Source organism: Theropithecus gelada, chromosome 5, assembly GCF_003255815.1.
Source record: "Theropithecus gelada isolate Dixy chromosome 5, Tgel_1.0, whole genome shotgun sequence".
Taxonomy (NCBI): Eukaryota; Metazoa; Chordata; class Mammalia; order Primates; family Cercopithecidae; genus Theropithecus; species Theropithecus gelada.
The window spans coordinates 182,386,275-182,458,363 of NC_037672.1; the positions used below are offsets into that span (position 1 = coordinate 182,386,275).

Consider the following 72,089-nt stretch of genomic DNA (forward strand, 5'->3'; position numbering starts at 1 on the left):
GCCATTGCACTCCAGCCAGGGTGACAAGAGTGAAACTCTCAAAAAAAAAAAAATAAAAATAAAATAAAGAAAAAAGTCAACTTGTGAATATAGATGAAATATTTAAAAATCTATTTTGTTATGTGTAGCTTTCAACATCTTTTACTTCATAGGTGCTCAATAAATATTTATTGAGTGCTCTCCAAAATGAATAGACACCTGAGAGATTATCTTGAAATAATCATATAGATCAGGCAAATGGTTTATTTACTTGAATTATCTGAATGCCTTCATTCTTTCTTCAGTCTTCTTTTTTTATGCTTTAGATACAATTGGAAGAGCATAAATTTTAAAAAGAACATTAGGTCACCATGACATGATAATAGAGAGTAATTGTTACAAGTAGCAGTTTTTCTTAGGACTGAAATTAGATCTGCTCAAAGGACAACTTGGCAAACTTTTGCAACTAAAGTTGTTGATAGAAGAAACCGTAAAGCTCCATTCTACTTAGCTTGGAGTGTTCCTGTGCTGGGCAGTTGGTGAGCTTTATCACCTGTAGAATTGGGTAAACTGTTTGTGGCTCACATTAACCATTAAGCTTTACTTTATGCTGCTTACACGGGTGCAAAAATATGCGACAACTAGAATTGTTTTCATTCAATCAGTCTCCCTATTGGCAGACAGTGGAGTAGCTCTATATTATGTTTCCTCTGAAAAATATAGCAATTTAATTAATAATGCATCCAAAGTTCATAGGCACCCAATTCTTAATCATAGATCATTTCATTGATCATTCTTAGCTTTCATAAGCTTATAAATCTAAACACAGTGGCTAGTCTGTTTTGTAAGAAAATGATTTTCTGTGAGCTAAATCAAAACTGGTTGGCATTATTTTTCATGGCATGAATTTCTATATAGGATTCCTGGTGTGAATTCATTATTGAAAAACAAAATGCTAGCATGGGGGAAATATTGCTTTTGCATTTGTTTGCATTTTTAGAGTTTTAATTTTTTTCAACATGCCTGTTTTCATTCTGTACTTTATATATTAAAAATAATGTTCACTTAGTATTCATTTCTGTTTTAATTCTGTATGTAATTCCTCTACATGTTTACATTTCGAGATTTAATTGTCAAAAGAATGACTTTTCTTCAAAGTAATGAGCATGCAATTTTAGGACCTGCCTTAGTTACACAGTCTAAATTATCAAATTTAAGCCATATCTCTCTCAAATTTCAGATTAGAACATACTACATTTTGTTACTATAAAAAGCTTCTTATTAAACATCTGAACTTAAGCAGTTTATTATATACTCTACGACATAAAATATAAATTTAAGGAAAATGCTAATATCTAACAATGTAGATGCATGTACAATATAATGTCTAATGTACACTTTTCTCATGGATCTTTCATTCTTTTTTTTTTTTTTTTTTTGAGACGGAGTCTCCTCCTGTCACCCAGGCTGGAGAGCAGTGATGTGCTCTTGGCTCACTGCAACCTCCACCTCCCGGTGTCAAGCAATTCTCTGCCTCAGCCTCCTGAGTAGCTGGTCTTACAGGTGCCTGCCACCAGGCCCGGCTAATTTTTTTGTATTTTCAGTAGAGATGGGGCTTCACCATCTTGACCAGGCTGGTCTTGAACTCCTGACCTCGTGATCCACCCACCTCGGCTTCCCAAAGTGCTGGGATTACAGGCATGAGTCACTGTGCTCGGCCGAATCTTTCATTGTTAATTTACCTCTTTGCAGGATGGTACACATACCATCAACTGTGCTTCCATCTTCCAATTGGGAGATGCTCTGTTTTACCTTTTCCAGATAGTACCTAGCAGGGGGAGCCTGTTGGGCAGAGGTCCCCAACCTTTTTGGTACCAGGGACCAGTTTCGCAGAAGAGAATTTTCCACAGATGGGGGCAGTAGGGGATGGTTTGGGGATGATTCAAGTGCATTATGTTTATTGTGCATTTTATTTCTATTATGATTACATCGTAATATATAATGAAATAATTATACAACTCACCATCATATAGAATGAGTGGGAACCTGTGCTTGTTTTCCTGCAACTAGATGGTCCCATCTAGAGGTGATGGAGACAGGGACAGATCAGGCATTAGATTCTCATAAGGAGCGCACAATTTAGATCCCTTGCATGCGCAGCTCACGACAGAGTTCGTGCTCCTCTGAGAATCTAGTGCTGCCTCTGATCCGACAGGAGGTGGAGCTCAGGTGGCAATGCGAGCAATACAGCAATGCGGCTGTAAATACAGATGAAGCTTTGCTTGCTAGCCCGCTGCTCACCTCCTGCTGTGCGGCCTGGTTGCTAAAAGGCCACAGACCGGTCTGAGGCCACACAGGGGTTTGGGGACCCCTGCTCAAGGGAATAAGTGCTTCTGAAACAGCTTCTACTCAGCTCTCCTTATGGTAGTCGCACCTTTATCCTCGGGTCCAGAAATGCCAGGTGCTGCCCATTGCCATGCCTTTCAAGATTCTAAAGAGTAAATTGGGTTGGTTTATGGTTTTCTCCATTGCTACTTTGAGTTTTAAGTTTCTCAGGTTTTTGAAGTCAGTTACCGTTCATTTGCTTTCTAAACTTTTCAGTTTATCTCCTTCCCAGAACAAAATGTTTGAAAATGACTGTTGAACAAACATGTATTTTGGATACATTCATTTCTTTGATCTCAAAAGTCTGTTTTATTTTTTTAATAGCTGTTAGTGAATGCATTTGTTGGCACAGGAGTTGCAATGTCAAATGCCTACAGGCGCCAGGCACGTATTTTGGCTCCTCTCACGTGGTCAAAATCCTGAACAGGTCAGGGTCAGAAAGAGTCAGTTAAGTTTGGGAGAATCCCAGAGCAATAAAACTTGTGTCCCGTTTGGGACCTTATGGGAGGAGAACACTTGTTCCAGGCCAGACAGCAGCTGCGGTGGGGTAGAGATGACCATGTGACACAAGGTAGTGAGACAGAGGGTCTGAGGGTCTTCACCCTGCTGGTTCCCCATGGTTTGAACCTGAGGGAACAGTTTCAGAAGTTCCTCTATGTCCCCAATGGGGAACATGGAAAGTAGGTGAGAGATGCAAGTCAGGGGCATTCCCCTGTGGCCACCCTGGGTGAGAGGCAAGGTAACACGGTGCAGAGCCTGCAAGGTAGGCTGCCTGCTCCAGGGCCAGGTGGAGTGCATGTCTCAGACAGATGATCCGTGACTCCAGGAAAGCTGAGCTGAGAGTTTTGGAGGTGGCAGTGGAGGTGGGATTATTGCCTGGCCCCAACTATGTCAAGAAAACAGACCACAGATCACAAGTGAAACCAAGGATTTCAACAGTGGATACAAGCAGGACCCCAGGAGACCAGCACCCCCTGCCCTCCTTAGGAAGTCCTCTAAACTGTTTCCTCCTGGAGATGCCATCTTGGGAAGAGGAGGAGGTGGTGAACCATTGAGCCTGAGAAACAGCCGTGATGGACTTTGAACCTTCAGTCTGACTATTGATCTGAAAGAGATATTTAAATCGAAAGAGACTCTGTTGAAGCAAGTGAAACTTTTAATTTGAAAGAGACTGAATTACCTTTAGCAAATTTCAGTGCTTCGCCTATCATCAGAAATTTTGTGCTCATAAGAGTAATGAGAAGAAACCACATTTATCTTAAAATATTTATTAGTGTACATGTTAAAATATGATTGGGTTCTCTCATTGAAATGTTGATTTTATTTGAATTCAATGAATGCCACTTCATTAGGTATTTTTAAAATCTTTTATGTATTTATTATGTTTGTTGCATCCAGTGGCATAATTGTTTGAATATAAAACTAAAGAAATTCAGGGACTTTCTCCCTAACATGCACTGTAATCGTTAAAACAGAAACAGACAACTGCAGATTATGTTAGAATACAAGATTGTTATTTGGTATTTACCACAATTGCAAAATCAACTTGTCAACGTAAGACAATTAGACTTCTTCAAATATCTTGATGTTTACATGTTTGATGGCTGTAATATACATGTAAATTGTGGAGTATGACATACAAAAAATTATTGCTTTAAATATCATTATTGCTAGCCCCAGACAAAAAGGGTTGCAAAACATAGCGAAGTGTATGTTTTTGTCACATAGCAGGCGTTTGCCTCCCATTCCTTTTCCTCCATAAGCAATAGGATAAAGGTCTAAAGCCTTGACTTCAGATTTGGAGCTGACAATCTGCACAATCCTTCTGCCCAAAGCCATGGGCGTCTTCCTGTGTAAGTGTGCGTGGGTGCGTGCGTGCGTGCCCCGCCTGCAGAGACTTAAGCTTTGGGATACAGAGTGACCGTGTCGTAGCCCTCTGGGGGCTTCGTACGGGCTCTTGCATGGGTTTCGCAGTACAGCTCCCCTTCGATGAAGAAGTAGCCCTTTTGCTTGAGGTTGAGGTTGCAGTCAGCACACACGAAGCACTCAGGGTGCCGGTACTTATCCCGTGCCTTCACCACTGCACCGCTGTTGGGGAAGAAAATGAGCTCAAGTTAAAAAACCACAGAGCAAAAATTGAGACAAAGTAGAGAACCCAACAGAGAAGGCAGGTGTTCTCTATTTCAGTCAGGAAACAATGGCCTCCAGCTGTGAAAACATGCACAGCCGTGAAACTGTATGTAATTGTCATGGAGATCTAGGATATCCACAACAAGCCATCCCATGTTTCTCTCTGGTGTTGACGTGGGACTATGTTCAGATTTTCAAAAGAGTCCTTAATAGAAAATTTGTAGGATCCTACTTCATGATCTTTCCTCATCATTTCTTTGAAGAGGGAGACATGATGGAGACAAGACCAACCCCTCTGCAAAAAATTCTGCTTTTGACGGAGTGGTCATCTACCCAATGAACAGAGTCTCTCTGATTGCTTTCCATCTGGGTGGTCCAGCCTTTATTCAATGGAGCAAGAGAAAACAGATCAAAGAGCAGAGATGGAATTCCTTTGGGGTGGGTGGACTAGCTTCTACTGTGAACAGTTTACTCCAGCTTAGGCACAATGATTGCTTCTGGTAACGTCAGGCACTATTGTATTTTACTGAGGGCCTCTCTGCTCTGAGCTCCCTGCCCTGCTTTGACCTTTTGGTCCCACGTTCCTCCTCTTGCCCTAACCAGGTTTATCCCCCACTGCCCTCTTGGGATGTATCCTGGCTAACCGGACAGAGGACACATCAGTGTGTGAATTCATGGCAGGGGAATGGAATAATGGGATGGGGATGTGCCCACATGGCACGAATGCCGTGAGGATGTCAGAATTATCTTGGTTGACTTGATCCTGAACTAGCAAGTGTGGTTATTTAAACATAAGGTCCCCACTGGGCGCGGCAGCTCACAACTGGAATCCCAGCACTTCGGGAGGCTGAGGCGGGCAAATCACCTGAGGTTAGGAGTTGGAGACCAGCCTGGCCAACATGGTGAAACCTCCTCTTACCAAAAATACAAAAATTAGCCAGGTGTGGTGGCGGGCACCTATAATCCCAGCTACTGGGGAGGCTGAGGCAGGAGAATCACTTGAACCCGGGAGGCAGAGGTTGCAGTGAGCCAAGATTGCGCCACTGCACTGCAGCCTGGATGACAAAGCAAGGCTCTGTCTCCAAATAAATAAATAAATAAATAAATAAATAAATAAATAAATATTTCCTTGTAATAGAAGCTGACAGTAGTTTTTCAATATTTTGTTTCAAAATCTGTGTAACTTAAACTGGGTAAAGATAATGTATTTTAATTAACATCCTCATGCTGCATTTGTTTCCCTGTGTTTATACAGAGGAGGATACTATGTATACTAAATGTATACACTTACTAAAGACTAGACATTAACAGGGGTGGGGGAGTTTAAAGTGAAGTCATGATTCTTAGAAGTGACTTTTCAACATATATTTGGGGTATTTTTTTTTCATGAGAGTATTCTGAAATTGTAAGTCAAAATTGCTGATTCATATGATGTGACAATTTGGAGGTATATCTAAGGAGTGACAGTCACAATGTGTTAAATGTTGGGGACCTATGTTTCAAGTTGATGAACAGAAGTTTGGTTTTCATAATTGCCTTTAGTCTATAAAGTCTTAAAGTAGAAGAAATGAACTGTCGCCAAGCGGTATTGTAAATTCCAGGGTTAAAAATGACACTTACACTATGCCACTCCCACATTTGTCACAGAGCGGCATCCTCTGTGCCCCGCCTGCACCGCCATGGACTTTCGTCACCGGAGCTCTCACGCTCCGCGTTCCAGCCGGACGGTCATCTGAAAAACAAAGTGTTTCCATGTATGGCTAGGGAACAGCTGGCTGCAGCTTGTGCTAAGCTTCTATTTTAAACTGTGCACTTTAGCCTTCAGTTGCATCTGCACTGTCATATTCCGAACAGGACTGATGCAATCATAAGGGACGTTGTTCTGAAATAGGGCATTACAGAATGGAATTAGAGAAAACATTTATTTTGTTGTTGTGGTTGGAGGAAACTGTTACAAAACGCTCAAAGGAGCGGAGGGCATTATTTTTTATTGTGGCAAAATATACATAAAATTTACCATTTTCACCACGTTTAGGGGTGCAATTCAGTGACATTAGGTACATTCGTAATGCTGTGCAAGCACTGTCCATATCCACCTCCGGAACCATTTCTTCACCTCCCGGAAACTGTACCCGTTAAACGGTAACTCCCTGTGCTCCTGCTCATAGCCCCTGGTAACTTCTATTCTGTTTTCTGTCTCTTGGATTTGCCTGTTCTGGATCTCTCAAATAAATGGAATCATACAATATTTGCCTCTTTGTGTCTGGCTTCTTTCACTTCACATAGTGTTTTCAAAGTTCATTCATGGTGCACCATGTGTCAGAATTTAATTCCTTTTAAGACTGAAAAACATTTCATTGTATGTGCACACTACATTTTGCTTATCCATTCATCATTCGATGGACATTGGGTGTTTTCCCTCTTTGGGCTACTGTGAATAAGATAAATGCTGGCATACAGGCCGGGCGCGGTGGCTCACGCCTGTAATCCCAGCACTCTGGGAGGCCGAGGCGGGTGGATCATGAGATCAGGAGTTCAAGACCAGCCTGGCCAAGAGGTAAAACCCCATCTCTACTAAAAATACAAAAATTAGTCAGGCATGGTGGCAGGTGCCTGTAATCCCAGCTACTCGGGAGGCTGAGGCAGGAGAATCACTTGAACCCATGAGGCAGAGGTTACAGTAAGCCAAGATGCGCCACCCACTCTAGCCTGGGCAACAGAGCAAGACTCCGTCTCAAAAACAAAAAGAAAAAGAATCTGTTTGAGTCCCTGCTTTCAAGTCTTTTGGGGTATATTCCTAGGAGTGGGGCTGCGGGATCACTAACTTTTCGAGGAGCTGCCATTCTCCCTGAGGGTGGCTGCTCCCTGTTACCTTCCCCTCAGTAATGCACAGGGTTCCCATTTCTCCATATGCTCACCAATACTTGTTATTCTCCATGCTTTCTACAGTAGCCATCCTAATGGGACATTCTGCATTTTTGTGTGGCTTTTAAAGGACAGTCTATATCTTTTGGGCATGGAGAAGCATAGGTCAGGGCAGGAGCCCTGAAGATGACGGGAGTGGGCTGGAGACCTGGGTCTGTGGCTCACTGACTGTGTGGCCTTTCACAAGGCCACCTGCCCATCCCTCGCCTCTCATTTGCTAAGTAGGGCAAATAATAGGCTCACCTCCCCAAGTTCCTCTGAAGATTAAATGATAATGTGTGCAAAATACTTTTCACAGAACATGGAACATAGCAAGGGTTTGTTAGAGTGTTGTTTAGTTTTTGATGATGGTGATACTCCAGAGTGTGGGGGGAGGCTGAGAAGTTTGACAATATTTGTTTAAAACGATATCTCATGACTTGTAAGCTGAGTTAGCCCTTGACAACCATTAATGCAATTTGTCTTTGGTGTCCTTTTATGACTTCAGTTGGTGGCTACTTGGACATGTCCCGGAATCTCCTTTTTTAAACTAGGCACCATCCATATCCTATCCTTCTGTGCAAAAATTCACTTGGCTCCCAATTAAAACCAAGTTTTAGACTTTTGTTCCCAGTACGTTTGCTGTCCTCCCCGTCCCGCCGCCTGCAGTAGCCTCTATCAATACGTTTCAGCGGGTGTCAGCGGCTGCTCACCAGAGCCATCGTCCACCATTCCCTGGAGCACTCTGAAGGAGCCCGACTGGCGAGGCTGTGTGGGCTCATTCCGATTGTCGTGGAGCATCCGGTACACGTCCGACTCGGGGGGCACCGAGGCCGTGGGCTCGCTGAAACACAGGCACAGCGGGGAGCATCGTCAGGCGCTGGGAGGCACCAGACGTGCAAGAGGCCACAGACATCAATACTCAGCCATTACTCTATGCACAGCCACTCCTGAACAGAGGTCTAGTATTTTCAAGTGAATCTCTAGTATAGTTAAAAGCATAATGTGAATTCACAAGGCTGCCTTGGAAATGTCATTGAACAACAAATAGAGGAGTTGCATCCACACTCCTCCACTTGGCAAAATACTTTGGAAGGAAAGTAAAAGATAATTGTCAGGAAATAGTAATTAAGAAAAACAAGACTTGAGTCTGATGGATATATAATGATAGATGTGAACAAAATTAACTTTTCCCAGAGAAAAGGCAATATACACATGACGGAAAGTGCAGCAGTAAGCACCCAGTTAGATTGTTCTCAGTCATCAAACTGTCAGTAAAATTCAGATTTACTTTTGATATTAAACAAAAAGTATATGGTTTAATATGTTTTTAGTTTTAAGGCTAATTTGTCAACCCCTGGAAATAATAAGGGTATCATTTTACTTGTAAATTCTAGGAATTTAACATCTCAGGGTTTGAAAGCCTGTAATATAGAAACTTACATTTTTATATCTGCTGTAATTGACTGCACTGTCTTTTAAAAATAGCCACATTAAAATTCATTTACTATAATGACAGCAGCTTTATTTTAACATGCTTTCTACAAATATATTCATAATGGACAATAAAGAATTTTATCATAATACTGTATGTTTAACACTAAAAACTTTATTATTTTATATCATTTTATTGCACTATCTAGAAAACATACTATCTGTAATATTTTTATTACCTATGTCATATTTGCAAATGGCTTTGAGATATCTTACACTATTATTAATTCAATGTGTTCATCCCAAGAGATAGCTTTGAGATATCACTATTTAACACTCTTAAGCATTATAATAATTTAATTTATAAATAGTGACTCTGTAATAGTGAAAGAAGCAATAAGATTTTATCCTATAATAAATATTTTTAATCAAAATCTTTATGGCAAAAGTACTGTGAACAAAGAGTTATAACAAAGAAAAAATGAGTCAAAAAAGACCAGCAAAAATTCAATATCTACATTAATAGCCTGAGGGTATTCACCCAAAAACCTTCACGTACAATAAACATTTTAAATGGGTAAATAGTGACCTCTCCACAAGCTCTATCAGAAGAGAGAAGAATCATCTCATAACACTCCTGTAAACCTCCCACCTCCTTCCTCATTTTTGATCCCCAAAGGACATAGGGTATACTAGATTATAAATAACTTTGAGAAGTATTACACCACACATTTGTAAAGTACATTGTAGCTTTTGAGAGACATATACATTTGGTCCTTACAGGATTTCATTTTATTGCTATCGGACACATAAAGCTCTACTTAGATAATTCCCCAAATCACCTTTATCATCAAGCCTAGATATTTGCAATAAATCCTTAGTATTTTTAAAAAGCTTTTCACATAGCTTTCTTTCCATTAAGACAATGTTAAAAGACACCCGTAAAGCTGACACTGCCCACGTGTTTAGTTAATATGCCCATGGTTCAAAAAGACTCGTATTACCTCATCAAAGGTGTTTCCCCTAGGGCTGTTGAAACCTGACCCTGAAGTGTTTCCATAATATTGTCATCTGAGTACAACTGCATAGGTGTATTAAACTGAGCATGTACAATCTTCACACCAGGAAGTTCCATTTCCAAAGGAATGTTAGGGGCCAGCTTAGCCGCCACTTTCAAGTCACCTGGGCAAATGGTACTAACAGTACTGACAGAAGAAGGGGTGCTGCGTCCACTGCCACAGTCAATCCCGGAGGGGGTACTGCATCCACTGTGTTAATGACCACGTCACACACAGATGGCACAGGGAGCCAGACAGTCCAGACAGAAGAACACAGAGAACAGGTACAGAGAGGTTAAAAGGAATTGAAGACAAAAGTGAGAGGTGAATTACATCAAAATAAAACCAAATCTTGATTTGTCACTAGAATTTGTTTAAAAAGGGAAGATGTTGAAAAATTCGTGATTGAAAAAAGTTTAATAAAATTAAAAGGTACAGGTGATACTGCATTTTTTGGCTCTGTTCTATGAGGCAATGTGTAAGTTGAGGGTTACATGTAGAAAAGTTGTATATGAAGTAAGTGGAAAATTTGCAGCTATCCTCACTTTTTAAAAATAGGCCAAAGACTTTAAAACTGGTCAATATCACAGACAAATGATGAAGGAAAATTACATTGGCTGGACATCCTTTTACATTTCTCAAGTGCAACATTTAAAATTCAAGTTTTAGTGAACACCGAATATGCAGCATGAAGATGAAATCACATATTTGATTTTGAAATCAATATTTCAAAATCAGAAGTATATTTCAGTAACACAGTTGAGCTTTAATTAAATAGTAATTGGTAACTTGCAGGTTTTATGGTAAAGATTATGTTTTAAGGCTATCTTGTAAATATTTTGTTACTATTTTAATATTTTCTATTTTTACTCTTTAATTCTGTGAGGAGTACACTTTAAGACAGCTGTTCAGTGGTTTAATACAAGCCCTAGAAAAAAACCAATAAATGCTTGTCACCTTGATATGAATGATTAGAGGAGAAATAAAGTGGTCTTTCACTCTTTTGATGCTTATATTTCTTACATAGCTATTCTATGCACAATTTCAGAAGCACACATCTATCCCATGCATATTTTCCTTTTCCTTTTAAAGATGCATTTCAGGGACTTATTAAAACATCAAAGCCCAGTCATGCAAATCGAAGAACTAGGGAGATTTCACATTCTATTTGGAAACTGGATAGGGGTCAGTTAACAACTGACATGCTAGTGACTAAAAAGTCCATTTTCCCACGTGCATGAGAGATACCAAGAGATTTTTGTAAAAAAAAGCATAGTCATTTAAGACAAAGCAAAAATAAATATTAGTATTAATATACACATCTATCATACTTTCCAGTTAGTGTCGCTGTAAGCTCAAGACAGAGAATGGATGTATATGGTGTGTTTACCTCTAAGTCCAGATTGTCTCTGGTCTCAAGTATGGCCTCATATCTGCATTTACTCTCTAGAGGTATTAATGCTAACTTCAGCCCATATAAAGATAGGAAACCAAAATGATATTGAGCAGGAACTTTTTCCACTCCAGCAATGTTGCATCCTGATTAGTCTGGAGAACTCATGTCACTAAATGGGTTTAAATTTTTTTTTTTTTTGTCTTGTGTTATCCAATTTAACTACCTACATAACCTAAACCAGACAGGTGAATACGAGCTTGCTCCTTCACTTCCTGCCTTTTGAGAACCTATTGAAAACCCAGACTGTACAATGTTTAGATCACATACCAAAATGTCAAGTGGGCTATTCACCATTTTTTAGGGTCTATACTGACTCTTGAAATGGACTGCAGCTGGTAAAAGAATGTGAGGACATTTTCAGTTGCAGTGCGGTTTAGTCAGGATCACGTGGATTTAACCTGAGTGTAATGAAGCTTATGAAATCAGTTTAGGGATTTGAAACAGAGTTAAATCTTGGGAGACTTCAGCCTCCCAATAATGAACCTACTCGACTGACATTTATAACTACTCTTACCCTACTATGTGCCAGACATAGTGCCCGTACTGGGCAGATAAACTATGATCAATTTAGAACTTACAGTTATGTCATGTTTTATAGTAGTTATCAGTAATATTTTTCTGCTATAAAAGTCATGTATAACTTTTGACTCCTCCAAAACTTAACTACCAATAGCCTACTGTTGAACGGAAGTTTTACAGATAAACAGTCTATTAACACTTAAATAGACTACTATCTATGTATATTTTATACATTCATGGCAAATCTTTTTCTTAATTTTTTTGATATTTCAAGGCTACAGTTAGTGACCTTTTTCAAATTGTCGCAAATCTCCAAAAATTTTTCCAACATATTTATTGGAAAAAAAATCCACATATAAGTGAACTTGCACAGTTTAAACCCATGTTCTGAGGGTCAGTAGTAAATGCATATTTGTGCACTATGTAATTTTAGTTGAGCATGCATTCCTAGTTCCTTTATCAATCAGGCCCATGTCTATTAAATAAATGAGAAATGAACGCTAAGCAAACAAGGATGAACTTTTATACATTTCTGGGCCAATTTAAAAAGATCTTTTAAACTGATCCTTTAAGTAAAACGGGTTTTCATGGATTCCAGTCACTGTGGCTATCACCGGGGATATATCATCATGGGTCACCACGACCTGTTCCTGATGACCTGGAAAGGTAGATGCCAATGAGATTTTCTGAGACTGACTTAGTGACTTGGCAAGGCCACTTGTGAGGTTGATAATGCAGTCAATTACTTCGTGCCCAGATCCATCATTTGACAGATTGCTAATTTCTCTGGGGTGTGTACAGACATTTTGGGGCATACTTCTGGAAGCAACTTGTCCAAAAACCACTCATAGGATTGTATTTTATCACTTGGATCTAAAATACCTTACATATGTATTTAACTGTAGCTTTAGCCTTAAAAATTTTATATATTTGCATGTGAAAACACCAGTCTTTTAAAAGGCTTCAGTCATGATGAAATAATCAAAAGAACCATAGCTAATAGTAAAACCCCAGGGAAATTAAGCTGTTAACAATTTAGCATGTGCAACTTACTTTTTTTTTTTTTTTTTTTTGAGACAGAGTCTCACTCTGTTACCCAGGCTGGAGTGCAGTGACATGATCTCGGCTCACTGCAACCTCTGCCTCCCGGCTTCAGGTGATTCTCATGCCTCAGCCTCCTGAATAGCTGCAATTACAGGTGTGCACCACCATGCCTGGCTAATTTTTCTATTTTTAGTAGAGATGGGGTTTTATCACATTGGCCAGGCTGGTCTCAAACTCCTGACCTCAGGTGATCTGCTCACCTTGGTCTCCCAAAGTTCTGGGACTACAAGTGTGAGCCACCATGCCCAGCACTAGCATGTCCAACTTACTTTGGATTAAAGAAGTTCATAACAGTGTAGTTATAGGGTGACTGGTTAACAACAATTATTTATATATTTCAAAATAACTAGAGGAGTGGATGTGGAATGTTTCAAAGCACAAAGAAAGTGACTGCTCGAGGTGATGGATACCCCAATTACCCTGATTTGATCATTACACATTGTATGCATGTATCAAAACAGCACATGTACCCCATAAACATGTACAAGTAGTATGCACCCGAACAAAAACTACAGTTGTTTTAAAAGTTAAAAACACATGTAGTTGTAGGTTGGTATGCAGCCACTTACAATTCCACCTTGATGAAGAATAGTTTGGTGGGAACAAAAAATTCAGAAGTTACAGCAAATAGTGAGGAGGCACAGGAAGAGAAGAAGGATGTTGGGGGCACTCTTTAACAATTCTACTTCTTCTTTTTTTTTTTTTTGAAGACTCACACCGTCATCCGGGCTGGAGTGCAGTGTCATGATCTCAGCTCACTACAATCTCCACCTCCCGGGTTCAAGCAATTCTCCTGCCTCGGCCTCTTAAGTAGCTGGGACTACAGGCGCCTGCCACCACACTCAGCTAATTTTTTGTATTTTTAGTAGAGATAGGGTTTCACCATGTTGGTCAGGATGGTCTCAAACTCCTGACCTCGTGATTCGCACACCTCTGTCTCCCAAAGTGCTGGGATTACAGGTGTGAGCCACCACACCAGGCCTTATAGTTCTTTAAGATTTGTGCACTGGCATCTGTTTTTTAAGCAAATCCCCTCATTTCTGTTTCTCTCCTCCTCCCTTCCAAATTCAGCTATATTAAAAGGTGTTATCTTCAAATGACATTATGAGCGGCTTGTCATTATCCCCATGTTTAAGTTAAAATGAAAAACATTTTTTAAAGGCAATTATATACCTAGGATTCTCTGACTTTCCTGACTTTTTATAAAATTGAATGTTACAGGTTTTTAGTAAAGGCAGGATAAGTGTTACTCTAACATATCACTTTATTCAAGCCTTCTGAAGCCCTAGAGCTGGTGTGGGTGGACTTAGTCACACTAACCTGAAAAGAATGCAAGTTATTAATTTTACTGTGCTCTTTTGGGAAGTTGTATATATTCAACAGTAAAATATTGTATCATTTTAACTTTAAATCCAGTGTTTTGTTATTGGGATTGGGCTGGGGTGGGGAAGCTGCTGAAAGTGGAGAAACGGAAAAGATGCAGATGAGAACAGAATGGGAACGAGGGAACACACAGAGAGAGGCAGGAGAGGACACAGAGCTGCCAGCATCGGGAGCGAGACAGCTCTGGACTCTTGCCACTCGCTCGGGAAATGGTGTGCACCCTCAGGATTCGATTCCTTTATGCAGTAAGCATTTATTGGGCATTTATTTTTTCTGTTCGTAGATGGTTGCTTATTGAGCATTTATTCTGTCTCATTTCTAGGTGCTGGGTGTACAATGTTGAGCCAGTCAGACCAGGCCCCTGCAGACACTGAGCTCACGTTCTAGTGGAGGAACATATGTTCACTCATGGTTGCCTTCTTAACGCCTTTCTCCTGCTCCTCCAGTCCAGGGCTCCTTCCTGGATCTGATATCACAAGAATTGTCCGGCATGTTTTGAGACAATCACCCGACTCTGCCTGTAGCTTACTGAAAGGTCTGGACATGGAAATCATACAGAAGGGATGACCCCCTCTCCACAGCCTATGGCAGGAGTCATAAGCTCGGGTATCTAGAGGGGCCAGGAGGTCACACATGTATGAAAATGAGCCACGTCTCACACACTTAAGAGTGATGCGCATTTTGACAAGATGGTGAGTTTAAATGTTCTGTCTAAAGGCACTTACATTATTTTTTTTAAACAAAAAGGTTAAATAAAACATGCCTGTGAAATAAATCCACCTATGGGCCACCAGTTTGCAACAGCTGCGGTAAATCATATTCAGTGTTCCTGTCAGAATCAATCCAGTCTAACCACCAGCTTCCTTCCTGTGGGCTGACCGGCTTAGCTGAGGTCAGAAGGATGGAACTGAGGTTTCCTGAAGTCACTGTTTCCTGATTTGGCAATACAGGGCATTATTTTCTTTCCCCTTAGGTTGGAGTTCAATTTCTAGAGAACATATTTGAAAAGGATGATCTGAAGATGATCAGTTTCTCTACTGAGAGACGAGAAGGAAGAGCTTGCTCCTTATCATTCTGTCTTGTTCACCTGACTCCTTGCTCCTAACCGGGGCTGGTTTCCATGCTTGCTCCCGCTGGCAGGGCTTTCCTGACCTGGGATAGATATACCGACTGCCCGACTCAAAGGTCACGGTGTTCTGGATGGGATCCCCAGAGCCTCAGGGGTGTTCGCTATAAATACACGTGGTGATTGCATAAAATTTCACAGCTCTGTAATCCTGTCAATATTTACTCTTGGAAATGAAAGTTATTTGGCTTCTGTACTCTGCTAAGTGAGTTTGTTTCTTTTTGCTTTTGAAATAAGCTTCGCAATGAGAAAAGCCACTCCAAACATCTACAAGTTACTTTTCTCGATGATTAGTAAGAACTGATTTAAGAAGCATGCACTGCAAACTTCACAATCTCAGAGCTTATGACCTGCTTCGGCCCGGGATTATGAAAGGTTTGGGCCGAATATTGTGCTTGTGTTCAAAGTAGTTCACATCCTGTAAAAACAAAGCGTTAAAAAGGCCCCTCAGTGGAAGACGAATTCTTTTTCAGATAAGATTAAACGAATGATAATTGTACAGAGAGGATTATTTACCACCAACTATCGTCATAACTAGCAAAGGTAATGATGGAACCAGGACGATCTCTTCTTTTCAACCATCTATCCACTAAATGGTCAGGCACTGGCGGACCGGGCCCCACAGCAATTAGAAACATGTTTTAGATGCTTGTCTTTAAAAGAGAAATCTGATAGTGCCTTCAGGAAAGTAAAAATAAAACAGCAAGAGCTGGACTTTTGAAAAGAAAAGAAACCATACTATCACTGTTAGGTAGACTGTGGCCAGAGCAGAGTCGGATACTTACTTTTGAGGTGAGCTAGGAATGAGACCCCGCAGCTGTCCATGAAGCGCATCTTGTATATTGCTAGTTGAATAGAGCCCAATTGGTGAGTTATAGGAAGCGCTCACTACCTGTCTTTTGTCATCAATGTTTGCAGCTGCAACAAAAGGCTGGGCCCTTCTGTTGTGCGCGGTACCAATGGGTTTGAATTCCTGTACAATGGCAGACAAAATACACAGAGCCACACAGCGCACAAGAAAGCCATTAGTGAGCGAAACCAACAGCATCACTACTGTTAATAAAGGCATCTTTACCCACGACGAGATTGATGGGAAGATTAGAGGAGTTAGCCATACACTTTTCCATGGTTTTCTCTGAACTTTACATGTGCTATATTCACTGATCAGATGTTAAGGTGAAAAGGAACGGACCTTATTTAAAATATTATAAAATAATTTAAACATTGCATCTCTTATCTGTCCCTGACTTCTTTATCTATAGCTTTAAGAAATTCTAATGACTCGTTTGAATGCAGACATTTTGTGTCAGAAAGGGGATTTTTGGCTTGAAAATTATACTTAACATTTTCTCAAGTAGAATTTACATATGGTTTCTCTTCTATTGATATATTGATAAACTTTCCCCCACTTTGAGAAACGAGGGAACAAAACAAGGAGAATGAGCGTTTATGAATAACTAACTACCCTGAATCATTCAAACTAAGCCAGGTAAAGACGCGTTTTCAAAAACGTCTTTAAAAAAAAGTTCTTAACTTGGATTAAGCTATAATCTTAATTTTAGAAAAAACAATTGAAAGACTCTTTATGAAAGAAGGAAGAGCATACACAACCACCCCTCCCTTTTGTATTGTGATGATTTCATGCTGTGTGTTTCGAAGACCTCTTCATGTTTACTCTAGTCCCCAAAAGACTAAAGTCAGTAACTCAGAGAGAAAATGTGTGTGATTCACAGGAGGATTTTCACTTTATTCCCTGGGAAAAGGACCAAACAGCAGAGTCCTCAACCCTGAGTTGGAAACATGTCTGAATGATCTGAAATCTTATGTTATTTTTTTTAATGTGGGAATCATGTTTTCCAGATTTTATACAGATTTATAATTTCATAAAGCCTTTACAACTTTTTTCTTCTAAGCAACAGAAGAAAAGCAAAAGGGAATATGCTCAATCACAGGTCACTGATTCTCTTTCCAAATCTTTTATTTATTTATTTATTTATTTATGAGACAGAGTTTCACTCTTGTCACCCAGGCTGGAGTGCAATAGCGTAATCTCGGCTCACTGCAGCCTCCTTCTCCCTGGTTCAAGCATTCTCCTGCCTCAGCCTCCCGAGTAGCTGGGATTACAGGTGCCTGCCACCAGGCCCAGCTAATTTTTGTATTTTTCGTAGAGATGGGGTTTCACCATGTTGGCCAGGCTGGTCTGGAACTCCTGAACTCAGGTGATCCACTTGCCTCGGCTTCCCAGAGTGCTGGGATGATAGGCATGAGCCACTGCACCTGGCCCCAAATCTTTCTATTTGGCAGAATTAGTAAGATAAATCTTTCTAACACTATTTTCCCTTACACATTCACATCAACTTCATTTACTTTTGTGAATGTGGCACCCGTGTTCCAGATTTGAAATCGTTCAAACATATATAATTATTTGAAATAATACTGCAAAGAGGTTATTGTCTTTAAAGCATTAAAAGATCCTGTAGTATTTATTTTTCTCTTCATTTCAGGTAAGTTGTGGGTTATGCTTTTCTGTTAGAAAACAGACTGTCGAAAACAAAAAGAAGAAAAGAAGGAGGAGGAAAGAAAAGAGAGTCTTTCTTCCCCAGGTGTAAGACCAGAGTTTTTCATAGAAGATTCTTGTGCCTGAGAATATGAACAACTTCCTACAAAACACTTTCTTTCAGTTCTCCTGAGCGTCCTCCTTCTTCTACTATCCGGGCCTACTGGCAAAGCTCACTTAAAAAACAAAAGTTATGCCAGGGCAATGGGGTGCAGCTTCGAATCCTAGCCTAGGAGATTTTGACTCCACCTGCCCCAAGTCTCAGAGGACCTGAGAATCCGTGATGCGGTGAAGAACAGCTTTTCTCTCACCAACCTTGAACAGCGTATTTCAACAGCCTCCTGAACCCAAAAAGAAGGTCTGAGTTGAATTCAATTTAGTCTGTGATTTTCTAGTGTGATTGAGTTGGCTGATATCTTGTTCACTTAACTTTTTTCCTTCATAATAAAGGCTCACGGCCAAGGAGTTGATTAACATTATTGTAGCTGCTCTTAGGGAGCAGAATGACCCAAACCATCAAATGCAGCTTTAGAAAAATGCCTAATCCTAGAGCCTGTGAAAATGTGTGTAGCTAAACATTTATAAATGGCGCAATCTAAATGTTTTAGCTGATTTATTAGTGAATTTGGATTGGCTGAGTTTTGTGATTAACCAGTATAATTAGCCATTATTATGGCATGAAAAACTAGAAATAATTGTAAGTAATGACAATGGCCATGATTCAAGCCTTTTTGATATGAGAGAAGACAGCACGCTAATTGCCTAACTGCCTAGTTTAGTTCTGGTGGATTATAAGTCTCTCAGGCTAATTAAAGAATCAGGCATTACTGAATCACTTGTTTTGTGGAGCTTAGCTTTTTTTTTTTTTTTCCTTAAACAAAGTAAGGCCTGCCTTAAAGTCTTGGTAAGTAGAATTGAATTAATAAAAACTAACATAATATAATGGCTTTATGGAAAATACCTCTGCCCTTATTTCTTCTTAGCCTTAAGATGATAAATAAATACAGGTAGTGTTGTCCTGTAAATGAGGCAACTTCTCTGAAAATATTTGTGCATTCATAATCTCTAGTAGAATTTCTAAATAGCAGCATGTAGTTAATCAGCTCCAAGCAATTTCTTTGCAATTTTCGGTTTTGGTTATACATATATTGCAAAGATCACAAATGCATAATTTGTTAAAAAAAAACCCAAAAAACAAAAAACCAACAACCTCTATTTTACATTCAGATCTTAAAAGAAAGTGTTTCTAATACAGGCTGCAAACATTTTTATTTAGGCTTTGCAAAGCATTAGTTTATGGGCTTTTAGAGTCATTCCAAAAAGCACAATGAGGTGTATACACCAAAGGTTAACAAGAAATTTAAGTGGGGCACTCAGAGGCAACATTCTATCCAAGGCTTACATCATTGTTGATGGTCAAATGTAATCAAAAGACAAAACCAATTAGAAGTCTGCTGTTCCACTTTAATTCATTTTTATTTTTCCTGGAAAAATCACAAGTAACTGAAAATACCAGTTAAAAAAGTGTATACAACAGTTAATATAGTCCAGCTCTTGTGTTTATTCTGTCTAGACAAAACCACCCAAATCATTCTTATTTCTTAGGAATTCAATATGTAATGATTCCCATGAATTGATACATTTAACATTTTTAGTTTAAATGTTAGAGGCTTATATTAAGGAACAACACTTTGAACTAACAGAATGCTAGAGCTGTCGCAGTGAAAGCTAAGTAACCTGACAGAACTCTGCTGACGTGAAGAGGATGCAGCCATGGACAGCGGTCTCCCGCATCCTCGGAATGACCTCAGACACGACAGCAGTCAAAGGCTTCACCTTTCAACTTCTTACTTGGAGACTGCTCACAGGTAAAGATTCAGATAATCTTTACGATTCAGAACCATCTCCAACAGAAACAGTATGTTTGATTCATATACACACATACATATCTATATACAATATGTATACATATGTATATATCAAATCAAATCATATATATATGAAAAAATGGTGGGTATATAAGAGAAACAAACTCTATGAAGTGATCTTATATTTAATCAAGCCATGATGAAGAAATTATATTTCATCATGTTTGAAATTTATAATCACTCCCTCCTCATACTCACCCCTCAAATGAACAGTAAAGACACCCTTATCATCATTTTTCCTCCAGTGAGCAGTTTCAAGGGTTACCCATCTCTCACTGGGAAGAGTTTGAGGAAATGGTGATTATGAAAGCTTGTTTTATATGGGCTGCCTTCCAGTTACCAAAACACTTTTTATTTATGAAAATAAAAATGACTTTATCGCACACTCTTCTTGACTGTGTATGTAAACTCTACCATCTTCTTTGGCAAGGATGCAATCCTTTTTATGGAAATGGAGATAGCTTTCTTCTTATTTAGATAAGAACCATCTTTGTTTCTGAAAAGCATCTTTCTTGTATTGTGATAGGCACTGTATACCTTTGAGTTGTTCACCCAACATTAAGCAAATATGAGGGCTATGGTTTGAGACTGTAAGCTTTGAAAAAGGACAAATAGCTTCATTAACATACTCTTAGTCAAGAGCAACACTTTGTACTGAAAAATGGACCATATTGTCTATTTTTGTACAGAAAAATAGATTGCGTTCAGGATTGCATTGAAGGCATTTATTCAGGTGCTGGGAGTTGATCTAAACAACACCTAACATGCTCTTTACGCCTAAAATTCAAGTCTAAACTCATAAAAACAAAATCTAACTATTTGATGATAGCATGGAAAAATTATTATTATTATTATTATTATTATTATTATTGTTATTGAGATGGAGTCTCACTCTGTCGCCCAGCCTGGAGTGCAGTGGTGCAATCTTGGCTCACTGCAACCTCTACCTCCTGGGTTCAAGCGATTCTGCTGCCTCAGCCTCCCCAGTAGCTGGGACCACAGGTGCCTGCCACCACATCCAGCTAATTTTTTGTATTTTTAGTAGAGATGGGGTTTCACCATGTTGGCCAGTCTGGTCTCAAACTCCTGACCTCAGATAATCCACCTGCCTTGGCCTCCCAAAGTGCTGGGATTATAGGAATAAGCCACGGCACCCGGTCAAATTTTTAAAATCTAGATATTAAAATTTTATATCAACGATTCCTATAACCGTATAAGTAAACGTCTCCTTAGCTTAAACCTATGCACAGGGGAAAAAACCCAGAAATAAACATACTAACATTTTATTATCTGTGACTGGGCTTGGATGGTAGAATATCGTTTTTTCCCCAACAAATAGATATTAAAGTGAAAAAGTGTATTTTATTCCAATGTCAAAGGTCACATAACTTACAGTAAAAGTTTGACTTGGGTTGAGAAACAAAAACTCAAATTTCACATTGCTCAATGTCCTTTTGCTATTCATCTGCAATGACATCTTGAAGCATGATACATTAATGGCATTTGTTTCTTTAACTGACACATATTTGCTGTCCAGAAGATTGCTCTATTTGCAGAGTTATCATTTTGATAAAAAAGAAAAAGACATCTTTTTTGTATAGCTTTGTATTACTTAGAAAAACAAAAAACCCTATAACCATAGCTCAGCTTTTCTCCAGTCTCAGTCCACAAGTGAAACTCACTGTTCGACTTTTATTGGCACATTTTGTTCTAGTTTACAGGATTTTTGGACAGCAGGAGATAGACTGCAATTTAGTTATTTTCGTGTGGGGAATGTCTGTCCTGAAGGATCAAGTCACATAAACTGGCCATGCAGACATCTGGCCTGAGAGGCTCATAAGGAGTAGAAATCCTTTGGTTCTTTAGTAGAACTGAATTTGTTCTTATATTGGAGCATTTCAAACACTGGCCTCTTGGAGAGGATGTCAGTAAGAATTAATCATGACGCCAAGCAATGGAACGTTTAAAGGCTCCATCTGACTGGCTGCTATAGACCTTAACCTAATCTTAACCTTTAAAAAAAAAAGCAATTTTATCTCATTTTTCTCATTTGTAGTATCATAAATACTCATATTTTCTAACCCCCAAATGTGGGACACAAGGGCTAATACATGATTGACAAGAGGTCAGAGTATTTAAAATTAGGATTATGCCTTAAAATCCCATCCTTAGAATAACCATAGTCATAAATTAATACTCACAGACTTGCAAAAGAAGCCTCTGTTAGAGCTACAACTTGGAGAATCACCCTTAAACTCCAATTCTGGAGAGGTGTTAGCAAGACGCGGGCTCCCATCCTGGTCTAAACTCACTTTGTGCTTAGTAAATACCTGCTGAATTACCCCACATGCCAGGGTGAGGGATGCAACCATGAGGAAGGATCACTGGGGATTTGGCACTTTGGTCAGATCTGTCTAGTTGGCCTCATTTCTTGCATCTCATATTAATGAAACTGGGTTTAAAAATTAGGAGAAATTCTTGCATGGAAAAATAATTTGCAAAGGGTGCAGTGCAATATTGGATGTGTGCTGAGTAGGGAAAAGGAAATGCAGAGTCCCATCTGGTTGGTCCAGGTAGTAAGAGGCTGAGTGGTCAATAAATGCATGTATATTGACTTTAATTTTCAAAAGCACCATATAGTCTCTTTTTCTCATGTGTTATCTCCAGGTGATAAATTGACGAGGGTGGGAGGAAGCAGGTTGGCTTGGGCATCTCTGCAAAGGGCTAGATACAAGTGAGAACTCTACCTCAAGAACTTTCTTTTTTTCTTCCAATCTTTTCTTCTAGCAAAGCAAAAGTTGACTAGAGGTATCATTATTCACCAGCCCACCTAGTATGTCACGGGGAGTCGCCATCAGCATTCAGATCCCTTCTCATTGTATTTATTATCTGTGCCATCCATTTTATCTTTTGCTCACTTTCCCCAAAGAGCAGAAAGTCTTACCCTACCTAAGTATCCCACTCAACTTTCTTTTTCTTTTCTTTTTTTTTTTTTTTTGAGACGGGGTCTTGCTCTGTCACCCAAGCTGGAGTGCAGTGGTGCAATCACAGCTCACTGCAGCCTCGACTTCCTGGGCTCAAGCGATCCTCCCACCTCAGCCTCCTGAGGAGTTGGGACTTACAGGTATGTACCACCACGCCCTGGTTACTATTTAAAATTTATAGAAATGGGGTCTCACCATGTTGCCCAGGCTGGTCTCAAACTCTGGGGCTCAAACAATCTTCATGCCTCTCCCTCTCAAAGGATTATAGGTATGAGCCAACGCGCCTGGCCCCACTCAACTTTCAAGATTAGTTTCCGTGCAACAGCTGGGAGTGATGGCAGAACACCATTCTGAGAACTGGCTCCCAGGACAGGTCCTGGCAATGTTAGAAAATGCACAGCTCATTTTTAGGCCCTTCAGTTCCTTTCATCCATTTGTCAGCTATTTATTGAGCTGTGGGCTATTTACTGAGCTGGGGGGGCTTAGAGGGAAGACAGCAGCCTCAAGCTTCCTGCCTTCATGAATATTCTCTGTCCTGATCACTCCTTTTGGGGCTTATTTTTTCCTCCTTTTTGCTTTTAGTGGATTTTAGATTCAGACTCCACCTTCCCTTTAGTCAAAACTCTAGGACAACAATCTAATAAACTCATTTCCTCTAAAGATTATATTGCTCAGGGTCCTTCTTCTCCCGGAGAGATTCTATTTTAACTGAAAATAAAGCTGGGATCCACTTGTCATGACCCTTGTAATAGCAATGAAGAAGGCATTTCTAGCCTCTAGGATGTCCTATCACGTAGGCAGCTAACTATCTCACCAGCAAGAAAGGCCAGGAGATTTTCTGATTCCAGACTGGGGTGGGGGTAACGTACTGATAATAAGGAGAACTACCACTTATTTGAGTATTTCTATGAACAACTCAATGTGACAACTTCTTCGCTTGTATTATTTTATTCTAATCTTTGAGAAGCCCTAGGAGATACATGTACTGATGTTATTCAACATCTTTTCGCAAAAGAAATCAGAGGCTTACGGAGACAAGTGGAAAACTTGAAGGACAAACTCAGGGGTTGATTTTCTTGAAAGGGGAAATACTTCTAAACATAAATTACAACTGTGTTTTCAGTTCCCTTTCATCAGTTATATAGAAAAACTACATGCTGGGAATATCTAATCAGTTTAGCAGGAACATGTGTTTCAAGAGGGGTAGTAAATGTATGCATCTGTATCTCTAAACCTTCAGAGCTTCTATGTCGAGGTCATAAAATGCTTTTCTTAATTAGATTTCTCAGTACATCACAATCAAGATTTGATTTAATTTCAGGTTTTTTTGGACCTTTTGAAAGTAGACATAGATCAGCATCAGATGATTAGATTAATTTAGTTTATTACAGTTGCCTCCAGAGAAAATCCTTTATCTTTTATAATTCAGCTGTAATGGCAGAATATCACCATGATCACACTAGGCAACACTCTTTTCTTAGAGTAAATTTAATTATAGAATCCCAGAAGTGAGAATTAAAGAAGAATATAAAACAAGATCTGGGTGAAGACCTCAAAGGATTGAAATTCACAATAACTAGTAGATTGGAGGCACCTGTTTCAAATGGTAGACCTTATTTTTGCCTTGCTTTGTTTTAACGACTTCAACTCCTTAGATTACCTCACGGTCATTTCACAGAAGTCCATCACAAGAAATGAAAAAATAATAAGTGGACTCTGTAGATTTAGCCAAATTCTTTCTGATGGGAGCATATTTTGTCTTTCAACAAGATGTTCACATAGGAACACTACTTTTTCTTGATGTAAGAAAACACGGATAATATAAATTAATCTCAGAGAAGAATGACAGACAACAGCTTCATCAGGTGGCTTGTTCCAACTTTTCTATTTGTCTCTTCTTCCCCTTGGAAGGTATCCCAATGATTTAAAAGGAAATACAACGTATAACGTTTGCTCTAAATTTCATACCTGTGGTTCTGATTCTAAGTTGATTTTGAAAGGATGGGCTTTCCCATCTTCAGACACCTGTGGAGACCATAGGCGAGTTTCTGCCCTGGAAACAAAATAAAATTTGTAAACTTCAAATTCTAATGGTACTTTCAGTTTTAGTATACTTTAATTTCCCATTATGTTTGTGAAAATACTAGCAACCCTCACTAACTTACGCAAAAGCAATATTTCTTTGCTGCTGATTATTCTGTATTTTCCCATATAATTAGTCTTTTTTTTTTTTTTTTAAGATGTTGTCTCCCTCTGTCACCCAGGCTGGAGTGCAGTGGCAAAATCTTGACTCACTGCAACTTCTTCCTCCTTGGTCCAAGCGATTCTCCTCCCTCAGCTTCCCAAGTAGCTGGGATTACAGGTGCCCACGACCATGCCTGGCTAATTTTTGTATTTCTAGTAGAGACAGGGTTTCACCAGTTGGCCAGGCTGGTCTTGAACTCCACACTTCAAGTGATCCACCCACTTTGGCTTCCCAAAGCACTAGGATTACAGGTGTGAGCCACCACACTCAGCTGAAGACTTACATTTTTAATGTCCTTTTGGGGACTGTAGACTAGATAAAAATTGCCTGGAGTACACTGGGCAGTTTCTGGAGGAAGGAGGCCTGCAATGCACGTGGGGAACAGGAGAGGGAGACTCTGCAGGCACACTCTGCAGATGACCACCAGGCAAGGTCCCTAGACCTCCCTACTTCCCTCCAGTCCTATTGAGGCCACTGCAGAAGACAGTGAGTGATCTGTCAGGTGGATTTGTTACTGGTATCAAGGAAATGTGCTTTGTCCAACCCTTCCCGTGCATCTGCCTGTGACCTAATGGCTCCTAAGGGACTGTAAGCTTGGCATGAACACAGGTTATGCATCGAGAGTGAAAGAATCTACTTCACCCCATGAAACAGCAGATTGGTGGATTGATTGATCCTTCTGTACCACAGCAGGGAAAACTGCAAGTACAATCATAACAGGATGAACACACAGTAACAATCACTATAACAAATTATTATTATCATGGTTCAGTTTTGGATCAGGGATCTGACGGCAGGAGGTCAGGCTCAATTTCTTAGTGTTTTTGGGGGATAGGGTAAGAAATGTCTCAGTATTTAACATGCCCACGTACATACGCACTCTCACACCTGTAATGTTCCTCTGGGCTGAATTCTGTACAAAACAGCCAATGGCAGACAGTATATTAGCAGCCAGTTTTTAGTACAATTACAGTTGGGCAAGTCAAGAGATTCTTTCAGGGGAATCTCTCCATTCCGTTCCATTCTCTATTACACCGAGAACAGCGATATAACTAGTTGTGTTCAGTGTTTACGTGGCCAATAGTTGTTCTATTTTCATAGTTAATTAACTGGGTTATTACTGGAACAAATTCTTTCAGCCTCTTTTATTATTCTAACATTCCAGAGAATCCTTTTTAGAAACAATTTGTCAACAACTGCTAGATTGACTGACTTTAGTAAAGAATGAAGTAGTTGATATATAAAAAAGCCAGCCAAAATACTAGGTCTGTGGCACTCCTTGCTAGGAGGATAAAGTTATTTATAGTTCTGGTTCAGGTTCTCCTGCAAAACAGATCAGATTTAACTACCATTAGTTAAGAAGCACCTGTCAACTTTGAGACACAGCTGGTGAGCTGCTGCTTTAATCCTGTCCTGTGCATCAGCATGAGTCATGGACTCTGTCCCAAAGCCGTCAATAGCCAGGATGACATCTCCAGGACACAGGTTGGCAGCGGCCGCCTTGCTTCCTGGTGTAATCTGGAAGAAATCATGGCACTATTTAAAAACCAACATCCTGCAATATCTTGAGTTTTGTGCCTGACATTTGTATTTCAGCCTGGTAACATGTTAAATGTTTCACTGGGCGGAAAAACTGTAAATCTAACTTAAGAAACTCTTAGTTGGTCAATTGAGTTAGGTCTATTTTCTCATCATGTTGAATAATTTTGTTTCTTACTAACCACATTGGACATCGTTGTATCTGTTACTCTCTTTTAAAACGTCTTACATAATTCCCGGTGTGGATCATACATTTTTTGTTTTAAAAAATTATTTTTCATTTTTCATCACCCAGAAGTCTCTATTTGGGAATAGAGTTTTACTATATTCAGGCAACTTTTATATTCAGATTGAAACTGCTTTCAATCCATATATAGCAATCCTTACTATTTATCATCTTTAAAATTCACATAAGAGGCATGCAATGGACTGAATGTTTATGTCCCCCCCAAACTCGAATGTTGAAATCCTAACCACAATGTGATGGTATTTAAAGGAGGGACTTTTGGGAGGTAATTAGGTCAGAAGTGAGGAGCCCTCATGAATGGGATTAGTGCCCTTATGAAAAAGGCCTCAGAGAGAGCTCTCAGCTCTCTTGCCTCCAATAAGGAGAAAACAATAAGAAGTGAGGTGTCTGCAACCCAGAAGAGGTTCCTCACCAGAACCCAACCATGCTGGTATCCTGACCTTGGATTTCCAGTCTCCAGAACGGTGAGAAATAAATTTATGTTGTTAAAAGCCACCCAGTCTATAACACTTTGTTTAGAAATCTGTAGAGACTAACAAGAAGAGGCCAGATAATACACAAAATTATAGCTTCTCTTGAACCCTTCAGAGAGCTGAAGTCACAGGGCAATAAACTTAAAATCTAAGGAAAGATAGGTGCCTTCAAGCAAAGGCAAGACATGAGCACAGGCTCAACTGCATGGAGCAGGGCATGGAGGAAGACGTGGCTCCCATACTAGCTGTTATGAAGAATTCAGCTAAAATTATTAACAAATTGCTAAAGATCCAGTGTGAGTTAACATGAGTGTATAGAACTCCTGGAAACCACAGACACAAAGGAAGTTTGTATTCACTCATGGTTTCTTCTCCATGAATGAAGAACAGATGAAACAAACACAAGACAACTAACAAGACAGTAGATTTTACTTAAACCATATCAGCAATTACATTAAATGTAAATCATCTAAACACATCACTTAAAAAACAGAGACTATCAAACTAGGTGAAAAAGCGAGATCCAATTTTATGCTGTCCACATGTTTTTCTTTCAGGGGCAGGAATACAAGGAATACTTAAGAATACAGAATATGGGAAAATATGGTTTTCCATACTTTAAAATATTTAAAAATAGAAAGGCGGTAATCATTACTGTTGAATATTCAGTTAAAGGCAATGATTCTTTTGACCAGTATACCTACTCCCCATTTTTCTGGGTAAATCCCAACTATACACCTCTGCCGACAGCTCACATGGGTCTTAATCTTGCCTATTTCTCGCATATCATCTTACATTATTCCTGCTCTCCCCCATCCATGGTGCTGTGGCCATTCTGATTTCCTTTTAGTTCCTCATGTAGGCCAAGCTTGTGCCCCTTCTGGGGGTTTTATGCGCTCTTATTTCTGCCTGAAATGCTTCCCTTACTCTTCACTCCTTCTCACCCTTTAGGTCTAGGTTCAAATCCTGCACTCTCAGAAAGACTTTGCCAAACATCTGAAGTAGCTTCTCTAGTCCTTCCCCCATCGTTCTTCACCATTATACCCTATTTCCTTAATGAAAATTATTTGTACTTTTATGTTTATTTGTGTATTGTCTATCTTCCCAACTAGACTGGATGCTCTTGAGGACAGGTACAATATGATGTATATTTCTAATACTTCACAGTGTATACCCCAGTACTTAGAATTATTGAAGAATCAATTAAAAAGCATTTAAATCAGAGCTTACATAAAAAAGAACTAGTCCCTATCTACCCAAAGATTATAGCTTTTAATGTCAACTTGTCATTGCTACGTTTGCGAGTTTCTAACAGAGCAGAATACATACTAAGTCAAATCTCAAACTGCTCCAGGAGGAAACTAGATTATTTCTAATGCTTTGAGGATCAGTAATTAATTCATTTGCTTTTTCTTTATTTGCTGATTCTAGCTATCTAATTGTGGTTCTAAGGAAGATACAAGTTCATCTAAATAAATAAAATTGCTAAAAGAATAAGTTCTCATGTGTCCTGGATCTTCTGTCTCATCACTAAAATGTTTATTGTACTCACTTTATTTCTGTGATCATCTCACTGTAGCTATCACAATGATTTTTCCAGTAGGAACAGTTAATAGAAGCTGGGTGAAGACAACTGGGGATAACTATACCTTAGCCTTTGGGAGGCATTTCATAGCGTTTTCCATTTAGAAACATTCTCAGACTCAGAACTGTTAGAACAAAAGTTACCATTCCCAAAGTGACTTGTAGGGATAAAAATAATCTTAAACTTTCAATTTTCTCTAATTTGTCAAAATCAGTATTTTCTATTTTTAAATGTCTAAGACTAGAATAATTTTCTTTGAGTTAAAACATAGGCCAGGCATGATGGCTCATGTCTGTAATCCCAGTGCTTTGGGAGGCTGAGATGTAAGGATTGCTTGAGGCCAGGAGTTTGAGACCAGCCTGGGCAAAATAGCGAGACCCTGTCTCTACAAAAAAAATATTTCTTAGAAAAGCTAGGCATAGTGGCTCACACCTGTAGTCCCAGCTGCTCAGGAGGCTGAGGTGGGAGGACTGCTTGAGCCCAGGAGTTTGAGACTTCAGAGAGCTATGATCGCACCACTGCACTCCAGCCTGGGCAACAGAGGTAGACCTCCTCCCCTCACCAAAAACAAAACAAACAAACAAACAAAAACACACAGATGGTATATTTCAATATATTTGCTTTCAGAGCCTAACTTAGCTTTTCTAATACACCTAAATAGATTTAAGTTATGTAATACTCAATTCTGATTTGGAAAAGTCTAACTTTTCTTTTAGCTCTGGTTAGGATGAGTGTAAGGTGGGATAAGTGGAGGTTTGTTTCTGCATGTGTCCACACTAATTTTAAACAGACATCTGAACAACAGCCTTTCATTATCTAAGTCCAATATTTATTGATATCTAGAGTCATACCCCCAGTATTCAACTTAGATAATGAATAGCTATTGGATATCTAAGTTGAATATCTTAGATACTGAATATTACTAAAATTTGCTAACAATATTAATACTGAATAACATCTTATACTTATGCAAAATGTTACATTTGCAAAGCTCCTTCTCACACCTTTGCCCATTACAGCTCTCTAAGACAGGCTGGAGAAGGAAAACTGGTTCTGGTTTTCAGAGGAGAAGAGGTGTCTAAGTAACCTGCGGCTTGCTGCGGAGCTGGGAGCAGCTATATAGCTACGTCACCAGCTCTTTCAGAAGTCAGCTAGGACAGGCGGTTTATAGTGATGGCCAGATCCCACTTGTCATTTTGTATTCAACCTGGTTATTGTTGTCCTGAGACCTCTAAGGAGAGAGTTGATAAGAAAAAGGAAATAGAGAGAGGAATGAGAGAGGAGAAAATATGATGCCTTTACTTCTTCCTCGTTTTCAAGTGCAGCGAGGCCAGTGATCAGAAAATGACTGTGAAGTAGTTTTTCCCAATTCTGTGAAGAAAGTCACTGGTAGCTTGATGGGGATGGCATTGAATCTATAAATTACCTTGGGCAGTATGGCCATTTTCACAATACTGATTCTTCCTATCCACAAGCATGGAATGTTCTTCCATTTGTTTGTGCTCTCTTTTATTTCGTTGAGCAGTGGTTTGTAGTTCTCCTTGAAGAGGTCCTTCACATCCCTTGTAAGCTGGATTCCTACGTATTTTATTCTCTTTGAAGCAATTGTGAATGGGAGTTCACTCATGATTTGATTCTGTTTGTCTGTTATTGGTGTAGAGGAATGCTTGTGATTTTTGCACATTGATTTTGTATCCTGAGACTTTACTGAAGTTGCTTATCAGCTTAAGGAGATTTTGGGCTGAGATGATGGGGTTTTCTAAATATACAATCATGTCATCTGCAAAGAGGATGAAGCTAGAAACCATCATTCTGAGCAAACTATCGCAAGGACAGAAAACAAACACCGCATGTTCTCACTCATAAGTGGGAATTGAACAAAGAGAACACTTGGACACAGGGTGGGGAACGTCACACACCAGGGCCTGTTATGGGGAGGGGGGAGGGATAGCATTAGGAGATACACCTAGTGTAAATGACGAGTTAACGGGTGCAGCACACCAATATGGCACATGTGTACATATGTAACAAACCTGCATGTTGTGCACATGTACCCTAGAACTTAAAGTATAATAATAATAAAAAAAGATTTTTCACTGAAACTAAAGGGTTAGTGTAGGCTTATTAAAAGAAAGCTATGGATGTGTACAGTTGAATAACTGATTTAAGTTATTTGGAGCTTGAAAAAAAAAGACAATGTCTGTGAAACTGGCCTGATTTTAGTAAGTTAAACGATCTGTTTAATCATGAAAATCTATTATTTCCCTGTATTACTTTATTACTTTATTGCATTATTATATTCTTTCCTTATATCATTACTTTGTATTAGCATGCACAGTTTATTACTGTTTTCCCAAATTAGGAGAAGAGAGAGCTGAAATGAGGCATAGAGCTTTTCAGTGGATTATTTATTATTTAGGCTCATTAGGGTCTCAAATATCAAAAGTACTGCAGAAATCATTGAACGCGGTACTGCAGTGAATCACTTAGCAGCGTGTTTTCAAACTTGTGTGTTTATAAGAATCACCTGGGGTCCTTGCTAACATTAAAGACTCCAGCCCTACTCCAGATGCTCAGAATCAGGAACAGACTCTCTAGGAGATGAGCCAGGGAATCTATGTTTTTAACAAGAGCCTCAGATGATTTCTGTTATTCACATCAACTTATATTACTTGGATCTGTTGGGAAAAAAAGCTAACTGAAAACACAGATAAAACATCTATAACATCCTATTTATGTGGAGACGTAAGGCAAGCCCGAGATAGAGTCCCGAGATGATGTTTCCGTTAATAAAAATGATTGAAATAGTTATGGAACGAGACGAGCACACACTGAAGCACTGCACAGCAGGCACGGATTGAAATCATGAGAAGCGCTATTGTTCCCTCTCCTTCCCTAGCAAACAGACTCCGCGTGCCTCCTTGGCATCCACAGCCCTGCAGCACCTGGCTGCCAAAGACGTTTCTAGAGCCACACCCCACACCGGTTATATCAGAATCCCTGCATGCACCTGGGGGTGGGTGTGTTCCAAAGTCATACGGGCGGCTTGAACGTGCTGCCGGCGCTGAGAACCATCACTGGATTCCTACTGGGGAACTACTATCTCACTTAATTCTGAAGACAATCTTACAAAGTAGTTATCTCTTTTTTAAAATGAGAAAATGGATGCTTGGAAAGTATAAGAAGCTTGGTTACGGTCCCACATCCTGAGAAAACCTGAAATTCCCACCTGGGTCTGCCTCGCTCTACAGCTCAGAATCTTCCATCGTCTCGCATTGCCTCTCCTGCAGGTAACCTTTGCTTCTAGCTCTTTGGGCATGGTTTTCTCGTGGAATTCTGGACAGGTTGTGTGACGGCAGTTCATATACATGTTCCTTCTTTTCTGCTGATATTAGCTTCTCAGGGGTTACAAGCCCATCTAAGCCACAATTATACGCTCACAGCGTCTTTTGTGTACAAGACATTCTGCACACAGTAGATGCTTGTGGGATGTATGAGTTACACACAAACCAGTACTTCCATGTAGACATGGTCTGTGTTAGAACAAAATTGAATAGGTTTTTATTTACATCAACCTTTCTACTACATTTGTTTTACCCTGGAAAAGAATTGTATTCAGTTGCAAACAGTCCTTTCTAAAAGTTTAAATTTCAAATGTAGTTTATATTACATTAAATTTCAAAAGTAGTTTATTTTAAAGTCATACACTTTTCTCTCTTAAAGCCTGCAAAAATTAGGAACATGCTAACATTTTCTATACTGGTCCTCAAGCTCGTATAGCATTCTCAGTTATAATGATCTTGATCTTAGATGTGCTCTGGATAGGAAGGAGGGAGGAAAGAAGAGGGGAAAGAGAAACTGAGTGAGAAAAGACACACTGGCATCAGACCTAGACAATCATTTTATGTCATGGACATAAAAGAAGCTTGCCCTGTACACCAGCCTCCCCTTATCCACGGTTTTATTTTCTGCAGTTTCAGTTATCCAAGGCCAACTGCAGCCCGCAAAAAGTCATTGGAATATTTGAGAAGTAAACAACTCATAAGTGTTAAATTGCAGCTGTGCTGAGTAGCGTGATGAAGTCTTACTGTGTCCCACCTGGGTCATGGATCATCCCTTTGTTTAGCGTGTCCACATTGTCTATGCTACACTCTTCACCGTGAATCACTTTGCAGTCTTAGTTATCAGATCGGCTGTCACGGTATTGCAGTGCTTGTGTTCAAGCAACCCTTATTTTACTGAATAATGGCCCCAAAGTGCAAGAGTGCTGTGCCCAAGTTATAAATTAAACTTTATCACAGGTATGCATGCATAGGAAAAAACACACATATATATAGGGTTTGGTACTAATGTAGGTTTCAGGCAACCACTGGGGGTCTTGGAATGTGTCCCCTGTGGATGAGAGGGGATTACCGTATTCCATACTGAAATTTTGTCAAAGCAAATGATTTGTAACTTGTCTGTGAGAGTAGATCTAGCTTCTGGATGGTCCAAAAACTTAGACTTTGTAGAAGTGTCTTATGAAAAAAAAAGAAAAGATGCTCACTTAAAGAAGTGAACCTTAAAATTCTTCTGTGAAATGCTTAGGCCAGTTATATATGGTGCTCGAAATAACAACTCCCTCCCCTAAACTGGACATCCAAAACTGAAATTTTATATTGCACAAGGTCGATCACGCTTACTGCCTAGAAACTGCTTTCCTAAAAATTGTGTTTATCACAACCAGTTGCTAAAAATTTGTTTTGAGAATGTCTGGTGTTTGACTTACCTTACTTTTGATTCTTTTAATAATACAAAGATTCATCTGGCTGATTATTTGGATTGTAAACAATTACAGGGGTGAGGGCCCTGTGTCCTAATTTTGGGAACTGTAATTTCAATTGATGGAGGCAGTTATATTTGTCACTCTCCTACAAACTCTGGTTGGAGCCCCATTGTCTAGGAGTATTGCTGTAGCCTGTATTTGTATAGTGTGAGGCGGGGAGTGAATGGTATAGCTTGTAAGAGGACAAAAGCTGATTTAATGGGGACTTGATTAAACACATCTCATTTATGGGACCTTTTGTGGCTTTAAGTACAGACATTGGTATTTCAATTCTTTGTATATTAAGAACTTATTTAAAACTGACAAATTGGCCAGGCGTGGTGGCTCACGGCTATAATCCCAACACTTTGGAAAGCTGAGGAGGGCGGATCGCCTGAGGTCATGAGTTTGAGACCAGCCTGGCCAACATGGTGAAACCCCATCTCTACTTAAAAAAAAAAAAAAAAAAAAAAATACAAAAATTAGCTGGGTGTGGTGGCGGGTGCCTGTAGTCCCAGCTACTAGGGAGGCTGAGGCAGGAGAATCGCTTGAACCTGAGAGGTGGAGGTTGCAGTGAGGCAAGATTGCACCACTGCAATCCAGCCTGGGTGACAGAACGAGACTTTGTTTCAAAAGCACAAAACAAAACAAAAACATGACAAATCAACTAACAATAGAACAATTCTCACTTATCTTTTTGTGAAATATTTTTGAGAACACATTCTGTACCTACTTGTAATAGTTCTGTAAAAAGTGGACAATCTAGTCAATCATTCATACTGTGTCTATATTTATTCTACAATACATATGATCTACTAGGCACTGTGCTAAGCCCTGAATGACCCTCAAATTAGAAGGTTCCCGCCTTCGGGGAATGTGCAGTTTGGTGGGATACAGATGCAGTGAAACATCTGGTACAGGCATGACATAAGGAGGGTTACACAGGCCGAAAGCTACAGTAATCAAATGGATGAGATGGTTGTTACTGAAAGAAGGACTGGGGAGAGGCGTTGGAGTGGGTTTCCACAGGCATAGAGGACAGTGGTGTGGTGTGGGGAAAAGAAATCTGGGGAAAAATGGTATCAGGAGCAAACACATGTCAGGGAAACCATAAGCAGTCCAGAGGACAGCCCCACTGCCTACGTGTGGAGCAATGGGAAGAAAGGGAGAGAAAACGGAGAGGAAAGAAATGAAGTTAGCAACTCAAATTGGGATAGTAGATGGTAAAAAGTCATGAATGTGATGCTAAAGCCACACATTTCACTCTCTACAAACCAGTGATGCCACTGAAGGATTTTTAAGAATGAGAAAGGAGCAACTTGGCATTTTCCAGAGACGGGAAGAGTATGCTGTGTGAATTGGACGGGGGAGACAAATGTCTAGGTGTGGAGCTAGGAAAGCTTGAAGAAGGACAGTGGTAGAAAAAATGGAAAGTGGCAGATCTTGAAGACAGAATCAATAAGGCCAGTGATGAAGAGGATGGCAGAAAACACCTCTTTGGAAATATGGGCACAAGTGTCCATTTTCACCTGTGGCCTTCAGAATGCAGGCAGAGCCAGCATCAGAGCCTGTTCCACTGCTTGCGACCGTCCGCGGGTTAATGAATCTTTTAAAGCCTCATTCTCCTCATTTGCAAAAGGGGACGTCACTACTGCTACTCTCCTAAAGATTATTGTGAGATTTCAGTGAGTTCGTCCATATAAAAGGTTCCCATCAATGCCTGGCAAGCAAAAGAGTACAATAACACGCTTACGACCTCACACACTACCTTTCAAAATGGTGTAAAAATGTTAAAAGCGGTACAACAATTCACCATTTAACAATACTGAGTTATTTTTCTGTAATACTTTTCTGTAATACTTTTTATTCTTAACAAATTTCAGTATTCTTATCATTTCAGTGAAAATATTCTCAATTAGGTGTTCACTAACGCATAAAAGTTATTATTGAATAAATAAATGAATATTCTTATTTATTCAATAAGAATCTACTATGTACCTGGCTTTAGGGACGCTTGGGATACAAAAATAATTTGGTTTTACCTGCTGTCCTGGAATTAATTAAAGAGAAAAGGCATAATCAAGTGAAATAATATTTGGTCATAAACTGTTATTGAACCAAATGTCAAAATGAGTGATACGAATTAGTTATGAGTTAGAAATTCCAGATAGAATTGGTTTCCCTAATAATAATTGTCATTATATCAAATATATTTACCAATAGCTATTGTAGGCCAACTCTGGAATGTAAGCACTGATTTAAAATAAACATTTATAATGTCAACAACTCAAAATTTCAAGCATATCATTACTTATATTGACATACAATTATACTATAATAGCAAAATATTTCTTTTATAAATACCTTAAAAGATTTTCGTGACTAAATTATTTTGTTAGAATTTAATGATTTATTCTGTGTTAGGATTCAAAAGTTTATTCAATTTAAATAAAAACTATACTCCAGAAACTAAAAATATTTCTTACTAGATATAATGGAAACTGGTTTTTTTTTTTTTTTTGGTAAATCTATAATAGGAATTGTTTGGCCCAGGTCACTAAAGCATTTTCTGCTTAATTTACTCAGGAACATTTTTGGGGGTATGTTGAACAGTTTTCATGTTTCATATAAAAACACATGTCAGATGTGTTTATATGTTTTTGAAAAATGTAAAACAAGGCTTGAAACGTTCCATTGTATGCGTCTGTAGGATACATGTTTTGACATATTTTTAAAAGGATGTTGGTTCCCAATTCTCATAGGCATATACAAATAAAACAGAATTTAAAAGGTATTACCTTGTTCAAAATCTGTATGAGATCAATCAGATTACAACATATACATTTATAAAATATGGCATGAGAATACATGAAAATAAAGTATAATACTCTGAAACTAAAAGTATAATATTCTGGAAGTTTACGCCCTTAGGTATTAAATGTTTTATATGTGACAACTGAAATAATACATTAATTTTCTATGAAGAAAAACATTGTTAGAAAAAAATCAACTAGACCAAATAATGCTTTAGAATTCTTCAAATTTACTGATAAGAGAGAAACCCTGAGGTTTTATTTTTACCTTGTTTTCTCATCATACAATAGAGAACACTAAGTAAAGCTTGATTTTGATATTAAAGCATTATTTTCCGTTTTTAGGCTGAGTGGTTTACTCTGCACCAGGTAAACTAAACTGCCACGTTTTCTTTGTAGCTGGAGTCAGAGGTTGATGATTGCTAAGCCAAGTTCTCAGCTTTGGAAAACATGTGTTCAAAGTGCCTGGAAACTCAGGAGCACGCATTAGGAACATTTCCCCTGTCTGGGCTGATAGGAGCTGCTCCAGTGTGGCCAACCCAGGCCGTGCCCCGCGAACAGCGCGCTGCTGAAGTTTTCATCCGGACGAGGAAAATGCTCAGCTGCGCGCCAGCTCCAGGGAATGCCCGGGGGCGCCATCCCTCGTCTCTCCCACCCGGGACCCATCATTTGTTACGGAAGGGCGATGGGGTGTGTTTTATTTCTGTTATCACATACAAACATTTAATACGTAAAGGCGAGGACGCATCGAGTCTGGCAGCCTCGCCTTCCCTGAGCCCAGGGGCTCTCCTCGGAAAGTCGCTGCGGACCCAGAGGATGGGACACCTTTAGAGCGGACTTTTGTCAATCTCTGAGCCGCTCTGCAGCCACTTGACTGAGTTGCCGCCGCCCCCGGAGCTGGGCGCTGAAGCCCGGGACCCAGCAGCGCCCCGTCCGCCAGCCCGCGCGCGCTCTCCGGCCGCCCTCGGCCCCGGGGCACCCACCGCGTCCCCCCGGACGCCACCGGAGTCCCCACCTCGCAGCAAAAGCAGGAACGCCGACACCTACCCTGGTGATGACCAAAGGCTGGTTGAAGTCTATGCCCCCTGAGAGCCTGAAGCCCCAGGGCGCCGGGCCCGGGAGGACCACCGTCTGGGGCATGTCGCCTTCCTCCTGCCCACCGGGCTCTGAGTGTCCCCGCGCCGCGGGGCAGCCACTCCGCGCCGGGCAGCGTCCTGGCTGCGACCCGGGCGGGGGCGCTTTATCCCCGCTGGGAGTGACGTCACCGCCCCACCGTCCTCCCCGCCCCCTCCCACCCCGGAGAGCTCCAACTTTGGAAGCGAGAGCCGCGCCAGCCCTGCAGGAGTGCGCAGTCCGGCCGGCTGGGGCAGCCTCCCGGGCCTCGGCGGGCGCGGGGGCTTCGGGTTACAGCGTCCGTCGCTCTCTTGAAGTCACACCTGTCTCCCTGTTTATCTTCTGCTTGGAGCGCGGCAGTACACTTTGTTGGAAGCGAAAGCAGTCAGACCACAGCCTCCATGCTTTCAATTAAAACGAGCATCCATCAATAAAATTCGTAATTTAGCAATTTCGAGTGCATTAATATTTACTTACTACCTCTGCCACTTTGGGCAAATTACTTAACGTCCTTTTAAATTTTTATTTTATTTATTTAGTTTTCGTAGAGACCGGGTCTCCACTTTGTTGCCCGGGCTAGTCTTGAACGCCTGGGCTCAAACAGTCTTCCCACCTCGGCCTCCCAAAGTGCAGGAGAGTCTGGCCCGGGTCCTGTGGTAGTCTTGGTGTGGACTCAAGTATTTCTGGTGTTATGCGTTAGGATGTTGTGATTCCCAAAGGGAGAGGGAAGGATGAGGGAAGAGAAATAAGAAATGCTTTAAAAACTCAAGAACAAGGGTCTTGTGGACTTAATGCCCCATATGATAGGGTCGTATTGGTCTAGGAGGACAGAGCTGCAGCAGACTTTTAAGAGGGCAGTCTCTTTGGAAGCAGTTTTGAGACTGATGGAGAAAAGAGAAAGGAGATGCAGGAAGCAGTAAGCAAAGTGAACCAGCCTGGGCAAATGTAAATCACAAAGGTATGATGGGCATTACTTTGTTCGCTGTGGTGGATTACATAAAAGTCCCAGGGGATAAGCATCTAGTTCCAGACATTTCCCAGTGCCCCATCTATGCCGGACCATCGAGCAGCTGAATGTTCTATCTTCCTGCTGACTTTGCCTATTTGGGCTGAGGCTGTATCACAGGGCACATTTCTTCTGTCAGTCGCTGGCTCTGTCTGCGTGATACAAACATACACATGCACACACACAGAGGTCCATTCAGAGAAAAAAATCAGACAAGTCATTTGGTGTTGTGTAATAACAGTAATTGTTTTTACCTTACTTAACGAGCTGGCTTCTATAAACAGCTGATTTTTTTCTTTGCCTTTTCACTGTCCATTTTGGCATCATTTAGATGTAGCCAATATCTATACAATATCCATATAATATCTGATGAGTTTTATTTTATTTTTTTTTGAGACAGAGTCTTAATCTGTCACCCAGGCTTGATGAGTTCCTCAGGCTTTGCAGAGAGCATGGAAAGCAGGGACATGAGATGGGCAGTTTTGCTACATCCTGCTCTTCACCGAGACCAGCAGGAAAGTGCTCAGAAGTGACTGTTAAGGTAGAGGTGAGAATAACTGGGAGGGAGTATTCTAAGGAAGAAGCACTGGCCCCATCCTAAATGGTCCTAGAAAATCCTGCTTTGGGTTTGGGTACTGTTCTAAGAAGAGGTTCTTTTTGCATGACTCTTTCGTTTGTTTTTTTGTTTTGTTTTGTTTTGAGATGGAGTCTCACTCTGTCACCCAGGCTGGAGTGCAGTGGCGCTATCTCAGCTTACTGCAAGCTCCGCCTCCCGGGTTCCTGCCGTTCTCCTGCCTCAGCCTCCTGAGTAGCTGGGACTACAGGCGCCTGTCACCATGCCTGGCTAATTTTTTGTATTTTTAGTAGAGACGGGGTTTCACCGTGTTAGCTGGGATGGTCTCAATCTGCTGACCTCGTGATCCGCCCGCCTTGGCCTCCCAACGTGCTGGGATTACAGGTGTGAGTCACCACGCCCGGCCTCATTTGTTTTTTCTTCGTTTTCCCTTTCTAAAGGAAACGGGGACAGTGTTAATAAGAATGAAGTGATCAACTCTCCTTGGGGTGTGTGTCAAGGTTCCAGAGGAAGGGATGTCAGAGGTGGATCTTGAAGGGTAAGAGAGTTTTGCAAGTGGCTGGAATTGGGAGGGACACAGGAGGGAGGACATTGAAAGCAGAAGAACTGTATAGAATGTGCAGTCACAGGGAGGGAAGAAACTGATGGCCCATTAGGAAATGGCAAGTAATGTATGGATAGAGCCTAGCCCATTGGATAGAAACAGGAGACAAGGATCACAGTAGTCAGGGCCATATCAGTAGAGAGGATTTCATATGTTACAATAAGGTTTTGACTATCGGGAGCCTTTGAAGAGTTGTAAGCAACATGCATACTAATCAAATTTGCATTTACAAGCATCATTCTGGGAAGTGGGAGGCTGAATCGCAATTGAAGGAGATAACACAGGGCGTCCCATGAACAATTACTGCAACAATCCAGTGGAGGATATTGACTGGGGCAATGAGGATGGAGCAGTGTGGGCAGATATGGGAATCACATAGAGGTTAATTGGCACAATCTGGGGACAAATCTCACATGGGGGATTAGGGAGTGGTTAGGAGATTTGGATGGCTCCCAGACTTCCCCGTCGTGTTTTACATGAGTGGTGGAATTATGAAAAAGGGGACCTGCACTAGCACTTTACTGCCCTGGGATAGAGCAAAAATCTGCTAATGAAGGGCTGGGAGGGCCTTTCATCATCCATAAACACGTGCCGTAGGCGCTCTTCAGATTTGTCTCTATGTCACACAACAGTCATTGCAAAGGCCGGCCGGGGGTTCTGGCTCCTCTTCCCAAGTTTTCTATACTTTAACATTTTAAAACTTTCTTCCTTCCTTCCTTCCTCCTTTTCCTTCCCTACCCCCTTTTCTTTCTTCCTATCTTTAAGGGAAGAGTATATATCTGTTTACATCTTGGGTTCCCTTAGCCAGCTAAATTTTTTTGTGCATTAAAAGACCATTGGTGGTTATTAGAAATGCAAATTCCTGGGCTCCACGCTCAGGAGATTTGAATTCAGTTGCTGAGGCCAAAATCCACTGTGGGTGGTCTGTGGACCACACATTAAGAAACAGTCAACACAAAATAGGATTAGACTTTCTTATACTGTGTCTTTTTATGTGCTGCTCCTCCTTTCTGGAATGTTCTCTTTTGTCCATCACAGCTCACCCTCTTTCCCCATTTCCTGGGAAGATTGACCATCTGTAGCTATATCAGACTTTCTCCTTGCTTAGTTCTTACATCTTGGCAACAGAACATGAAAGTCTGAACTTGGCCATCCTCCAGTTTAGCCAGTCACTTAGCAATGCGAGGTGCTGGGCTAACAAAGGAACAAGGCATGGATGTGGGTTTGGGAGGTGCACACTCTTGCAACATGCCTTTTCCACAAGGGCTAATTTTCTGTATTCCCAACCAGACACTAGGCTTCTCCAGGGCAGGGGCTGCGTTTCTTTGGAATCCACCACAACTGCCATCCCAGTGCTGGGCACTGAAGAGGTGGTCAGTGATTCCTGATAGGGAGAAACAGTTTTGGTCCTGAGATTTGTTGGACGAGGGAAGCTGACTCTTCCTTCTATATTTTCCTTCAACGATAGTCCTACCAAGAAGCACCTTCTGGCCAATTGCCATTATGCGCAGTGTTGGCAGTTTCTTCTCCCTCAGCTTCACCTTGCTATTGGTGTATTTGCATATACTTGTTGGTCTGGCTGTGCAGATCAACTTAGCCCAGGGCCAGGTGGGCAGCCAGCCAGCGCTCCCAAACCTTCCACACATTGTGCATGATTCCGTTTTGGGAGAAGCCTGTGTGATTTTCATGTTTTAGAGGACCTGGCGCTTGTGAAATCTCTCTTGGGGAGTTAGCCACACTGAATCCCACGCTTTGTATCTCTGCCCTCGGGGCTGGCAGGAGCCTATATTGTTTCATTCCCACGTCGTCACACTCCTTGGGCTGATGTGATGGTTCAGCTCGAGTTCATTTGGTATTCCCCTCTGAAATGTCACTGAGTTTTCCCACTGTTTGTTCTGAATTAACTAATAACAATTGAGAGAATCATTAGTATGCTGGAAACATGAACTGAGACATTGTGGGTGAGCAGCAAATTGGGGCCTCCTTTGGGCATCAGCTTCTGTTGCTGTGTGGCTGCCATTTCAGTACTAGTGCCTTTGCTGGGTTGTGAAGAAAGAGGGTGCACATGAGTGTGTGTGTGTGTGTGTGAGAGAGAGAGAGAGAGAGAAGGAGAGAGAGAGAGAGAGAGAAGGGGAGAGAGAGAGAGAAAGAGAGAGAACGAGCCAGGGTGGGGGAATTTTCACATCTTCCCGTTTGAGCAGCTTGCCTCCGGCATTTCCATCCTTACTGGATTGCCTTCCAGTTGGATTTCAAGCTGAGTAAGGGCACGTTGCTTCTTGCCACTTCTTTTCTTGTGGGCTGATCATCTGGTTCTGATTCTGTGAAAGTGAATTTGATGAGAAGAGCCGCTGTGAAGTGTCAGGCACTTGAGATGTTAGTTACTTCTCATTCTTAAGACAATCTTGCAAAACACACGTGATCATCCCAGGCTAGAGAGAGGGAGAAGATAAAGGGTTCTTGGAGAGTGGCAGAGCGGGACTCAGACCTGACTCTGCATCTTTCCCTGCTTCCCAATTATTTTACTGCTTCATGTTGCCTCTTAAGAATGCACATTTGCTAAGGTTTGCTGACCCTGGAGCCTCTCTCACAACCTCTATTCAATATTTGTGCAATGGTTTAAGCTCCTGAAAAGCCGGCAGCTCTATTCAGACTGAAGTTTCATTCTCCCTGGGGACTAAAGGTGAAGTCACAAAATGCTGTGGGAGACTCATCTGAAATTTGGAGTCCATTTCCCTCATCACAGCCTGATAATGTTGTTGTCTGGATCCTAGAAATCCCTGCTTAGATGTGCCTCGGGAGACCAGAAAGACCTGGTCTTTGGTCAATGGTATTTTGCTTGCTAGAGTTAGCTGGCCTCAGATTCTCTCTGGATGCACCTGCACATGTTTTTCATGGCACCGGAGAGCAATCTGAAGCGCCAGGATGCGTATTTGTAATAGAAACACATCTGAACCCATTTGTCAGTAACAGAGACCATGCGTTTCAGGGCTTTTTTTTTTTGAGTCAGTTTATCATCGCTATAAAAACATTTCAAAGAGGAATGGAGTGCACAGAGGCCCTGGGGAGCAGTGCAGGGAGTTATTGGTTCGGACGGCTGAATGGTTTGGACGGCTGAGTGCCTGGCCTTGGCTGAGTCACTCCTAAGGTCTGGAGTAGAGCACTAATGCTGCGTTTAATCTGTCACAGACGCCTTGGCCTTCTCCCTGAGCTTTCCCACCTGTTCGCCGCTGGGACCCGTGGCTGTCTCCTAACAAATAAAATGTGTGTGTTCTGTACTAGACATGTCAGTTAAGTCAAGAGAGGACTGGGTTCCATATATAGTCATGTTTGTGGTGTTGAGTTTTCTTTTTTAAAAAATCCTTTAGCTAGAGATGAAAAATGAGGGAAATAACTAATGACTAACTACTTTATAGGGTTTGTATTTAAATGATATGGAAAATATTGTTCATATTCTAGGATAATAGGCTCAGAGTTCTCTTCAAGAAGAGACAGAGACACGTTTTAGAATGGAGGAAAATGAGCATTTCTGCCCTGTTTCTTTCGCAGTTTTCTGATGACATTGGGAAGAAACGAACATTTTAGGTTTTAAGTCCTGGCCAGGTGGTGTGGTTAAAGTGAAGGTCAGGCCGGGCGCGGTGGCTCACGCCTGGAATCCCAGCAGTTTGGGAGGCCCAGGTGGGTGGATCACGAGGTCAGGAGTTCTAGACCAGCCTGGCCAACATGGTGAAACCCCGTCTCCACTAAAAAAAAAAATACAAAAATTAGCCGGGTGTGGTGGTGGATGCCTGTAATCCCAACTACTCGGGTGGTTGAGGCAGGAGAATCTCTTGAGCTCAGGAGGCAGAGGCTGCAGTGAGCCTTCCCTTCACCGAATACCTTCCCTGTTTAAAGTTCCTCGGGGGCTCCCCAGAAGCATTCAGGATAAATATCAGATGCCTTGGCTTAGTCCATAGTCCCTGAAGCTCTGCCTCAAATTGGGTCTGTAGCTTCAACTTCCACCACTTCCTGGACAGATGCCCTTTCTCCAGCCATCTAAAGCTCTTGTTCACAGAACTCCCCAAATGGCCTTGTGTTTTAAGTCCTTGACCATGATTCCTCTTTGGCCTGGATTCATTCATTCATTCATTCAGTCAGTCAGTCATTTATTCAACAATTGTTTGTGGAGCTTGTACTCTGTACCAGACACCCTTCCATTGATTCCTGCTCTCACAAAACTCACATTCTAGTAGACGAATACAGTAAACAAGCACACAGTGAATCTCAGTTCTGGAAGTTATGAAGGCAATGAACCAGCGTCATGAGATCGCCAGTACTAAATGGTATGTGTGATGAAATTATATGGGATATGCATGTGCTCATGCAGAAAAGCAGCTAAGACCTCATGAGCTCCAGAGAGCTGCCCAAAGTTGGGGGGCACCAAGTGGCAGAGACAGTGGGCAAACATGGCGGTGTGGGTCCAGCGCCCACACACGCGGCTCTCGCTGAGCACTTTATCCTGGGAGCCAGCCGAATACTTGGCACATAGTAGCCAAGTACCTGGGAGGAGGGGAAGATAAAATTTCCACATGTGTCCAGGACCATCTGAAGCCATTTCCCACACTTTAATTCACTCATATGGAATAATGTGTGTTATAAATTTGCCTTACGTGATCTATGGTGTTCATTATCAGGAAAGAAGGGTCTATTCCCAAAGGCAGGCTGTTGAGTTCAAATGTACCAGTAGATCCAATTTCTTCTTGTGAAAATACAGGTGGAGTAGATGAATATTTTTTTAAATAAACATGACACCAATCCATTAAAAAAATGGTGTATGTGAATCTGCAGGGGCTGCGTTAGACAGAGTTCTGTGGGAAGGTCTTCCTGAGAAGGGCTATTTTTCCAGAGATCTCAGCTGAGAGGGAAGAGCCAGGAGCTGTGAGGAACAGGGTATAAAGGCCCTGAGTCGAGAATGCCCTGAGTGTTTCAAGGGTGTTTAGAAGGCTGGCATGGTTGCAGTTTAGAGATTGAGGGAGAGTGTGGTAGAAGATGAGGAGGAAGAGACCGAATCGTGTTGGACCATGGAGGCCATAACCAGGAGTCTCATTTTTTATTTAAACGGGGGTGTGATGTGATCAGATTTATATTTCAAATAGATTGTTCTAAAATAACAAGTGTTGGCAGAATGTGGAGAATTTGAGGGACTCATATATTACTGGTGGGGATGTAAAATGGCACAGCCACTACGGAAAACAGTTTGGCAGCTCCTCAGTAAGTTACCTCGCAGACTCACCATAAGATCCAGCAATTCACTCCTAGGAATGTACCCAAAATAATCAAAAACCGGTGTTCAAACAAAAACTTGTACGCAAACGTTCATGGCAGCACTATTCACAGTAGCCAAAAGGTGGACGCAACATAAAAGTCCATCGGTTATTGAACGAGTAAACAAAGTGTAGTGGATCCAAACATTGGGAAGTCATTCTGCCATAGAGGAGAACGAAACATTTACACATGCCACGGCATGCGAGAGCCTTGAAAACATTACACTAAGTGAAAAAAGACAGACACGAAAGGCCACATATTGTATGATTCCACTTATATGAGTATCCAGAATAGGCAAATCCATAGACATAGGAAACAGATTAGTAGTTTCCAGGGGCTGGAAGGTGTGGGGAACAGGGAGTGACTATTTAATGGGTACAGGTGTCCTTTTGGGGTGATAAAAAGGTTCTGGAACTAGGTGGTGGGGGTGGTTGTAGAAATTGTAAGTTTACTTAATGCCAGGAATTGTATTCTTTAAAATGGTTCAAAAGGTCAATTTTATGTGATGTGTATTAATCAGCTTGGGCTGCCATACCAATATCTGGCAAACCGAGAGGTTTAAATAACATCTATTTGTTTTCTCACAGTTCTGGTCTCACAGACCGAGGAGTCCAAAGTCAAGGTGCCAGCAGGGTTGATGGCCGGAGAGGCCTCTTCCCTTGGGTGGCAGATGGCTGCCTTCTCACTGAGAGCTCACGTGGCTGTGGTCTAAGGATGTAAAATGGGTTCAGCCAGCTTGCTAATATGCTAGTTCAGTCCTTTACTTTGCATTTCTTTAATTTCCGTTCTCCAACTAACAAACTGACTTGCCACAGATTACAAATTTCCTGAAAAGTAAACCATAAAGGGATTTAAAATCTATTTTAAGATGTGTCAAACATCTTGAAAAAAGTTAATGCTAAGTTAACTGTGGAAAAAGACAAGCAAAATAATTTGAACATTATGCTAATCAGCAGGTGAAATACAAAAATGAATTGCACATTTCCTTGAAAGCATGATATTTTTTTAAAAAAGAGGTGAAGTGAAGATTAAAAAGAGAAATTTGCATCCATAGGTGTCCTAGAGAAGCAACTGTAATGACTGCCTGCCACTCATGTGCCACGGGGTGATCTATTCGGTGGAGATGTGCTCTTTGTTCTGGGGTAATGCTGAACGGTTTCTCTCTCATAGGTCCAATGGAGCCCTCTAACTTATAATGCACTTAATTATATAGGGCTTCATTGGCATCGAGATGTCTTTTAGCTAAATATTTTTTGAAGGTATAATAGACAAGATAGTGATTTACTTGAGAGATTGGTGGGAGGCTTCCCAGGCATTCCTAGAATTGCAGACAGTTTCATTTTACAAAGCAGTTTAAAACAGAAGATACAGAATTCGTCTGTCCAGGAGCTTTTAGTATTGCCTGGTTGTGGTGAAGAGGCCAAGCAGTGGCAACCAGGATAGAGTCCTTAGTATAATGTTTTTTTACTGGTCTTTTACTGGGGCCCTCAAATTAGAAAAGATATCTCTACAGAAAGATTATCTAAGAGAGTCCTAAGATCCTTACATTGTTATACCCGGTTTTGAAATTGAAATTTAATTGATTATTGCAGTTTTAGATGAATTGTCAGGAACTTGGGATTTTTAAAATTGATATCATTATGTGTCTTCACCATCTTCTATTAAGGTTTTGATGGGTTATCTCAAGATTAGCACCCAGATTTTAATTTATTTAAAGAAAATTGTGGTGTCACTTCTGGGGACACAGACAAACAAAACAAAGGAAAACAAAATAACCAGGTAAGTCAAAGTAGATTGCTCATACATACTGCAACTCAAGTTTTGAGTTTCTAAGTTTCTTCACCATTTGGCATGTAAAGATAAGGCCATTTCTCATTGTCTTCTATATGTGGTCCCTCTTTGAAGTAAATACTCTCAATGAAAGAAAATACATATTTGCAGCACCCTGGAATTCAAGATCGTCTGGGCATATGTGAAGTACTTGTGGATCCACTGGGTACTAAATGGGTATTTAAATAAAGAATATTTACATGAGTAACCCCTTCTGAAGAAACCGATCCTAAAGGAAGATGTAGTAAGAGGTTGGATAAATACTCAAAACTGGTGCAAGTACATGGATTGGTTTAAGAGGGAAAGGGTTATTCTAGGGGTAGCTGGTAGTTATCATTTCAGATAAGCCATGTCAAAGCATTTCTGAGTCCCAAAAAAGAAGTTATAATAAAATAATGAGAAAGAGTGGTGTTATAAAAATATCTGTGGGATTTGAGCACACATGCTGCCAGAAAGCTGGCAGTTTCGGAGCGCCCATTTCTCAGTGAGCACACCCTCAGCATGCCATGAGGAGTTGTTGGGCACTGGTGACCTTGGAACATAAGTAGGTAGTAGACATTAGCAGTGACATCACTGCCTCTGGGAATGAGCACATCATGGACTTGGCTTAGGCTTGTTGTCTGCTTTCCTGGGAACAGTTATCAGGATCAGCGACTTTAGTAGATAGTATGGTTTGAATGTCCCCACCAAAACTGACGTTTCATTACCATTGTGACAGTGTTAGGAAGTGGAGCCTTTGGGAGGTGATTAGGCCATGAGGGATTTACCCTCATGAATGGATTAATGTCACTATCGTGAGAGTGGGTTAGTTATCTTGGGCGTTTGGACTTCTTTTTCTCTCTGTCTCATGTGCCTGCTTCTACCTTCTCTCCTTCTGCCATGTGATAATGCAAGAAGAAGCCCCTCACCAGGTGCCAGTGCCATGCCCTTGGACCTCCCAGTCTCCAGACTGTGAGCCAGTGAACTTCTACTTTTTATAAATTACCCAATCTGTGTTGTTTTGTATAGCAGTAGGAAATGAACTAAGACATAGGCATAAGCAGGAGTGAGGACAGCTTCTCTAAGCAATGGCGGTTTTGACTTTATGATGTTTAATTTTATGTGTTCACTTCTCTGAGCCATGGGATGCCTAGATAGCTGGTGAAACATTACCTCTGGGTGTGTCTGTGAGAACGTTTTTTGGATGGGATTAGCGTTTGAGTTGATGGACTGAGTAAAGCAGATGGCCCTCCCCACTGTGGGTTATCATCATCCCATCCACGGAGGGCATGAATGGAGAAAGATAGAATGAACTGTGCATGACTGAGCTGGAACACTAATTTCCTCCTGCCCTTGCACTTGCATTCTCAGACCTTCAGACCTAGTCTGGAATCTTTGTCTTTGGCTCTCCAGCTCTAAGGCCTTAAACTATATCCCTGGCTTTCCTGAGTCTCCAGCTTGCAGATGTAGATCATGAGACTTCTCAGCCTCCATAATTACACCAGCCAGTATCTTATAATAAGTCAGTCTGTCTGTCTGTCTGTCTGTCTGTCTGTCTGTCTGTCTATCTATCTATCTATCTATCTATCTATCTATCTATCTATCTATCTCTCTCTCTCTCTCTCTCTCTGTCATCTCTCTGTATCAACCCATTCTTGCATTGCTATAAAGAAATACCTGAGACTGCATAATTTAGAGGTTTAACTGACTCCTGGTTCCACAGGCTGTATGGGAAGCATGGTGGCATCTGTTCAGCTTCTAGGGAGGCCTCAGGTAACTTACAATCATGGCAGAAGGTGAAGGGGGAGCCAGCACTTCACATGGCTGGAAGCAGGAGGAGGAGTGTGGGGAGGTGCCACACACTTTTAAACAATGAGATCTTGTGAGAACTCACTCACTATCACAACAGCAGCACCAAAAGGAAAATCTGTCCCCATGATCCAATCATAGCCCACCAGGTCCCACCTCCAACACTGGGGATTGCAACTGGACATGAGATTTGGGTGGGGACACAGATCCAAACTCTGTCTGTCTGTCTGTCTGTCTGTCTGTCTATCTATCTATCTATCTATCTATCTTCTATCATTTATCAACAGTAGATATATTCACAGATGTATACTTGTGGATTGGCTTTGTTTCTCTGGAGAACCCTAAGTAACACAGATTTCATCCGGATTCATTGGCATTGAATCCAGATTCAACAGCTGGCACTGTTGGCGTAAACAGTTGTAGGCGCTGGCCCATGAAAGGAGACCATTGTGGAACACATGTGAGATGCTCCTGGGGAGATAAAGGAAAACTGGGGAGGAATTCAAGGAGATTTGGAGTTCCTATAGAATTGTGGGGGCAGAGGCAGTGTTTCAGTTTTCTATCTTTAATTGTGACCCTCTTTTTATCCCAGGTTGGAGCAACCAGAGAATAATATTTGGTTAGTTTGGACCAGTTCTCAGCTTAAATTTTTGATGTTTGGAGGTTTTAGGTGTTGGGAGAGAATCGATGAATAATTGAGAAAGACTTGCAAAGCATTCTTTTCCTTTCTGTTCTTTCAATCTTTCTTCTGTTCGCCTTAAAAATATCAAAAATTCCTTAATGCCAAGATTGTCAATGTAATTTTGTATTAAAAGAGCCTCTTATAAGAGTAAATGTTTCATTGTTTTTTTTTTTTTCTTTCTACAAACGTAAAAAGAACGTAAGTGAGGATGAGTTTTATTGAGCCCTACAGGCCAGAGCCAACTAGATAGATCCTTTAAGAAAAGTTCATGGTTGTTACTTTGGAAGTTGGGCATCATTACTTTCCATCCTGTCATCTGCTCCTCAGTGGCTCAGCTCCATGTTGATCATTAGACTCAAACATCACCTTGGAGTCTGGCAAACAGCTGCCCAATTTGGTTTAAGGCTAGAGTCTTTTCTGGCAAAGAAGATGGATCTGCTCATTCCAGAAGAGTTGGTCTGGAGTTAAACAATGTGCATGTCTGCCAGATCTGCAGAGATCAGATTGAAGGCCAGCAGGATACCTCGCCTGTGAGCTGGCCTGGAGGGTACAGGCAAGGCCTATAAATTCAAGAGCCTGGATGCTAAAGGATTAAATGTTGAACTCTCAAGCCAGCAAAACCCAGTCATGGAACAATTGCATAGTCTTGGATCTTGGTGTTTTGTATCATTTCAGCGTATCATTGTATCCCCTGAAAATACTTACATACTGCAAAGGTTAGGCATAGCCTGATCTTAAAACCCCCTGTCCATACATCATACTTAATGAAAATAGTAATAGTAATAGTAATTTATTATTGCTACTAGAAATATTTTGAATAATATTGTATTAAACTAGCTATGACGGTTAATATTAAGTGTCAACTTGATTGGATTTAAGAATGCCTAGAGAGCTGGTAAAGTATTATTTCTGGGTGTGTCTATGAGGGTGTTGCCAGAGGAGACAGACATTTGAGTCAGTGGACTGGGAGAGGAAGACCCACCCTTGATGTTGAGCTCTCAAGGCTTTCGGACTTGGACTGATGGATGCATTACAGGCTTCCTTCCTCCTCAGCTTGCGACGAACTATGGTGGGACTTCACCTTGTGATTGTGCGAGTCAGTTCTCCTTAATAAACTCCCTTTCATGTATACATAGATCCTATTAGCTCTGTCCCTCTGGAGAACCCTGCTACGTACTAGCCATTACACAGCCATTGTGAGTCTACCAGCTTCTCACTTATTTGATTGTCTCATAAACTCCCACGTGTCTAGCGTTGTGGAATGGCACAGAAAAATGGAACAAGAAATGACATTTTCTGACTTTGAGAAGACAAGATATGCTTTAGAAAATAACTGGAGTATAATACAAGGGTAAACTGACTGTTAGAGGTTCCAAAAGTTGAAGACAATTCTGACCAGAAAAAAATTGTATGGGTGGGAAATAGTTAGTGAGACAAGGGTCCCTGAATGCTTTGCACGTCATGAGGAAAAGGTTTAGTCTTAGCTGGTATAGAGAAGAGAGGATTTAGCTTTGTAGGCTCGTAGCAAAGATTAATTAATTTAAGCAGAAGAATTCATTGCCTGGAATGGAGGCAGGGCTGAAAAATCTTGGAGAAAATATATGTTCTTAAGCAGATGGAACTGATGAAACAGGCTCATAGAAGCGACTGTGGAACAATCCAGACACGGAGAAAGAGTAAGTGCTGGTACATCAACTTCAGTGGTGCCGATGAACATGAGGACAGCAGAAATACCTTGAAGATGCAGCAAAGCTTAGGTGTGCTGGGGACCTAGCTTTGATCTTCTGGACAAAAGCAGTGATCACAGAATAGCTTGGCACATACAATTAGAAACTGTTGATATTATGAGTAGAGTTGAGTCTCTGGCATCATTGCAAGTAGCAACATGCTCAGTGGGAAAGGACTGTTGGAATCTCAGCCACGTTCCCATTCTCAGAGACAATATTCTTGGTCATTTTCTTCTTCAGTCCTCCATTACCTCCAGCATGTTTTGTGCCTCTGAATCTGTGTTCCCCTTTATCCCTTGAGGGCCCTTGTTCTCCTGGAGAAATCTTCCTCCTCCTTCAAAAATCACTTCTCTAATACCCCAAAGAAGCTCTCACTCTTCTAGGTTAGCATTTTTACTTTGTAAATAGCTTGACTTTAGCACTTATATTTGATTACATTTAGTCATTTAAATGTGGATCTTTCACCCCAGATTGTTCGTTCTTCAAGGACAAGGGACTATGTCTTATTCATAGTAAATGCAGGGTTTGGGCTTAGTCTTGACTTTGAATCCCAAGCAATTTGCAATTTGCTACTAACTTGCTCTGTGGCTTTAAGAAAAATGGTTAATTTCTCTTTACCACATGCCCTTCTTTTGTAAAATAAGGCAAATAGTATCCACTTAATAAGGCTACAAATTAAAAACTAATTAAGATAATGTATGAAAGGACCTGTCATTGTGATTGGTTCATAGAAAACATTAATTTTTTTCTTCCTTTCTCACTTTTGATATATCTAGGCTCAGCACAGTGCCTTATGTATAGCAGAAACTCAATAAATTTCAGTGGAACTTACAAATGTTAAAGTTTACTGAGTGCTTACCACATTCCAGGCACTGTTCAGAGCTCTATAGATGTATAGTAACTCATTCAATACTGTCCCTAACAGCATGAAGAAAGCACCATATGCCTATTTTATTTATGAGGAAACCAAGACATAAAAAAGCTAAATACTTCCTCGGGGAAGCCCAGCAAATAAACGGCAGAGGCAAGATTTGAATCCAGGTAGGTACGACTCTGAAGTCCATGATTCTATAGGTCGATTCTACATAGTTACATAGGACGTTGAATCCTCCGAAAATTTCCTGCTGGTGATGATCTAGTCCATTCAGAGAGTACCAAGAGCAGAGTTGGCAAATGGCTTGAGCAAATCCCTTCCTAGTATACTACTCCAAGGACTTCTGAGTTGCTCTTAAATTTTTTAGGAGAAATTATTTCCCGTGAAAGAAAAGATCCAATTCTGTCATGGCACTCCTTCACTAGGGTGGACATCCATTCAAATTAGCTGATGAGTTGACTAAGGAATATATTCACTGGAGTCCTACCCAGAATTTGCTTCATTCTGGTCATGCAGTGGAGGGTGGCCCTTGAAGCATAACCACCACCACCACCACCACCACTGCCACAAACCACCGTTGGTGGTTTTTTCCCCATCCAGGGGATGCTTCTATTGGCAATGCTGTGGAGTAAGTCCTGCTGGAGCTCCATTTTGCAGCTGAGAAAATTGGAGCTCATGGAGGTAACTAATATGCACAAGGTCACACAGCCAGCAAGCACTTCTCCCCAGAGCTATCTGACTCAGGGCCTTCTCGGGCACCCAAGAGCAACATAATTAGAGAAGCCGATAAGGGTTCCACAGTGGCTGGTCCTTGGCTCACCTGGAGAGGAGTGCTGAGAAGATATGCCATCCGTCCTCCTAGGGCTGAGCTTTTGCAAACTACCTTGGAGAAGGAAACAGAAGAAAAACTTTCCCCTGATCTGAGAAATGAGCATTTCTAGTGAAAAAAGAAAAACAGTGCACTATAGAAGTGTTCTTTTAGTTATTCCTGATTTAAATTAGTACTGAATTTTGGTTTGAGCAAAAAAATGATTTAATGACCTAAAATTGTAGTTACCCTAAAGTCAGATTTGTTTTCTTTAAGAAAAGTTAGGGAGAGCTTCCAAATCACTTCATCTTCTATTTAAAGGGGAAGAATATTTTTCTATAATAAATTTCACTTTAGAATTAAGCAATGGGACTACAATACTTTCCTGTTTCCCTAACTCACTATGCAATTTTTCCATTTGCAGGGAACCAGAAGATGAATTTCTTTGTAGGAAATGGAACGTTGTATAAATATTTTCTAAGAACGGGCATGCACAGACAATATTAATTAAAAGTGATGAAATAGTATAACCTTATGACATCTCATTTTGGTTGTGTGTTAGTGTGTTGATTGATGGAATCCAATTTCCTTTTTACTTTATTTGAGCCATCTTATGGTTCCTCAGCCCAAAGCTTGGAACTGAGCAAACATGATAAATAAGACACACATTCCTTCTAAGCTGGAGAGGACACGCACCCCTTTTTTCCCCCTATGTGGCCAGCTAAGCACACACTGTACTTGAGAATAAGTCAAGAATAAAATCATAAACTTTGAGTATGCAATGTTGAAAAATAATTGGTATATTTGAATTTTCCCTTAGAAAAGATTGCATGAGGAGTTGGTATTGATGCTCAGCATGGAAATGACTGTCTCTCTTCCCCAGTGAAGCTCTCCTTGCTGCCCTCCCTTTCCTATGGGCATTGCTGTGCTGCTGGGCTCAGCAGGATGGAGACCCCTTCAGGGCCGTGTAATTGGGAGATAGGAGGCAGGACATGCTCCAAGCTTTCTAATGTCATTGTTTTCACAGCTCTTGGTGACACATCCATCCACTCCTATGTGTAGCCATTTTCATTTTAGCACATACACTGTGACAGAGGTTGGGGCCATGAGGTGTCCATGTCACCTGCACCCTTGCCCCAGGACTCGCAATTCCTGCACTGCCAAGGCCCTACTGCTATGTCCAAATCCATCCTTCAGACCCCTCTGCCCCATCATGTGATGAGTGTCCCTATTGTCCTTTTCCGTCCTTGGGTCTCACGTAGGGTTATGCTAGTTCATGAGGCATATTTTGATATCTTCGGCCTTTCAACAGCAATGGTCAGGTACTTAATCTGCTTTCTTCTAGGTCTTCTGCCTCTTTGCAAATTCACGGTTGCAAAATGATGCCTGGAGTCAGGGCAACACCCGAGGCCTCCGTGGCTGGAAGGCAGAGAGACAGGCTGATGGAGGGGAACGTCCATCTTCTCCATCAGTGGTATTGGGCTGAAACTCTTGCGTTACTCTCCATTATGAGAGGATAATGAAGGGATTGACTGAATGCCATACACAGGGCACCTTACTTGAAGGCCTCTGTGTCTGCCCTCAAGAGTCCTCTCTGACTAGATTCCATGTATTTCTGTTTATGCATGGGAAACTTCTGCAATTGCCATGAGGATTTGTATATGGATGTTTGTGATTCTAGGGGGATTTGCTGCAAAGCACCACCTCTAGAGTGGGTTCTGTCTCTCTCCTGACCCCAGGGTGATGCCTTCATGACAAAGTGATACTTTTTCCTGGAACATTCACTCATTGTCTCCTTACTCATGAACCTGCTGCTCTGAGGGTAAAATTTCGGTTCTCAGTTCTTAAAAGCATTTTCTTCCATGTTTCTGTCCTGTGCTTTTGAGCAGAACCACGTCTGGTTCTGAGCCGTCATAGGGAGTGCCCCCTGCATATGGAGGGAGTGTGGTCAGTGCCTGCCCTTCAGGATTGGAGGTGAGCTGCTGGGAAAATGGCATCATTCCAGAGCCAGAGAGAAGTTTACTTAGAAAGTTGCCAAACAGCTTTAGGAAAAAAAAAAAAAAAAATAGACCAGGTCTTGTGGCTCACACCTGTAATTCCAACACTCTGGGAGGCCGAGGTGGGAGGACTACTTAAGTCCAGGAGTTTGAGATCAGCCTAGGCAACACAGTGAAATCCCTGCTCTACAAAAAGTGGAAAAAAATTAACTGGGTGTGGTGGTGCCTGCTTATAGTCTCAGCTACTCTGGAGGCTGAGGTGGGAGGATTGCTTGGGCTCATGAGGTCAAGGCTGCAGTGAGCTGGATTGCAGTCTAGCCTGGGCAACAGAGTGAGACCCCATATCCAAAAAAATGAAGAAAAATAATATTTAGCAAGGATCAAACAGTATTAGCTCATCAGCACCAGTGATAGTGAAGCATGTTGATGAAAAAAGCAAACTCTGTAAAACATATGAAGAGGTTTATTCTGAGCCAGTAGGAGTGACCAGAAATTACAGGCAAAGACATAAATTCATACATGGAAGGTGCACATGGGTTCAGCCTAAAGAGGCAGGATATCTTGAAGAGGCGGAGACTTATAGGTTATAGGTGGAGTCAATGATTTTCTAATTGGCAATTGATTGAGTTGGCAATTGGCTGAGTTAAGCTTTGTCTAAAGGCTCGAAGACAGCAGAAAGAAATGCTTAGTTAAGATAAGGAGGTTATGGAAGCCAAGGTTCTTGTCATGTAGATGAAGCCTCCAAGTAGCAGCCTTCAGAGAGAATAGATGGCAAATGTCTCGTTTAGGGCCTTAGCATTTCAGACTCTTAGTTAATCTCTCCTATATCTGGGAAATCCTCTGGCTGGGAAAGGCCTGGCTGCATAAATGGAGATTCTTTCCAGATGCAAATTTCCCCCTCGAAAGATGGCTTTGCAGGACCATTTCAAAATGTGTCCAATAAAGATATGTTGGGGGAAAATATCTTTATTTTCCTCAGAGCCTGTCTGCCGCGTGGTGCTACACCAGAGTCCGGTTGGAATTTGGCATCTTAATGCCACAAAGCGTCTTCTTTAAGTCTTAAGATCTGTATTTTAATGTTCATGCTGGTCAGTTTTCCCTAAACTCCAAAAGGCTGGGGAGGGGGTAAGACCAAGTATGCCAGACGAAGTATGCTGGATGAAGTATGCCTATAGCCTTCTTTCCTGTCGTGGGCAGGAAATCGGTTTCTCAGGTTCCTCCAGGGTTCTCTTGGCCCTGGAGGGGGGTCTGTTCAGTCTGTTGAGGGGTTAGGATTTTATTTTTGGTTTATGAACATAAGCTTTCTAAGGATTCAGGTGCTCCTTGGTGTGTTTCGTGTTAGCTGCTTAGAGAAGAGCATGTGAGTCCAGAATGGAGCCTAGTTAGTGATGGATACAGACACAAGGGGCATTGGTGATAGAAGTATGTCACCCAGTGCCTTACAGTGTCACTGAACACTGACCTCGGCCTCCTGTGATGAGCAAGGAATGGCTGTGTGAAAGGCTGCTGAAATTCTTTGCTTTGCTTTTGCTAATAAAAATCATATTTAAAGTGTCCTAGATATGTAAAAAGATTCTATGGGGAATTGTTTCATAATAAAAAGAATGGTGATCACATGCAAACATTCCTAATTTATTAACTACGATTTTATAATCAACATTATTGAGGTATAATTTACATACAGTAAAAGGCATCCATTTACAGTGCACAATTCGGTTTATTTGAAGTGTTCAATTAGCTGAGTTTTGTACACACCCATGAAGTCACTGCCAAAATTTAAGAAACAGAATATTTCCATTTACCCTTGAGAGTTTTCTTCTGTCCTATTGAAGTTTTTATCTCTGTCCCTGACCTCATGCAACCACCGATCTTGACTCATCTGCTTTTTGTCACTGTGGACTTAGTTGCATTTTCTAGACTTTTACAAGTAGTATGCAGTATAGACTCTTTGTGTCTGACTTTTAAAATCTATCATAATGATTTTAAGAGTCACCCGTGTGGTTGCATGTATCAGCTGTCCACACCCCTGACTCTTTTACCATGCTTTTTTCTTCTGTTAAGTACTATTCTTTCATATGACTATAACACAGTTTGTTTATCCATACCTATTGATGAGCATCTGGATTGTTTTCGTTTTTAGTTATTTTGAGTAATGCTTCTGTGAACGTTCATGTACAAGTCTCTGTGTAGATTTATATTTTCATTTATTTGGGGTAAATACCTAGGAGTAGACTGACTGGATCCTATGGAAGGTATATGTTTATCTTTTTTTTTTTTTTTTTGAGACGGAGTCTTACTGTTGCCCAGGCTGCAGTGCAGTGGTGCGATTTCTGCTCACTGCCACGTCCCCCTCCTGGTTCAAGCGATTCTTCTGCTTCAGCCTCCCGAGTAGCTGGTATTACAGGCACACACCACCATGCCCAGCTGATTTTTGTATCTTTAGTATCTTTTGTATCTTTAGTTTCACTATGTTGGCCAGGCTGGTCTTGAACTCCTGACCTCAAGTGATCCACCCTCCTCAGCCTCACAAAGTGTTGAAATTACAGGTGTGAGCCACTGCACCCGGCCATATGTTTTCCTTTTTAAGAGACTGCCGTAGAATTTTTCTAAATGGTTGCACCATTTTGCACCCTCACTGGCAGTGTATGAGAGTTCTAGTTGCTCCACATCCTTGCCAACATTTTGCATTGTCAATTTTAAAAAAAGTGTAAATTCATGCAAATTAATGGTTCAAATATATATAATTATGTATATTACTAATAATACTGGAGAATTTTTGTTTTTTAGTGACTGAAGAAGTTTTTGAATTTCCCCTTTTCTTATGTCATGTTAAATCGAACACTTAGGAAAGTAAATTTGAATTCTTAAAGTCATAAGGACCTTTTATCCTATTATAGCTGTGGTTAACAAAATACACCACTTTTAGTATCCTGGCAGGGAAAACTTTATTTCTTAAATATCTAAATTACAACTAGGGAGAAAAAAGAAAAGGAAAAAACATTGATTAAAAGTTGTATAGAGGAGGCGGCTTAGGTTGGAATGCGGTAATTTCCACCAGAGTCCTAATTATGTATGGTTGTGTTGCTGCTCTCAAACCATAGCACTGCTTATAGGTTTCACAGGCTGGCACCAAGTTGAACCACACCACTCTTGCTAACCTCTATGATGCTTTCTCCAATTTTTCATTCTCCACTGTGACTTACTCTGGGCATTGTAACAGAGTCTTCCAGAGGACTGAGGGTCCTGAGAAGTTGACGGTGTCTGTGACCGATTCTCTAGCTTGCCTGGAGGCCCCGTTGTTGCCCGTGACTGCCTGGTCTGTGAAGTTACCAGCAAACAAAGCAGCGGTCATGGGGTGGAGGGGAAGGCTGGGGAGAAGGAAGGCATGGTTGGGGTGGTCACCGAAACACCATCTGGCTCTAGCAAGGTCACGGGGAAGTTTTGAGTGCAGCTCCAGCTGGACTTGAAGAATGTGTGGGGCTCCACTGTAAGGTGAATGAATGTGCAAGAGTGGAGAGAGAAGGAGACACAAGGAAGAGAGTGAGAAAAAAAAAAAAAGAAAAACTTTATGACCAAAGAAAGAATTTTTTTCAAAAATGAAAATGATATGCAGCAATTTCTTTTTTTGTTTGTTTGTTTGTTCTAAGGAGCGAAAAGTTTATTAGGCAAGAAAGAAGGAAGAGGAAAACAGCTTCTTTGTACAGAGACACAGCTCCTTCGCAGGGAGGGGGAATTCGAACAAAGAGAAAACCCCCAGTTTCCCTTTTTTATAGTTAGAATAAAACATATTCACTGATAACCTCTGCATACTGTTGCAATCGCATTTTTGGAGGGGGAGTCCCAGCACCATCGGAATGATCCATGGCACCTGGATGTTTCAGCCCATCAGTGCGTCCTCACCTAAAGCACAGCATGTGTGGGGTGGCAACTGGGTGAGGGGGAGAATGAGCCCTGGGGTTAGACCAGGAGCCTGCCTCTGAGGCTTTCTGACCTCGACCTCCCCTGGGCCTGTTCCCTTATCTGTTGTGCTGCGGTGATAACGCCCGCATCACAGGGTTTCTGTGAAGATCAGAATGAGACAGTGGGCACTCATTAAAGCCTCTGTGTTCGTAATATATATTTTCACATTTGTCAGTTTGTTCATGAGAGTTCGGTTCTGAATAATCTCTCTTTATCGTCTGTCTTCAAGAGCATGATGGGAATATAGGATTAGAAAAACATTTTTCTCTTGGGGATCTTTTACTTCTGTTGTTTTGACTATGAGCAGCCCTGATACTTGTAGATAGGCAGTGCTCGAAGGAGAAAGATCTTGGCTCACAAAAGTTTAATCCTTTCCGTTTAATGACTGTAGCTTAGCATATTTTAGTTATCATCATTTTGGGTTTCATACTATCTGGTCTCCCAGAATTGCACCAAACCTGTCCTGCCCCCTGATAGTCTCCATAATTTTTTCGCCAGTAAACCCTGTAATGAGTTTTGTTACCAGGATGCCTGATGTTTCCATGCCTACAAGTCCTGTTTTCCAAACTGGCTGTTCTCAGGCTGGCAAGAGTGAGCTGATTTCACTCCAGAAACATTTTAAACTTCCTGAAAGATTAAATGGCTATGAGCACTCCCACAGAGCCTCTGCAATGTTCTTTGTTAAGGTCAAGGTTCATGCTTTCTTTACCAATTTGATGATTTTTCTGTAATTCTCTGAGAGGTAACGTCCATCTGAAGCTATTCTGTAGCTGCCAGTCTAAAGCCCATTTTCCTACTGTCTCTCCTTCCTTCTAATGCTTCGATCTCCAGACACTTTGTCAGTGACTCTGGCTTCCAGAACGCCTACCTGTTCTAGGGGAACATGGAATCTGTGAACAGCCTTGGACATGCTTCCCATGGCGTTTGACACTCAAGGCTAAAAATAGCAAGATGAAGCCTGAAGCATTCTCCAAGGAAATGAAATTGAACCACGTAACTGGATTATTCTTGGTTATCTTGCAGATATCCGCGTGACCAGACGTCTACAAATGGTGGTGAGATCATTTCTCGTCGCCTTTTAATCTGTTGGCAACTCACTTCTGAAAACATCTTCAGAGTTTTTTCTTTTTTTCCCAGACCAAGGGCAGCCAGCAATTTTGAAACTTTGCATATTGGATTGTCATTGTGACTTCCACATGTAATTTTGCAAAGTTCATTTTTCTTTCTTTCCTCATTTCAGGCGTTTTTTTTTTTTTTTTTTTTTAGAGGGGGTGGGGGTGGTTTTACTTTTTCACAGTGGTTGCTAAGAAAGAATCTTCTGTTTATAGGCTCCTAACAAATAGTGACAGCTGAAAGACAAATATGGTGTTGTGTTTGCAGGACGATGGAAGGGGGCCAGCAACCCGCAGCCTCCAGGCACACACACTCACAAGGAGGCCTTTGAGAGTGCTGCCTGGCATTGTGCGTCCACAGATTGCTTGAAATAATTTAAAAAGGTGTTTGCCTCATACTTTCAATGACAATTTATTTCCAGAGATCCACCAGCATTGTACAAATTGATAGGATTGTCAAGTTTTTTGTTTTTGTTTTTTTTTTGTTTTTGAATCTCAAGGCTTTTGCTTAACAGTGGCTAAAACGCAGAAAGATTTGAATCTATTTTCACAACAGGATTCTTTGACCTTTGGGTCAGACGCTGGAGTGTCACAAACCAAGAAGCCAGGGGTAGGTTCGTTCACGTTCACCTTTCTTTCTTTGGGAGAATTTCCTCCATGCTAGTGTTGTCCCAGAGCAGGATGGTGGTGAATGGGCTGCAGTTTAGAAAACATTATGCTAAGAAAAGAGAAAGTGATGGTGTCTTTCTAAGGCCAGCATATAAATGGACATTTGGGTTCTTTGTTTCGTAATTTCAGTCTGAAGGAAATGGTTACCTGGGGTAACATAGAAGACCCTGAAATGATAACTACTGAAAAGGAGGCTCTAGTGGAGGTGGGCTGAGCATGTCGCCCTTGGCCAAGGATCACAGCACAAGGTCAAAGTAGCAGTGGGTGATGCCGTGCTGATGACGAGGGTGACACACAGACAGCCCAGTGGGCTCCAGGCACTCATAAGCACCTTTATGCTCATATCAATACTCAACACAGCACTGGTGGGTAGGCATTGCTATGATCACGATTTACAAGGAAACGAATGGCGGAAATATCTTGTCCAAAATACACAGTACATGGTAAAGCTGTGGTTTGAATCCAGGTGGTTTGGTTCAGACCTGGTACTTAAATCTCAGCACTATGCTCCCTCTCTTGGGATCCCAGTGCTTCTCATAGCCTGAGATTTTGTTCTCTATTTCTTTTTTTTTTTTTTTTCTTTTTTTTGAGATGGCGTCTCGCTCTGTCACCCAAGCTTGAGTACAGTGGTGTGGTCTCGGCTCACTGCAACCTCTACCTCCCAGGTTCAAGTGATTCTCCGGCCTCAGCCTCCCGAGTAGCTGTGATTACAGGCAGGTGCCACCACATCCGGCTAATCTTTGCATTTTTAGTAGAGATGGGGTTTTGCCATGTTGGCCAGGCTGGTCTTGAAGTCCTGACTTCAGGTGATCCACTTGCCTTGGCCTCCCAAAGTGCTAGGATTACAGGCATGAGTCATTGGGCCTGGCTTTGTTCTCTATTTATCAACAGCACCTTGACTTTTGGGCAGACTGCCTGTCCCGAAGAGGGTTTTTCACTAACTTAGTAGGAGAGAATGCCTTTCCTGCCTCTTCTTTTCTCCTAACCCTTCTCTGAAAAATGTCTTTGTGTGTAGAATCCCGGAATAACTGGAGGAAACACATGGAACTTCGATGTGAAAAGGACATTAAAAGATTTAGTGTCAATTTTTTCAACACAACACACAGCACGGAATCTGAACTTCCCCCATTCATCATCACCATTCTGAATTTTCTTTTTTAACCCAGAAGTGTTAGATTAGTCGTTTGGTTTGGGTTCTATGTCAGAAACCATTTGCAGACAAATGGCGAGGCAGGGCTCAGACAGTCCTCGGAGGGGACTTTTGTGAGATTTTGATTCTGCTGGAGAGCTGAGACGCGCATCTGTCCACAGGAAACTGAAGCAGCAGGGTCGCCGTGGCCTTCAAAATGAAATTCATACGCGGTGTTGGCCAGGCTCCTCTTTGCCTTCTTATTCTCCAACAGGTGATTTTGCAAATGTGATTCTCTCTGTAATTCCTTCCTGCTCTTCTTCCTCTAGAAACTTCTAGTATAAATTTTCTCTTTTCCCAACTCAGAGATACTTTATATTCTCATTCAGAAACAAACTGGAAGAGTTAAATACTGAGAAAAACATACAAGTTTCTACAAACAAGAGACTACCCTGCGCTGTTTGAGGCTGAGTGGAGATGTACTGTTCTTCTTATACTCACCTCTGTCATATGATTATTTCATAAAATGCACATGGTGTTACTTTAAAATAGAAATCTAGTTAATTAGACAGAACAAAACTTCAACTAATTTTAATATTTATTGAGCATAAGATGTACATGGCACGGATCTGAGGGTAGCCTTGGGAAGCCCCCACCTGGGCAGTGGGAGAGAGGTGGGATTGATAACGTAGGAGAGATGAGATGCATGCAGGGGCTGGAATACAAGCCAACAAATGCTCTGTGTAGCAGCAAGATGATCTTCTTACTAGAGCACAGAGGAAGCAGTAGGGGGAAGCGGTGGACACATCGGCGAAGAGTTCAATATTTCAGCTGAATTTTGAAGGATCCATTCACTTCTATGCTAGTGACCGTGACAGGTGCAGAGCATACGGTGGGGGAAAAAGGCCCAGGCTCACCCCCAGAGCAGACACAGAGCTGCTGAGAGGACCATGAGCTGGCCGAGGCCTGAGCTGGCAGGAGGAGACTGCCGTGGGCAGTGATCTTCATGGCTGGAGGCACAGTTGAGCTCCAGTGTTGGCAGCAGGAGGAGCCATCGTTCGCCAAGAGTCCAGTCAAGACGAGTCGTCCTTGAGGGGCACTGGCCCAGAGACCAGGGTCGTCAGGCCACACCCTGCAGGGGCCAGCATGGAAGGCAGACCACACTCCCACCACTGCCAGGAGGACTCCCCCGGTTTCCCCTATCCCCAGACCATCTTGGGAAGGAAGAAGGAAGGGGAGAACTCATCTGTTAGCGAGTGTACTTGGAGCTTGATGAGTGTTTACCAAAATTAAATTGTCTTAAACTGGAAAAATCTGAGATAATATTGATCACTGAATTTGAGTGAAAGTAAAATTTTACTGCCACTACCCAGCGGGGAGTTCACAGGGACAATTGAGCAGGTTCCATAGTGTATGATTCTATTTGTATGAAATATCTAAAGCAGGCAAATCCACAGAGACAGAAAGTTGATTTGTGGTTGCCAGGGGCTGGGTGAAGGAGGAGGACAGTAACTGCTAATGGGCACAGGGCTTTTTAATTTTTTTTGGTGATAAAAATGTTCTGGAATTAGATAATGGTGATGACTGCACAACTTTGCAAATATACTAAAAACCACTCAGTTGTACACGTTATAGGGGTATGGTCTGTGAATTGTATCTCAGTAAACAAATGCAAAAAGATTAGATTGGTTCAACAAAACAAGGAAGCTACAATTTTTTTCATGCATTTGAGTAGCAGTATGAGTAAAGTCTCATACTGCTAGCTGATAATGATTAATGATTAATGATAATCATTAATAAAACATTGATTTTCCAAATATCTTAATCTGATACCTTGTTGGTTAATAGTCTATACCTAGCTTTACATTATTTCTACTAAAATAATAAACTTCAGACAGAACTCAGCTGGTAATCAATTCAACTCAAGTAGCACTTGAAGCAAAAAAGTACTTATAGACAACTATGGAAGTATAAAGCAACGCACAAAGTGTGCAAACCCAATGTGAGGTGACACACGGCCATCCGGGTGCTTTCAGTTAAGTCAGTACTTTGCCTTTTTATTTCTTTCATGCTTTGAAGATAAGAAATGAAAAACTATGTTTTCTAACTCAGAGTGCTTGTTACAAACACATTGTACTTCGTACTGCCATTAAAATTTGTACTCAGTACAAATTTTTGAATTTTGAAAATTTTCTTTCTTTACTTTCAATTCTATTAATATTGTTATAACAGTAAACTTGTAAGCGGAAAATATATTACTGTTACTCTGTTTTAAGAACAAGACTAAATGTGAGCCGTTTCTTTTACTGTTTCTATCATTCCTGCAGTTGGCCTGGCTGGAAACCTTGTAGTCACCACCGACTCCACCACTTCCTTCAATCCCTAAAACCAACCAGTGGCCAAGTCTTGCTGATTTTATTTTTGTAACATCTGTCACGTGTATTCCCGCTCCTGCTGCCCTAATCTGGTCAATTGCTTCTCTGCACCCGGACTAGGATCACCTCTGGCTCTTGGCTTCCATCTTGCTCCTTTGGAATCCCCCAGAACCATCTTCCGAAAGCTTCCTGCTGCCCAGGTCACCTCCCGCATGCTCTCCCACTGCATGTCACTCGATCGAACCATTGTTTCCTTCTGCACCAAAGTTTATTTTCTTTACAGAGCTATATCATTTCCAATATGTCTTTCTTTTCATAATTCTATCTTGTTTTTGTCAACTAGAGAGTTTATGATTTTAAAATCCTTTTTAGAAGAATCGTCCTTTTTTTTGAAGCTTCTTGATCATTTACTGCTCACGTTCCCTGTAGAGTGGTTATCTCTGTTAGCTGCCTGAAATCCTTTCCGGAACAAGATGGCGTTTGGTGTCTTGATTATTGATCTTGGTGTCCTGTAAGTTTCACGCCCAGGGCAGGAAGCTGGGGTGCATCAGAACTGCTGCTCTCTGAAGAAAGTTGAATACTTAGAGAAATGTCATATATTACAAATAAAAATCCACAAGGTATTTTAATTCTTATCTCTCGATTTTTTTTCTATATTTTGCACTCTGGTTTCTTTTAATTCTCTTCTTTCTTTCAGCATCCTCCAAGTCTTTGTTCAAAGCCTTCTCCCTTTCCTGATGTCTCTCTGTTTTAGTTAGGTATACATTTCAGCTGCCTCTTTTTCTTATATAATTTTATAATGAAGACAAGGTCTTAGGATAATTTTATTTTGCTTTTTTTTTTTTTTTTTTTTTAGAGAAAGTGTCTTGCTCTGTCTTTCAGGCTGGAGGGCAGTGGTGCAACCATAGCTCACTGTAACCTCAACTCCTGGGCTCAAGCACCTCAGCCTCTTGTCAGCTGGGACTACAGACATGTGCCACCCGCCTAATTTTTTATTTTTATTTTTTTTGTAGAGATGGGGCCTCGACATGTTGCCCAGACTGGTCTCGGACTCTTAGGCTCAAAGGATCCTACTGCCTCTGCCTCCCAAAGACCTGGGATTATAAGCATGAGCCACGCGGCTCTTTATTTTGCTTTCATGAGTCGAAAACATTTGTCTCTTCTCCCTTAGCATTCATCTAAGTATATATTTTATAGGAGAAAGGCCAAGGGGAAGACCACGTGATGTTCAATATTAATATACTGTGTTTCAGAAAAGGAATGACATAAGTTCTTGTCTTGTGAAGGAATCCCTAGAACCGTTTATCAAATTAATCACTGAGCATAAGGGGCTCTGTTCAGAGAGGTGTTTTCATAAAGCCAAGGAGACCCTGCATACCTGGCTAGAGAGGGAGGAAGGGATTGAGGACAGAGTGGAAGTAAGGAAAGGCCCGGCCAGCTTCTAGTCCTGGGAATGGCAGGAGGATGGAGAAGGAGAGGAAGGGCGCAGAGTGAGGTTCCTTTCGACTTCCTCTCTGGAGGCCGTGCTTCAGAGTTACTCCAAGAGCAGTCTACACCTCAGGCACATCACAGCGAGCTGGGCAGCCGGTGTGGTCAGGCAGGAAGAGGGTTCTGGGGCTCAGCTTTCCAGGGTGCCCTCGACCTTTACAGGATAGGGATACAGAGTTGAGAAGCGAAGGATCGACAGCGTGCACAGAGTGGCGAGGGGAGCTGACCGCACAGCAGAGCCTGGGTGCCAGGCTGGGCCAGAGGCTGGAGGAAGGGCATGGCAGATATTCTGGAGTTTGTAGCCTGTGGGAGCTGACATGAGGCTGAGTCAGCAGGAAGTGATAATCCTGCCCAGACCCAAAGAGATCAGATTACCAGCGACACCAGCCTCAGGTTTCAGCCTTGAACGCCAGGAAATACCCAGGGAACAGGGTACACAGCCCTGGAGACCAGAAGAGGTAGAGGACGTCGTGCACAAGAGCCCAGGTTTTCCCACCACCATAAGATGTTAACTGCTCCCACTCACTCGGGGACTATCTTGGGAAGGAAGCGGAGGAGGGGAGACTATTCAGAGAGACCAAGCATTTTTATCCTGATGAGTGATTTTTTCCTAATAGACTGCTTCCATCTTTGGAACGGATTACACTAAAAACGATTAGACTTTTGGTTAATTTTATCTCTCTATATAAATGTCAGTTATGTATAATATATCTGCACACATATGCTATATATTTATATTTGTCATATATAGAAGAAATTGCATACTTTAGACTGATGTGTGTAAATTATTTAATTTCACTACAACATTTTTGTTATATTAAAAGAAATACATCTTAGTTGTAAAATGCTTGAAAAATAAAAGTATCCATAAATCACTGAAGATATGACCACAGTCAACATTTTTGTGAATAATTTTCAAGTCTTATACCAGTGTATTTGTATTTATTAAGTAGAACCTTAAGAAATTCCTGAGATTTTACTGTTTCTGACTTATAAAATTAGAGATTTCATACAGTCAACCTAATACATCTGGTCTAGGGGCACACAACATGCACACATGTACACATACGTGTACACCTATATTCTACGTGCATATGTATAGCTGTAAAAATGGATATTCTTCCTTTCAAAAATGAGATTATACTGTCTTATAACTTTTTTTAAAATTTAGCAATGTGTTGTGAACATCTTTATATATCATTAAATATTTTTCCATGAGGTCCTTTTTAAGTGATTACATGGTATTTCATAGTAAAAAGTGCCATAATGTGTTTATTAGATAAATAATAGCTAAATGCCTGTTAGATATTTAGATTTTTAATAATTATTTAATGTTATAAATAACATGGTAATACATAAACTTACAGCTAAATATTTGAACACATTGAGAATTATTCGTGTCTTGGGGATTTGGTGTACAGATTATTTTGTCACACAGGTAATAAGCATACACCATATGTAATTTCTTGTATTTATCAATTTACATTCTCTTAACACGATACAGAGACGAATCTTCAACTGGCTGCCAACTTGCTACGTGAAAAACTGTAGCTGATTTTACTTTTGGTTCCTGGGTTTGAATAATTATTCATGTACTTAATAGTTCTGTTTTCTTCATCTTTGTCTTTTTTTTTTTTTTTTTTTTTAATGATCTCTTCATGACCTTTGTTTTGTGCTGGGCTCATATTGAACCTGCCTATATGGGAAGCTGAGCTCACAGTCTGGCCCCTCGTCACGAATTCTCATGCAGATTTCTAGCCTCAAAACCTTCTGTTTCTTTGAAATCCATATTCGATTTGTCATTCAGTCTGCTGCTGTTTTTACTGAACTATTGTTTCATGGACAGTTGAGAAATGGAAGGACCTTGATGGTTAAGTTGATGTCCTTCATTTCACCAACAAGGATATTGACATGGGGCCATGGTAGTAACTTTCTCAGGGTCACGGGTCATGTGAAGGTGTAGTGCTGGGCTCTGGGCTCCTGGTCTGGTTGTGTGTCCGTCACCCCTCATCCTGGGAGGGTTCCTGAGGCTAGGTCTCTGGAATAAATGCTGGCTGGTCGTGCTTTACCCAAGTTTTCTGCTCTGTTGCTTTTCTGTTTCTGACTTCTGTGTGTGTGGTTTTTTTTTTTTTGACAGAGACTTGCTCTCTCGCCAGGCTGGAGTGCAGTGGTGCCATCTCGGCTCACTGCAAGCTCCGACTCTGTGGTTCAAGCGATTCTCCTGCCTCAGCCTCCCAACTAGCTGGGATTAAACGGGCCCGCCACCATGCTCAGCTAATTTTTGTATTTTTTGTAGAGATGGGGTATCACCATGTTGGCCAGGATGGTCTTGATCTCCTGACCTCATGGTTCACCTGCCTCGACCTCCCAAAGTGTTGGGATTACAGGCATGAGCCACTGCGCCCGGTACTAACTGTGTTTTTATGTCACTTCCTTCTTAAGAACTGATGAACTTACTGTGAACAATTCTAATATCTGTTTTATGTAATATCTGCTTTAGAAATCGCTCATTGATTTTAAACATATTTGTAAATGCCACATTCTGACTGTCTTCATCGAACATCTAGCTGAGAAAACTTGGCAGTGCAGCCAAGAGGATCTCACACATGTACTCACATGCTTGATGCTAGTGAGAATCAGCTTAAAGGGACTTCTGAAGGCCAAGAGGGCCAGGGAACTAGCCTTTTAGAGCCAACCACGTGCTGGACTGTTTGTATATTTTATCATATTTACTCCTCAGATAAATATTATGTGATATTCTTTTATTACATCATTTTACAAGCTGACCAACGTCACCAGTACAGGCCCACTTCTTAGGAACCTAACTGAGTCTGAGTTTGGAAAATACGCTTTTCATACCATTTACAGGAGCTGCATTGGCAAAGCAAGGCGTTCACTCTCTGATCCTTTTTCTTTTTGTACGCTCTGACTGCCAGAACAATCTTCAAATAACATGTCATTATCAGCAGCCAAAAAGGAAGCTTGGACCCTTTTGGATTTGAAGTTTGCACAGCGGTCCTTGTTATTGCTTTCGGTCTTTTCTCACTGGGAAGAAATGGCTCCCGAAGTAAGAAGGTTCTTCGTGACCCCATTTAGAAAATTGGTCATCTCGTCTATGCATCACCAGTGTCGAGAACTGTGCTGTGGTTTTTAACAGCTGTCTAGCAATTTATCTTTGATAGTGAAAGAAATACCATGGCCATTAATCCATAAGCAGATGTCTGCTAGGCTTTTTGTCATATCATCTGACAGCTGACCAAAGCTGTAAGTGTGTGTGTTCAAGGATGTCGGGTGGGTTGGGAGGCCTAGACAGCACTCAGCTCTCCGAGTTCATAAACATTTTGAGATTTCTCCATTAGCGGGGAGAAGGAGAGAAAGAGTGAGGGAGAGAGAGGGAAAATAATATTTTAGAGACCTCATTATAAATACTTGGATCAAATAGTATCCGTGTTTTTTTTAGGGAACAGGTCAAAGATCGACTTACTAGTTTCAACTCATTTCTGTCTGCCAGCCACCAAATTTCTTTGCTGAAGGGTTAGGGTGGAAAATGCTGGTAATTCTAAGGAGAAGCCTGAGCTATCAGGAACTCTGACAAGCCAACAACTGGTTAGTCTGTATAGGAGCAGCCTCTGAGGGACATTCTTACTGAAAAAGTGAGCAAGTCTCATGCTCCCAGTCTGGTCTGTGGTGACCTATCAGGTTCAGCATGTCTTGATGCCTGTGTGTGACTTCTTTTGTTTTAAATTAAACACACTGTATTAAGATTGAGTCACCAAGATGAGCCCAGAGGAATTATCAGAGTCATATCTTGCTGTGTCAACAGCTTTGTGTCCCAGTCCCCAGAGGGCTTTAGTCGAGATGTTAGTGGCATTCAGTCAGGAATTGTCAAGCCTGAACGCTTTGAATGCCAAGCTTGAGCGGAATTTTGGTCTTGATATCCTGTTCCTTGTATCAAAGCTCATCTGTTAACAAAAAAAAGTGGCACTGGTTCAAATATGGACTAATGTCACTGATGAGGGGCAGAAAAAAGTGTTACTGGTTGGCATTGCATTATAGACCTAATAAGATTAATATTTATAATCTGACAATCTAATTTTCAGACCCATTTCACTTGGTTTGATTAAAGAATTGTCGGGGAGTCATTGGAAAAGGTTTACCAGTTCCTCGCATTTTGTCTAAGGAGATTTTTCTGGGATGAGTATTATCTATAAATTCTTGTGCTTATATTTCATCATGGCCTTAACTATACTTGCACTCTGGTGAAGAACGCTGATATCTCATAATTATCTAATTAATAACTTCTGATATTATTAACATTTTTTTCTTTATAGAGACCAGATCTTGCTACATTGCCCAGGCTGGTCTTAAACTTATCAGTCCAAGGGAGCCTTCCACCTCAGTGTCTGGAGTAGCTGGGACTACAGGCACCACCACCACACTTGGCTTCATTTTCCTTTAACATTTTAACATACAACATATACGACTGAGTGGCAAACACTGTTGATTGACTGTTTCAGTGTCTCCTCTGTCCCTTGTGGAAGGAAAACTAGCAGGCTGCTGACACTTCTCTGAAGCCTCAGTGCGCATTTGAGATGGCTTCTTAAAGCCAGTGCTTGAGAACGTATGATGAAACAAGGTGGATCAAATAGTCTGGTCTTGTGGAACCAGGAGCCAGCTAGAGAGCTCAAGAGAGTCTGATTGCCTGAGGCCTCCTCTGAGAGCTCCAGATATCCATTTCTTGTTTCTTTTTTGCCTCTTCGGCTCACTTTCCAAGTTGTGCAATTACAACTTGGAAACGTGCTGTGCCTTTCATTGAGGGTGTTGTCCCCCTGGAAGCAGCCCTTGCAAGACTATGGACCAAATGTTTGTGTCCCCTCCAATTCATGTGTTAAATCCTGGTCCCCAAAGTGCCGCTAGTGGGATGTGGGGTCTTTGGGAGGTGATTGTGTTGTGAGAGCAGGGCCCTTATGAGTGGGATTAGTGCCCTTCTGAAAGTGGTTCCAGAAAGCTCCCTTCTCTTTCTACCGTGTGAGAACACAGAAAAAGAAGGCTCTTTTCTTTCTCTCCCGTCCCTTCCTTCCTTCCTTCCTTCCTTCCTTCCTTCCTTCCTTCCTTCCTTCCTTCCTTCCTTCCTTCCTTCTTTCTTTCTTTCTTTCTTCCTTTCTTCCTTTCTTCCTTTCTTTCCTTTCTTTTCTTTCTTTTCTTTCTTTTCTTTCTTTCTTTTTCTTTCATCTTTCTTTCTTTCTTTCCACAGGGTCTTGCTCAGTGTTGCCCAGGCTGGAGTGCTGTGGCATGATCATACCTCACTGCACCCTCGACCTCCTGGGCTCAAGCAATTCTCCTGGCTCAGCCTGCTGAGTAGCTGGAACTACAGGTATGTGCCATCATGCCTGGCTGATTTTTTTTATTTTTTATTTTTTGTTTTTAGTGGAGACAGGGTCTCACTGTTTTTGCCTGGGCTGCTTTTGAACTCCTGAGCTCAAGTGATCCTCCGGCCTTGGCCTCCCAAAGTGCTTGGATTACAGATATGAGCTACCACAGGCAGCCGAGAAGAAGGCTTTCTCCGAGGAAGTGGGTTCTCCCCAGACATCAAATCTGCTCGTGCCTTGATCTTGGACTTCACAGCCTCCAGAATTGTGAGAAATAAATGTCTGCTGTTTATAAGCAACCTGCAGACATGAGAGGCAGTAGGGAAAGTTAAGATCAGAGTTAGGGATCCCTCACCTTGTAGAGGGCTATTGGTACCCCTCTGACTCAGATAGAGCTTCTGCGGGAGGGTAGGTTAAACGGTAGATTCCTAGTCTATCCAAGTATGTGCATAATTAACAATGAGTGAGAAGACATTGCTAAATATGCCCTGGGAACATAGAATTTTTCCTATATTACTGAACATACTACTGGCTGTTTTGGCTAGGGTGCTCTATATGTGTCTGTGTGTGTGTAGGGAAGGGGTGTCTTTGTGAAGTTATAAGCTGAACTACTCAACAGTTATCACCTATTATATCTTGTTTTTATGCAAATCCCAAATTGAGGATGGAGTTGGGGGAATAGGGGATTTCAAACGTCACCCTTTGGAACAGGATAGATCCTCTGCATTGATCATCCATTAGGAACCAGGGAGCAGAGAAGTGGGTGGAAGTGAGTGTCCCTGAGAGAAGGCCTGTACTAGTCTGCATGGGCTGCCGTAACCAGATACTGCAGACTGGGGGACTCAAACAATGGACATTTATTTTCTTCCAGTTCTGGAGGCTAGGAGTTTGAGTTCGAGGCATCACAGGGTTGGTGTATGGGAAGCCTCTCTCTTAGGTGTAGAGGCTGCTTTCTTTGTGTCTTCACATGGTCCCATGGTCCCTCTGTACACGTCTGTGTCCTAATCACTTCTTCTTTTTATTTTTGACA

At 41.3% G+C, this 72,089-nt stretch overlaps 1 protein-coding gene across 4 annotated transcripts; it reads right to left on the reverse strand.

Annotated features, from left to right (window-relative positions):
* Nucleotides 1-3,717: 3,717 nt before the first annotated feature.
* On the reverse strand, nucleotides 3,718-37,968 carry PDLIM3 (PDZ and LIM domain 3). Of its 4 annotated transcripts, XM_025385126.1 has the most exons (8): nucleotides 37,701-37,914; nucleotides 26,559-26,710; nucleotides 24,916-25,000; nucleotides 15,829-15,896; nucleotides 9,837-10,100; nucleotides 8,112-8,242; nucleotides 6,115-6,226; nucleotides 3,718-4,452 (listed from the first exon to the last, which is right to left on the reverse strand). In XM_025385126.1, exons 1-8 carry the CDS (start codon nucleotides 37,791-37,793, stop codon nucleotides 4,263-4,265), a joined length of 1,095 nt encoding a protein of 364 aa, XP_025240911.1. In that variant the 5' UTR covers nucleotides 37,794-37,914; the 3' UTR covers nucleotides 3,718-4,262. The 4 variants fall into 4 exon arrangements, with proteins under 4 accessions (XP_025240911.1, XP_025240912.1, XP_025240913.1 ...); XM_025385127.1 differs by lacking the exons at nucleotides 9,837-10,100; nucleotides 15,829-15,896 and adding an exon at nucleotides 16,264-16,451 and having other exon boundaries at nucleotides 37,701-37,968; XM_025385128.1 differs by lacking the exon at nucleotides 9,837-10,100.
* Between the last annotated feature and the right edge of the window lie 34,121 nt (nucleotides 37,969-72,089).

What these genes read in the sequence shown, in the direction of transcription:
- PDLIM3 (XM_025385126.1), bottom strand. Translation starts at nt 37,793, where the DNA reads ATGCCCCAGACGGTGGTCCTCCCGGGCCCGGCGCCCTGGGGCTTCAGG. An exon ending in ATAATCCCGGGCCGAAGCAG is followed by an intron (nt 10,101 to 15,828) that starts GTCATAAGCTCT and finishes TCATTAACACAG; the next exon opens with TGGATGCAGTACCCCCTCCG. An exon ending in GGGGAAACACCTTTGATGAG is followed by an intron (nt 8,243 to 9,836) that starts GTAATACGAGTC and finishes CCTGTGTTTCAG; the next exon opens with CGAGCCCACGGCCTCGGTGC.